A 72,089-nucleotide genomic window follows, 5' to 3' on the forward strand; every position below is an offset into this window, starting at 1 on the left:
TTTTGAGGGAGGATTTTCCAAACATCTCGGAGAACTAAGCACAGATCTTCTGTGGATATAGACTTGCTCCAATCTTTCCGTCTCTTCATGTCATTCCAGACAGACTGGATGATGTTGAGATCAGGGCTCTGAGGGAACCATATTATCACTTCCATGACTCCTCCTCTAAAGGGTGGTCACGCCAAATATTGATTGTGTTTTAGATTTCTCTTTTATTTATTCACTTCATTTTGTAATTTGAGAAAATAACCTATTAAAATGCATATTTTTTAAATTAGAAAGGGAGTATTATTTGTGGCATACAGCAACTTATTAGACCATGTGTTCTGCTAAAAATTCAGAGAAAGGAATATACAAATAATTCCTCCTTGGTGGGAAAGAGCAACCTGCTCTAGCACCACCTTTGAAAAATAGCCTAGTGGCATAATCTGAGAAAAAAGTCAAGCCAAAATCACTCTTCCAAAGGAAGAGAGGTCCATATGTAGACAGATGTTTTGTGGCTATTGCCTCTCATCAGTGCAAAGCAGAGTACTGACTGGCCTGGTGAGAGGTCTTAGGCATGGCTCAGAAGGGGTTGTATTATGTAGATGTTGAGAGACTACGTACAGAGACCATGCAGATGCATGCCCTGCTAAGTATTATTTCCTAGTTTTTAAAGCATTCTTACATGTTTTCCACACTTGCCTAAATCTTTTCACATTACTGTATGTATATGACCAGCGCCGCACCTCCCATGAGTCGACCTGAAGCGACCGCTTTAGGCGGCGCTATGCCAGGGCCTCGGGAGGGCGGCATTTTTGCTTACCTAAGCCGGTCCAGGACAAGCTGTCCTGGACTGGCTTAGCGTCACCGTGTCTGCAGCCCGACACGGGAAGCGAGCGGTGTATTGGGGCGGCCCTGCTGGACGCAGCGCTGCTCCAGCGGCCGCCCCTCACACTCAGGCAGAGAGCAGGTCCTCTCCCTGCCTGTTCTCTGCCTGCGAACGCCGTTCGCTCCGCTCAGCCACGCCCCCTTTCTGCTCAACCCGCCCCTTCCACTCAGCCCCGTCCCTTTCTTGCGACGCCACTTCAGGTGGCAGAAAGCCCAGGTTCACCCCTGTATATGACTGATGGATGGTATTCCTCAGCCTCAATTTATTTTGTTTCATTGAATAGCTGTGATGGACACCATCCATTGGTTAAGTATCACCCATGTAAAAAATAAATTCATTAAGCATTTAAGCTATTTTTAATAGATGCCACAAGATTGTATTGAACTGGTATAATGGCAAACCAGAATCAAGGTTATAGCTCAAGGGAGCGGGCTGAACTTGTATACTGGTATATAAACTGGTATATAAACCAGAATCAAGGCTATAGCTCAGGGGAGCTGGTTGAATATATGCCCGAGATGCCATAAATGCACCACTAGGCCCCTCTGACTTGGCTAGAATATTACTATACATGGCTAGGGCAGTGGATTGACTGTCAGAGGTAAAAGAAAGCCTTGGTATGACTCTACCTCAATGGCATGTGACTATATGAGACTATAACGTGCATTAATCTGGCTAGTATAATCTAGTAGTCTGGGATAGAGGTGAAGCAGCTTTCATAATACAGCACAGAAGTAACACATTATAACACATAAACATAAATCATATGTAATATACAAAGTATTTGACAATGTTTTTCATGTAGCACATACAATAGCAATACTACAATACATTCTCTTGTCTTATATGTAAGATTTACGACATTGGATATTGTAGCATGACATGCACTGAAATTATAAGATGATCTTATATAAAGTATATAAAATATACAAATGATAAATATTGAGTTTCTTAAACTGTTCCTGATGTGCCACATGAGTCCAAGGTCACAAGAGAGGTCAAACTGGCAGTGTCCATGAATGCCCCTGGCAAATTGGGTTTCCCACAGAAACATGGTGTCAGGGCTTTTGTTTCAGGATAGACTGATGTGTGATAACCGTGGCATGGTTTGTAGATATCTTGTACTGTTCTTGTCCTGAGCCTTGCGGAGGGGAAGGTAAAGGTGTTTCAGGAGTAGCTAGAAAAGAAGAGTAAAGAAAAATTTTAATATGATTATAAGAAAAATATAAAGCATTGCTGGATATAAGATCCATGTTCTTGTACTCAAGTATCACAAGTACTGACAATTATCCTTATTAATTCCTTAATGACCAAATCATTTGTTGTGTTTTCCATCACTGCAAGCCATAAGTGTTTTATTTTTTCATGAGTGTAACTCAGGGGCAGTGGTGTAACTAGGAATGGTGAGGCCCTGTGGCAAACTTTTGACATGGCCCCCCCGACTGACACCGACGCCAAAGACCTTGTCCAACCGACCCCCCACACACACACACACATTCTTGCGTGCTCTATTATGCCCCATAGTGGCCTCTGCACACAGTATTATCCCCCATAGTGGCCCCTGCACACAGTATTATCCCCCATAGTGGCCCCTGCACACAGTATTATCCCCCATAGTGGCCCCTGTACACAGTATTATCCCCAGTGTGCCCCCTGCACACAGTATTATCCCCCATAGTGGCCCCTGCACATAGTATTATTCCCCATAGTTGCCCTTACACACAGTTTTATGCCCCATAATGAACACCCATGAACAATTATTATACTCGGAGACAGAGGGGAGATACAAACATAAAAACACTGTCACTTACCTATCCCCAGCTCCGCTTCAGTCCTTGGTGGTGTTGGCCATCTTCAATGACGTCAGGACGTCACATGTCCTGGTCAAGTGACGTCAGGGACATCACACAACTAAGCCTGATGCCTGTATGGAGCGCGGAGAGGTAAGTAACTGTGTTTTTTATGTTCCCTTACCTCTCCTGGGCCTCCAGTCATTATACTCTGAAAAGACCCCTGAGTATAATAATAGTGTTTGTGGGGCCTGTGGCATCACTTACCAATCCTGGCCCCTGCCAGGATCGGTAAGCAACTCCAGCCGTTATCGGCCTATTAAGAAAAAAAAAAAAAAACAGCGGTAGAGGCTGTCGCCAGGCCTCTAATGTCTCGGGCCCTGTGGAAGCTGTTACCTCTGCTACCCCAGTAGTTATGCCACTGCTCAGGGGTCAGAAACCTTCGGCTCTCCAGCTGCTGTGAAACTACAACTCCCTACCTGCTACATTCACTTCTATGGGAGTTCCAAGAACAACAGAGCAGGTATAGCTGTATAAGGACGTGTTTTTGCTGGACACATGGTAGTGTTTAATGGCACTATTTTGGTGTAGATATATCTCATTGATTAACTTCTATGAACTCTTTCTGGGAGGGAAAAGAAAATAAACAGAAATTCTACCGTTGTTTTTTTACACTAGAAATTTTGCACCATTTGCCATTTAGCTTAAAGAATCTGATATATTTATTTTATTGAGTCTTATACAATTACGGTACATTGACGCCAACTGACTATTTGATCGCTTTTAGAGATGAGCAAACAGTGAAATATTTGATATTCGTTTCAAATAGCCACTCAATAATTCGAACGAATATCGAACCCCATTATAGTTTATGGGGAAAAAACGTTCATTTCAGGGGAAACCACTATTCGACTATTCGACTTAGGAGGGTCACCAAGTCCACTATGACACCTCAGCAAATAATGACAACACCTTTGAAATGCAACTGGGACAGTAGGGGAAGCATGTCTGAGCGTATCTAACAAGCCCAAATCACAGTTTTGCCCCACTATTACAGCCTAACAACTACACATTTTCCATTCTCAAAAAACCTCTATGAAAGTGGGAAAATACCTGGAAAACTTCTTTCCTCCCCAATTGTATGGACAGAAACCCACATTTTACACTAAAGAAACATTAACAAGCACCCCTTTAAATCACATTGCCCATCACAAACACAGATGGAATAGGCAATGGGAAATCCAACAGCCCCCACCCCTAACTGTCAGTGTGTGTGTGTGTGTGTGTGTGTGTGTGTGTGTGTGTGTGTGTGTGTGTGTGTGTGTGTGTGTGTGTGTGTCTGTGTGTGTCTGTGTGTGTGAGATGTGGTATGACCTTCAAAAATTCACTTTTCTGGCCCTTAACATGAGCCCTTCCGAATTAAGTTAGAGTCTCTTAAGCTGAGCTACCAACAGAGATTGAGGCCCTTGAGGTGACTTCAGCCTTTTACCAGCAGAGTTTTAGGCCCTTTAAGTTAGTTCAGCCTTGCACCAGCAGAGATTTATTTTTTGGCCCTTGGGGTGAGTAGAGCCTTGCACCAGCAGTGTTTTATTTTTTGGCCCTTGGAGTGAGTAGAGCCTTGCACCAGCAGTGTTTTACTTTTTGGCCCTTGGGGTGAGTAGAGCCTTGCACCAGCAGAATGGTAGGCCCTTATGGTGAATTGAACCTTGTAGCAGCAGAGTGTTAGGCCCTTTGGGTGACCCCTAAAACATTGAATTGCAGGCCCTTGTGGGGGAGCCCTAAAACATGGAATTGTAGGCCCTTGTGGGGGAGCCCTAAAACATTGAATTGCAGGCCCTTGGGGGAGCCCTAAAAAATTGTATTGCAGGCCCTAGAGGGGAAGCCCTAAAAAATTAATGAGGTAACCTCAGTGAGATTTTTTAAGTGTTACATTAGGGTGAAGGGGCTGGGGTTGGAGGAGGAGGATGAGTGAAGTGTGTGCTGGTAGCCCCTCTCCAGTACCTGGACTGTGGACTGGATACCCAGCTGGATATCCATGTCCACGTCCTCACCCACATCCCCTGCTGCATGATTGGCAGGTTCACTGTATGTGTACAGTGTTCCTGCAGTGTAGCTCTGAAAAGAGCTGTTTTATAAGAATTTTTTCCTGCTTAGACAACGCTAAAATCAGTATATCGCCCTGAGACCAAGCTCTCCCTATCTCTCCAAAACTAAAAGGAGACGAAGATGGCCGACACTATTCTTATGAATCCAAGGTCACCTGATTTCGGCAGCCAGTGGCTTTTTCCAATTTTTTTTCAATGCCTACGTAGTCGTTGTTCCTGTCCCACTTCCCCTGCACAGTTATTGGTGCAAAAAAAGTGCCAGGGAAAGTGGGAGGGGATACAAATTTTTACTGCGTTTACCGCGTGGTACCTCGATCAGCCTGATATTCAATTGAATACCAATTCAATCGAACGCCGTTCGCTTATCTCTAATCGCTTTTAATAATGTTTTTTCAGTGGCCGACTGACAAAAAACATTTTTTTAGATTTTTTCCCAGGTCATTGTAGATGCAGCAGTTCTTATTTATAAAATATTTTGGATAGGTGATCAATATTTTTCAATTTGTTTTTGTTTTTTTAAAATATTTTTTTACACTATTTTTTAGCCCCAATAGGAGATTTGCACTGGCAACTTTTTTATTGCTTACATGATACATTATTTAGTTCAATGTATTATGATATATATGCTATACTGTTTTATGCTATATGGATATACTGAAAGCAGAACTGGAGGTCTTGAATTAGTCCCTCAGCTGCCATGTAAATGTTTCAGAACCTTACAATCATGTTCACTTGGACGCCATTGCCAAATGAACCATTGAATCTGAAACCATGTAAATGCTGTGGTGACTATTGGCTGAAGCATCTAAAGGGATAAACATCTAACTTCAGTGTTTTTTTTTATTAAAGGTCAGGTTAGGTGCAGATGCCTGAGTGTGAGCACAAAGTAGGGTACCTGCTAAAAACAGCGCAGGAGACCACGGTTTATTCCAATGCAAGTAACACAGAAAGTCTATTGCATTGCAACAAGACCCACAAGTGACTGTAGAAAGCACATTATTACTAATGGGTTAGCAGAGTTGGGTAGTTTTGTCAATCTCAGACTAAGACCGTATGCAGATGACTGTGGCCGAGATCGTGTTTTTCCTGGATAGCACACGGACCCATTATTTTCTATGGGTCTGTACACATGATCATGAATTACACGGTCACATGTCTGACAGTCTGGGCCGCAAAATATAGAACAGGTCCTATTTTACGGCCCTGCTTCACGGCCCTGCTTCAGTGGCTCCTATTCATTTAATGAGAGAGGCCGAGGAAGCATGGGTAGCATACAGGTGACATCTGCAAGTTCCCCCTTGCGCAGCCCATTCCTTTAATTCACACCAGGCTGGAAGCACATGGTCGTCTGCGACTGGCCTAACTCATCGCAGGTTGTCTTTCTGTTGAGATGTCCCCTCTTTGTGGGAATCCATCAGTAAGTGTTTAATCCCCTGCAATGCCACCACAAAATTTTTAGAAATGTATGATGAATATTGCAGAATAGTAGGCGTATGGATGTCATTTTCCAGCCTTACATTACGATGTTACATGGCGCCTATTAAAATCAATAATTTTGCTTTTTCATTGTTATATTCTTATAATTCCCCCTTTATCACAGTACTTACCAATCTGTTCTGTGTGTAGGGATGCAGACATGGAACTGACAAGCAAGGTCTGTCCCCCTAAAGGGTCTTGAGCTATATGGGGATGTGTCAGATGATGCATGTGGTTAGACTCAGCTGAAGAACCTTTAATAAAACATAGAAGAAAAAAATTTAAGATATTACACGTTTCAACATCTTTTATATTTTTTCCATCAAATTTATGCCTTTATGGGGATATATTATTAATGACTTATTATTAGAGATGAGCGAACACTGTTCGGATCAGCTGTTCAGCTGTTCGGATCCGAACAGCACGCTCCCATAGAAATGAATGGAAGCACCTGGCACGCAGACTTTGCCGGCGGCCGGCCGCTTAACCCCCCGCGTGCCGGCTGCTTCCATTCATTTCTATGGGAGCATGCTGTGAGCGTGCTGTTTGGAACGGCTGTTCCGAACAGTATTCGCTCATCTCTACTTATTATCTCTGAGCCTCAAAATAACTCAGAGTCTGAATAATTCTGGTAATTCCAAAAGGTCTGAGGTAGTTTATTTCGCAACTTGAAACAATCTCACAAACCCCCCCACTGTATCCGTATAAATACAATGAATTTTAGGAAGACTTTCAAGTCTGGAAAGCTTCTGTTCATATTACAAGGTCCTGAAACTTGCCAGTGATCACAAAATCAGCTGATATTATTGGGATAGAACATTAAGGCACGTTGCAGAAACGCAGTTTTTTTTTTGCAGTTTTTTGAGCCAAAGCCAATGTCAAAGAACTCCCGATATATCTCCCATTCATTTTGTAGCCATTCCTTTCCCAGCACCCAGCAACTACTGCACCCAAAAACTCCAACCATTTTAATTTTTGAAATTTTCCAGTAGCTGCTGTATTTCCCCCCTAGGCTTATACTCGAGTTAATAAGTTTTCCCAGTTTTTTGTGGTAAAATTAGGGGCCTCGGCTTATATTCGGGACGGCTTATACGCGAGTATATACGGTAATAGAAAAAAAGGGGCAATGCAGAGGCTCAAATTTACTCTTGTGGTGTAAACGTGGCATAACTTTGCATCTGTAGTCCAAGGTGGTGCATCTTCGGTGCAAAGTTGCACATCTTTAGCACATATGATTTAGGCTACAATTTTTTCACTTGGTCAAGAAGTATTTGTAGATTCTTAGAAAAAGGGAAAGGGATTAAATATGCCATGATGCACCAAAATTGTGTCTCAAACTAAACCAATAAAAAGGTGGCGTAAACTTAAACTAGAGAGTAAAGATATTCATTATGTATCTATATTTTCAGACTGCCTGGAGAAATTTGCCTGTCTATCAGTAATATGGTCCAAGATGATAAACACAAAATGTTCCAGATATGTTCCAGTGTTTTCTCATATAGATATGTCAGAAGACCTGGCGGATACTTTTTTTTTTTTTAGAAAATTCTAAAGTTTATTCCTTTCATTAAGTATGAAAAAAATCAGGACTTTGGAAATCACCCAGCAGTTTGCTAGTTAAAATTTCTCTCAGAGGAATATTTTTTATTGTTAACCATTAGAGCAGCTGTAATTGTAAACTTAGATATGGCGGGTGAATTATTAACATGGTTAAGAACTGTCATAACAACACTATTCATCTATCAATAGATCCTCAATAATGTTCTCTTTAAAATCTACACATCAAATATATATTCTATCTCTGTATTCTGCACACTCTTATTGAACTTGTGATGTTAAGCATATTTAGGCTAAGGCCCCACAAGATGTCCCGCAGCAATAAAGCGCTGCAGGAAAAACAGCAGCGGCAATGCATCGCGGTTCTTCCCATAGCGCTTTAGACAGAAAGTTTGTGAAGTTTTCCTCCGCGGACTTTGTGTTACAATTAAACCTATGGGGAAACAATCGGCGTTTCCGTAGGTATAACTGACATGCTGCGAATTCCAAGACCACGCTGGTTTTGGAAATTGTGTCATGTGTGCAACGCGGTTTTTATCACAAAGTGGGCATAGGATTCATTAGAATCCAATGAACTTTGCCTTTACTGTAAAACGCTACAATTTTCCCGCAGTATTTTCACCAAAAAGTGGCGTTTCCGTCCTATGGGGCCCTGGCCTAAGATACATTGCGGCAGATTTAGCTAAATGCACCAGAATACAGCCTTCATTTCCAACAATGCTTCAATGCTGTGAAATGCCCTAGACTTAGTAAGAGGTTCCACCATCCACATTTCAAAAGATTCTGTGCACCAGAGTTGAAACTGATGTAAATTTCAAGTGGAACTTGTGACAGTTTTCTGGCACAGTTTAGGGTACATTCTCACTGCTCCTTGGGAGCTGTTGATGCTTTTTCAGTTTCAAAATCTAAAAATTCAAAAAATTCCTTTTTTCAGTGTTGTTTTATTTCCAGCTAGCTAAAAAAAAGAAGCTGCATTTCTTGATGCAGAAAAAAAAGCTCCAAATTCCATTTAATGGAACAAATTTCAATGGAATGCCTCAAAAAACACTTTAAAGAAAAACACCCAAAAATGCGCTGAAGTTGAAAAAAAAATTCTTGAAAAAAACGGAGTTGCTTTTTGCTCCTCAACAAAGAAGCAGAGTGAACCCACCGTTCACAAATCTGTTGGGACAAATTTTCCTCACCCCATCCCAGAAAAGGGTTACAAGAACCAGTGAAGATACTAAAAACCCTACAATATTCTAGTTACTTAAAGGGGTTCTCCCACACTAGACACTTAGAGTATGGCATATCTGCAGGATATGTTATAAGTGTGTAATTGGTGAGGGACCGAACTCCGGGAGATGCACCTATCTCCAGAAAAGGGTACCCTGAACATGGACTTGATTATCTGCACTATGATATATACAAAAAAGTCATTGACACACCCAAGATAATACTCTGTGCCCCAGTGTTAATAATGTGTTAAAGGCGTTTCCCATGAACTTAACATATTTAAATTTGTAGACAATTAAACGTTAAACTTTTTCAAATGTAAATAATTAATAATTTTGCAGAGTTTTATTGATTTTCTCTAAATATTTGTATGGTGAAAGTCTTCTGTTTAGATCCGTTGCCAGTGGATATGACCATGAAAGCAGGAACATTAAGTCTGGGACTTGTCAAAAAACAGCTGTAATTTCCTTATTGAGGGTAGGTTATCAAGTGAGGACACGCACATGTATGAGAAGATAATCTGTTCACAATAAGGAAATCATGGCTGGGTTTCTGACAAGTCTTAAACCAGGGGTGCCCAATACGTCGATCGCGATATACCGGTCGATCGCGAAGGACGTATGGGTCGATCCCGGGATGCAGCCAGCCCCGCCTGCCACTTGCAGGCCGGGCAGCAGCAGCTCTGGGGGATGACGCACTCCCCGCTCTTAGGGATGAAGGGAGTCAGGGTGCTGCTTGTTCACAGCGCAGGCTGAGAGTCATCTCCGGACACTGTCAGTGTCCAGAGATGATTCTCAGCCTGCGCTGTGAACAAGCAGACACCGGAGAGCTGTCTCCTGCTCTCACGCTCCTCCCCACCCACAGGCCCCGCCCCAGACCACCCACAAGAAGTGGATAGTAGATCTTATCCCTTGGTCAGTTTATAAAGTAGCTCACATGCTGAAAAAGTGTGAGCACACCTGTCTTAGACCATAGAAATGATATGGTCTCTACAAGCGCCACTAGCATAGAAACAGCCAAGAAATGTCACTAGATTGAGCAACAAAACCATAATTGTTAATAAAATTAGCAAAAATGATAAAAGAACTCACCTCCTAATAACATCTCCTGGAGAAGGTTGTCAATCTTAACCATCCCAAACAATTTGACAAACTGAATTTGTTCAATCATTTGCCAGGTTATGCTCTGAAGAGTAGGCAATAGTAACAGAAGTTCCCCAAATCGTCCTCTAGAATCATATTGTCTATCGTTAATATAGTCTTCTAGACTAATCTGTACTTGGAACCGCATATTTTTAATCTTCATTGGGTCACTGAGTCCTTTAGCATCTGTGAATCAGAAACACCAAGTGATGCTTTTAAAATTCAGTTTATTAAACATAAACTAAAATCCAACTTAATATCAGCCATATTGTATGATCGGCACTTGCCTATACATGTTACTGTTGACCAATTCCACCAATTTTGTCAAAATTGCCTGACAGTGTATGTGATTGGGGGTAGTGGGAAACAATGGGGCATTTATGAGACTGGGCATAGTCTAATGATCACTGGAGATAGATGAGCCACACGTATACACCTAAGAGGCACAGGTCTTTTAATAGTTGTGGTGCATTTTGGGAAAATTAAATCCACTCCATCTCGGAGCTGAAGTAGATGTAAATTTTATGGAGTACATACATTAGGTACGGTTGTTTACCTTAGTATCGACAGACACAGATGGAGAAGGCTCCGTCTGTGTCCGTTACTCTGCGACAGTTAATGTCCGTTGCTGTCATCTGTCATAGGATGGCAGCAACGGACATTAACAACTGTAGTGTGAACATAGCCTTAATAGTTTATTCTGGTTAACTAACAAAATTATGTGAATTAAGAAAAGTGTTCTAAAGGAAATCACTATCTCCTCTGATAATACTTTGCCTTTAAAACAGCATCAATACTTCTAGGTAATTTTCACATAGCTTTTTGAAGAAACTAGAGGGAATTTGTTCCGAACATTTTGAAATAATCAGGGCTCGGTGGGGGCCATATCATCACTTCCAGGACTCCATCTATAGGCCTGTCACACCAAATATTGACAGGATTTTAACAGGATCATAGTGTTAGGATTGTGCAGCAGGTGCGGCCATGATATGAGCGTCGCTGCCTGTTCCTCTGCACAGTCCAGCGTTGCAAGAGTTAACCTGCCTTGCAACAGCCGGGCATGGTCGACTGTTTGACCGACATTGGTGTCGACCAATGGACGCTCGGGCGTCGGCAGCTGTGCTATTTGCTTGTGACCACCCCTTGCATATTTAAGGGGGCTTTTCTGGACACCTGGTGCTCTAAGATCAAACCTGAATTGATGTGCGTTTGTGCGTGCTGTGGTTCCAGCCTGAATGAATTATTAGTTGGCCCAGCTAGCAATATCCCTCTGAGATAGCAATGCCACTGTTAGCTAGGCAGCATGCTGCCTTGTGTGTTGTGTGGTGAAGATCTCAGTAGGCCTTAGCTAGTTTTACTTCTCATTCAGGGTTTACTGAAAGTGGGTTTGGCAGTAAGCTGCCTTGGTGCTTGGGTGGAACTGAAGCACACTGGGTTTAGTCGGTCTCTGTCTAGACCAGGAGTTCTGGCTAGACCGTTTTGTTAATTGTACCGGCTGCTCTGAAGCTGCACACGTCTCTGTGATCCTAACAGCACACCTGGTTGGTTTTGTTTAGCTGGCAGTGATACTAACTAGAGATGAGCGAACACTAAAATGTTCGAGGTTCGAAATTCGATTCGAACAGCCGCTCAATGTTCGTGTGTTCGAACGGGTTTCGAACCCCATTATAGTCTATGGGGAACAGATACTCGTTAAGGGGGAAACCCAAATCCGTGTCTGGAGGGTCACCAAGTCCACTATGACACCCCAGGAAATGATGCCAACACCTCTGGAATGACACTGGGACAGCAGGGGAAGCATGCCTGGGGGCATCTAACACACCAAAGACCCTCTATTACCCCAACATCACTGCCTAACAACTACACACTTTCCACATTCAAAAAAACCTCTATCAAAGTGGGAAAATACCTGGAAACCTTCTTTACTCCCCAAATGGATGGACACAAACCCCAATTTAAGCTCAACAAACAGTAACAACCACCCCTTTAAATCACGTTCCCCATGACAACCACAAATGGAATAGGCAATGGGAATTCCAAAAGCCCTCACCCTTAACTGTCATTTTGAGTGTGTGTGTGTGTGTGTGTGTGTGTGTGTGTGTGATGTGGTAAGACCTTCCAAAATTCACTTTTCTAGCCCTTAACATGAGCCCTTCCAAACAAAGTTACATGACCTTAAGCTGAGCTACCAGCAGAGATTGAGGCCCTTGGCATGAGTAGAGCCTTGCACCAGCAGTGTTTTTGGCACTTAGGGTGAGTTGAGCCTTGTACCAGCGTGTGTCCCTTAACATCAGGCGGGCCCTAAGTTCTGCGCTTTGCACAAAAGTTCCACATTAACTAGGCTGAATGGTACAAAGATTAGTAGGCCCGAGAACCAGGAACAGGTCTTGCAATGGCTGTCGGATAACGCTTAAAGCACATTGTCCACCAGCCAGTCAGCCTCTACCTCCTCTTACCCAACAGTCTTGTCCTCCTTCCACCCAAAATTCCCAATCTTCTCAGAACAATAACCCCAACTGTCCCTGCTCCCCAGAGCTGTTCTCCCTTCCTTTGACTGTACCGCAACCTGCCCCTCCATTTCGCGATTCCACGGACCTAACAGACGAGTATCTGTGTCCAGATGCTCAAACACTAGAGTCTCCTCCATTCCATCTCCGGTCGATTTGGTGGCGGATGACCAGCAACCCACCCTCATCGACGACGATGAGACGCAGTTGCTGTCAGGGCAGCCAGTTGACATGCGCATTGTGCAGGAGGAGGAGGCGAGACAGGAGTTGGAAGAGGAGGTGGTGGACGACGAGGACACCGACCCCACCTGGACAAGGCAGATGTCAAGCTGGGAAAGTAGTGTGGATGTTGAGGCAGGTGCAGCACCAAAAAGGGTAGCTAGAGGCAGAGACATGTCCAGAGGCAGAGGTCAGCTGCTTTGCCGAAGCCAGGCCAGACCCGGAATGTCCGAAGATGTTCCCTTTTGTACCCAGCCCAGAAAAACTCCCCCATCGAGGGCACGTTTCTTGAAGGTGTAGAGTTTTTTCAAGGAATGCGCCGAGGACAGATATAGTGTCGTCTACACAATTTGCCTCTCGAAATCGAGTAGGGGCCCTGAGAAGAGCAACCTGTCCACCACTTCAATGCACCGTCATTTGGAATCCAAGCAATGGAATCAGTGGCAGGCAGCAACGGCAGGACAAACGTCGCCCGCCGTTCATGCCACTGCCTCTGCTCACAGTGCTGGCGATGCACTCCAGAGGACGAGCCAGGACATCACTTCATCTGCCTCCGCCACTTTGTTGACTTCTCCCTCATCCTCCCCTGTTTCTGTCTTATCTCCTTCTCCTGCACCATCAAAGGCACCATCAGGCGCTTCTTTACAACAACCCACCATCTCTCAGACATTGGAGCGCCGGCAGAAATACACCGCTAACCACCCACCCACGCAAGCCTAGAACGCCAACATCGCTAAACTGCTGGCCCAGGAGAGGTTGGCGTTCCGGCTTGTTGAAACTCCCGCCTTCCCGGACCTGATGGCAACTGTGGCACCTCACTATGCCGTCCCTAGCCGTCTCAACTTCTCCCGGTGTGGCGTCCCCGCCTTGCACCAGCACGTGTCACTCAACATCAGGTGGGCCCTTAGTTCCGCGCTTTGCTGCAAGGTCCACTTGACCACCGACACTTGGACAAGCGCCTGTGGTCAGGGATGCTGCAGTGCTTATCTTTAATGACAGGCAGGGTGAATGTGGTGGAGTCTGTTCCCCGGGTGCAAACTGGGGTGGCCTATCTCCTCTCCCAGGCCAAAATTCATGGCAGGAGTAGACTGAAACCCTACGACGCTGCAACCTCCACCACAGCTACTAGCGGCAAACGCTAAAACACTGGTGTGGGGAGACGTCAGCAGGCGGTGCTGAAGCTCATCAGCTTGGGGGACAGACAGCACAGTGCCTCCGAGGTCAGGGATGCCATCCTGGCTGAGATGGCATTTTTTTTTCCCTGCTACACCTGGGGCCTGGCATTTTTACGCCTGTGATAATGGCTGGAACCTGGTAGCGGCTCTGGAGCTTGCCAGCCTCCAACACGTTCCATGTTTGGCCCACGTCTAACCTAGTGGTGCAAAGTTTTTTAAAAACATACCCAAATGTACCGAAGCTACTGTTGAAAATGCGGCGCTTGTGCGCCCACTTTTGCAAGTGCACAGGAGTCGCTGCTAGCCTAAAAACACTCTAGCAAGGCCTACATCTGTCCAAACACAGGCTGTTGTCCGTCATTCACACACGCTGAAACCCTACAATACCATATCTTGAGCAGGGTGTGTGAGCTGCACAGACCTTTGATGGAGTTCCATCTACAAAACCCAAGGGTTCCTCAAAGTCAGCAACCAAAGTTTCTGCACCATGAGTTTCCAGGGGTGGCAGAGTTATGGCTAGGGGAAGAGGCATGGATAGGGATGATGTCTAGGGGCAAAAGCAGTGTGGATGTGGAGGCAAGCTAAGCAGGAAAAACTGGGGGTACAAGCTAAGGCATGGACTGGGGTGATGTCTAGGGGCAAAAGCAGTGTGGATGTGGAGGCAAGCTAAGCAGGAAAAACTGGGGATACAAGCTAAGGCATGGACTGGGGTGATGTCTAGGGGCAAAAGCAGTGTGGATGTGGAGGCAAGCTAAGCAGGAAAAACTGGGGGTACAAGCTAAGGCATGGACTGGGGTGATGTCTAGGGGCAAAAGCAGTGTGGATGTGGAGGCAAGCTAAGCAGGAAAAACTGGGGGTACAAGCTAAGGCATGGACTGGGGTGATGTCTAGGGGCAAAAGCAGTGTGGATGTGGAGGCAAGCTAAGCAGGAAAAACTGGGGGTACAAGCTAAGGCATGGACTGGGGTGATGTCTAGGGGCAAAAGCAGTGTGGATGTGGAGGCAAGCAAAGCAGGGAAAATGGTGGCTAGAGGCAAAGGGATGTCCATAGGCAGCAAGGGCAAAGATGCAAAACTCTCCCGTTTCAAGAATTTTCCTGACTTGTTTCCCCACAAAACATTCCTGGGAGGAGGGCTGAAACACCACCCTCCTCCTCCTCCGCTGTTAGATTTACCCCAGCTACGAGCTGAAAACGCTGCAACACTGGTGTGGGGAGACGTCAGCAGGCTGGGCTGAAGCTCATCAGCTTGGGAGACGGACAGCACACTGCCTCTGAGGTCAGGGATGCCATCCTGGATGAGATGGCAATTTGTTTATCCCCGCTGCCCCTGGGGCCAGGTTTTTTAGCTTGTTGGAGGGCTCTGGAGCTTGCCAGCCTCCAACACGTTCCATGCCTGGCCCACATGTTCAATGTAGTGGTGCAATGATTTTTAAAAACATACCCCAAATTAGCTGAGCTAAGGGTGAAAGTGCGGCACTTGGACACCCACTTTCCCAAGTCTACAGTACCTGGAGCTAGCCGCAATACACTCCAGCAAGGCCTACATCTGCCTGAAGCACCTACTGTTGTGCGAGGTCACCACACGCTCTAACCCTAGATACCGTATGTTCAGCAGGGTGTGTGAGCAGCAGAGACCTTTGATGGAGTACCAGCTACAAAACCCAAGGGTTCCTCAGAGTCAGCTCCCTCACTTTCTGCACCATGAGTTTCCATGGGTGGCAGACTTATGGCTAGAGGCACAGGCATGGATAGGGGTGATGTGTAGGGGCAAAAGCAGTGTGGATGTGGAGGCAAGCTAAGCAGCAAAAACTGGGGGTACAAGCAGCCGGTGACATCATCACTGACAAGCACAGCTGTCTGTCAGCTGACAGGCTGACTTTCACCAAAATGAACAGACAATGGATAGACTCATCATATACATGTCAGTTACATGACAAATTTAGTGCAATTTGCAAGTCCAAGATGGTTTGGAGATCTGCGGAGAGGAATCTCACCACCTCTTGCGGGTGCCATCATTTGGAAGGCAAGCCCTGGGCTCAGTGGGTGAGAGCAAGCGCAGGATAATCGTCGTTTGGCCTGGCGGCCACTGCCTCTTCCACTGTTGACAGGGCTGGCGCTGCAGTCCAGACCAGGAGCCAGGACACCTCCACATCTGCCTCTGACACTTTGGGGAGTTCACCCTTATCCTCACCTTTTCCTGCCATTTCTCCTTTTGCCCGCGCCATCATGCGCCTCTTCCCAGCAACTCCCCATCTCCCAAGCCTTTCATTTCATGCTAAAGTACAGCGCAACCCACCCACATGCCCAAGGCTTCAACGGCCTCATCTCAAGAAATCTGGCCCAGGAGATGTTGGAATCCCGGCTGGGGGACACTCTGCCCTTTTTGGGCAGAGTGTCTACTGCGCCACCGCACTGTGCCGTCCACACCAGCACTTTCCCCCAAACATGAGGCGGTCCCTAAATTCAGCGCTTAGCCCTAAAGTTCCATGTGACCAGTTACGAATGGACAAGTGCATGCGGACAGGGACGCTACCTTTCAATTTGGGCACAGTGGTTGAATGTAGTTGAGGCGTGGACCGGGTCGCAAAATGTGGTGGCCTGACTTGTCTCCCCACACAACATTCCTGGGAGGAGGGCTGAAACACCACCCTCCTCCGCTGTTAAATTGACCCCATGTGTGATAATGGCCGTAACCTGGGATTGGCTCTGTAGCTTGGCAGCCTGCAACATATTCCATGCCTGGGCCACGTTTTTAACTCATTGCTGCTAATCTTTTGAAAAAGGTACCCCAATGTTCCTGAGCTACTGGTGAAAGTGTGGCGCTTGTGCGGATAGTTTTTAAAGTGTATAGTTGCCGCTGCTAGCCTCTATGCACTCCTACAACGCCTGTACCTGCTGGAACAACGGCTGTTGTGCGACGTCTCCACACTGCTGGCACTAAACATATCATGTGTTGAGCAGAGTGTGTGAGCAGCACAGACCTTTGATGTAGTTCCAACTCCAAAACCCTCGGGTTCGTCAAAGTCAACTCCCTCAGTTGCTCAACCATGAGTGGCCATGGGTGGCAGACTTATGTGAAATCCCATCCCATCCATTGCACTGGACACGAAACATTAGCATGCGCTCAGCACAACTTCGGATATGGCAGATGCGTTAAGCAGGGTGCAGGGTACAACACAGACCAGGCCCGAGCACCAGGAACAGGTGTTAGAAATACTGCAGCATCTGCCATTTCCTTCCAATTTTGGGGTTTTGGACCCGCCACCGACTTGTCTGGACCTAAGTGGGGATCATGAGACACAGTTGCCATCAAGGCAAGCTGTGGTCATGTGCGGTTTGCAGTAAGGGGGCAGTGCGCAATTGGAAGAGGAGTTGGTGGATGACGAGGCCACCGACCCCACATGGACAGGGGTGATGTCTAGGGGCTAAAGCAGTGTAGATGTAGAGGGAAGCTAAATCAACAAAAAACCTGGGTAGAAGCAAAGGCATAAACTGGGGTGATGTTTAGGGGTGAAAGCAGAGTAGATGTGGAGGGAAGCTAAGCAGCAAAAACAGTGGGTAGAAGCAAAAGCATGCAAAACTCTACCCTGTTGGAAGACTTATTCCTAGGTCTGGAACACGTTAATGGCCCCCCTGGACAAATTACTGCCACTCAGGGGCCTAGTGTCACCAGGAGGGACAAGTATAGGCGCATGTTGTGGGAATACCTGGCCGACACCAGCTCTGTCCTCTCCGATCCCTCTGTGCTCTACAGCCTAAACTTATTTTCTCATCTTTTTTTCTGAACTGCACATCTCTTGCCTGCTTCCTTTGGGATCTTAGAAATGGTGGTCCACTTCCACAGATGGTAACTTCAATAGACAGTGTAACGGGAGTAGCTGAGGGATCGCTGTCTTAACCACTTTTTGGCACAAAATTAACTTCCAAAGCCAAATATGGTGCAAGTATATGATGCAAGGACACCTACACACCTATCTCTGACACATTGGGGAGTTCACCCTCATGCGCCCTTTTGGCCTGCACCATCATGCGCCTCTTCCCAGCCACTCCACATTTCCCAAGCTTTTCATTGCAGGCAGAAGTACAATACAACCCACCCCCATGCCCAAGCCTGTAACAGCCTCATCGATAAACTGCTGGCCCTGGAGATGTTGGTGTTTGTTTATGCTTCTGGAGACCCAGGCCTTCCGTCAGCAGATGGCAGCTGGGGCACCTCCCTATGCTGGGCCTAGCCGTTACTACTTCTCTTGGTGTGCTGTCTCTGCCTTGCGCCTGCATGTGTCCCATAACATCAGTCGGGCCCAGAGCTCTGCGCTTTGCTGCAAGGTCCACTTGACCACCGACACATGGACAAGCGCCTGTGATCAGGGATGCTGCAGTGCTTATCTTTAATGACAGGCAGGGTGAATGTGGTGGAGTCTGTTCCCCGGGTGCAAACTGGGGTGGCCTATCTCCTCTCCCAGGCCAAAATTCATGGCAGGAGTAGACTGAAACCCTACGAAGCTGCAACCTCCACCCCAGCTACTAGCGGAAAACACTGTAACACTGGCATGGGGAGATGTCAGTAGGCCGTGCTGAAACTGATCAGCTTGGGGGACAGACAGCACAGTGCCTCCGAGGTCAGGGATGCCATCCTGGCTGAGATGGCATTTTTTTTTCCCTGCTACACCTGGGGCCTGGCATTTTTGCGCCTGTGATAATGGCTGGAACCTGGTAGCAGATCTGGAGCTTGCCAGACTCAAACACGGTCCACGCATGGCCCACGTTTTCCAACTTGTTGGTGCCATGTTTCTTTGAAACCTACACCATTGTGCCTGATATACAGGTCAAAGTGGGGCCATTTTCGTAAGTGAGAACTAGCCTCTGCTAGGCAGAAAACATTCAGAGCACACTCCTCTCATCTTCGCACCGTTGGCTGGCGGAGGAAGACGAGGGGGTTGGAGTGGCATCTGATGTCCCTATCCCACACGAGGCTAGAGGGTGCACTTCAGTGCATCCCATTGCTTCACCACAAATGGTGTGAAGGGGAGTGGAAAATGGAGGAAATGGAGAGTGACCCTTACAGTTGGGGCCAGCAAAGGCATGCCAAGTAACACACTGGCACACATGGCTGACTTCATCTTGGGTTGCTTTTCAACACATATTTCACATCATGAAGAACAAATAATACTGGATTTTTTCAAGCCTCGAACCCCGGTCTAGGTCTAATGTCTGTTCCTTTCTTATATTAGGGGAGAGGGAAAAAAAATTACTTCAGTGATACGTTTAGCGTACATAGACTGACTATTAATGTGTATCCCACTTAGTGTTGTTAGGGTTACACACCGTCACAACCTGGCTAAAGCTTCTATAGCTGTTAATAAAGTCAACATAACTTTACGGTATCCAAAAAGACAGCTGGTACCGACAGAGAGCAAGACAAATGTCACCCAAAGCTGTGAGCTCTGAACACCCACAGTGACTTTGGCGTCATCATCATTATAAGGGAGCGGGTGGTAATAAATAACTTGGCAGTGCCTAAAACCCAAAAAGCTTATACAACTATATTTACATTAAGATACACAAATGAAACTTTTCAGTAGCATGTCATGAGACAAGCTGATAAGCTCTTCCTTTGTGCAGTGCTATTTGAAAGTTAAACGCTGCCTTTATTTTAATTCTGGAGAAGGTGCAGACATTAGATTTAGAACATGTTGTCTTCATTGTCCAAATCCTCTATATAGGTAACGTGTTTTTCGGGCCGAGCTGTCTGGGAACGAGCTGGTGCAGCACTGACAACCTGGGTGAATATGGCAAGAGCCTGAGATGTAGGGTGAATGAATCCCCAAATTATTTGTGGAATTCCCAGTGAGACAATGGCACTGTATACCAGTATTAAAAATTGTGGGTGCACATAACCCCCATATATTCTTTGAATTCCCAGTCAGACAATGGCACTGTATACCAGTATTAAAAATTGTGGGTGCACATAACCCCCATATATTCTTTGAATTCCCAGTGAGACAAAGGAACTGTATAGCAGTATTAAAAATTGTGGGTGCACATAACCCCAATATATTCTTTGAATTCCCAGTCAGACAATGGCACTGTATACCAGTATTAAAAATTGTGGGTGCACATAACCCCCATATATTCTTTGAATTCCCAGTGAGACAAAGGAACTGTATAGCAGTATTAAAAATTGTGGGTGCACGTAACCCCCATATATTCTTTGAATTCCCAGTCAGACAATGGCACTGTATACCAGTAGTAAAAATTGTGGGTGCACATAACCCCAATATATTCTTTGAATTCCCAGTCAGACAATGGCACTGTATACCAGTAGTAAAAATTGTGGGTGCACATAACCCCCATATATTCTTTGAATTCCCAGTGAGACAAAGGAACTGTATAGCAGTATTAAAAATTGTGGGTGCACGTAACCCCCATATATTCTTTGAATTCCCAGTCAGACAATGGCACTGTATACCAGTAGTAAAAATTGTGGGTGCACATAACCCCAATATATTCTTTGAATTCCCAGTCAGACAATGGCACTGTATACCAGTAGTAAAAATTGTGGGTGCACATAACCCCCATATATTCTTTGAATTCCCAGTGAGACAAAGGAACTGTATAGCAGTATTAAAAATTGTGGGTGCACGTAACCCCCATATATTCTTTGAATTCCCAGTCAGACAATGGCACTGTATAAAAGTAGTAAAAATTGTGGGTGCACATAACCCCAATATATTCTTTGAATTCCCAGTCAGACAATGGCACTGTATACCAGTATTAAAAATTGTGGGTGCACATAACCCCCATATATTCTTTGAATTCCCAGTCAGACAATGGCACTATATACCAGTAGTAAAAATTGTGGGTGCACATAACCCCAATATATTCTTTGAATTCCCAGTCAGACAATGGCACTGTATACCAGTATTAAAAATTGTGGGTGCACATAACCCCCATATATTCTTTGAATTCCCAGTCAGACAATGGCACTATATACCAGTAGTAAAAATTGTGGGTGCACATAACCCCCATATATTCTTTGAATTCCCAGTCAGACAATGGCACTGTATACCAGTATTAAAAATTGTGGGTGCACATAACCCCCATATATTCTTTGAATTCCCAGTGAGACAAAGGAACTGTATAGCAGTATTAAAAATTGTGGGTGCACGTAACCCCCATATATTCTTTGAATTCCCAGTCAGACAATGGCACTGTATACCAGTATTAAAAATTGTGGGTGCACATAACCCCCATATATTCTTTGAATTCCCAGTCAGACAATGGCACTGTATACCAGTATTAAAAATTGTGGGTGCACATAACCCCCATATATTCTTTGAATTCCCAGTGAGACAAAGGAACTGTATAGCAGTATTAAAAATTGTGGGTGCACGTAACCCCCATATATTCTTTGAATTCCCAGTCAGACAATGGCACTGTATACCAGTATTAAAAATTGTGGGTGCACATAACCCCCATATATTCTTTGAATTCCCAGTGAGACAAAGGAACTGTATAGCAGTATTAAAAATTGTGGGTGCACGTAACCCCCATATATTCTTTGAATTCCCAGTCAGACAATGGCACTGTATACCAGTATTAAAAATTGTGGGTGCACATAACCCCCATATATTCTTTGAATTCCCAGTCAGACAATGGAACTGTATAGCAGTATTAAAAATTGTGGGTGCACGTAACCCCCATATATTCTTTGAATTCCCAGTCAGACAATGGCACTGTATACCAGTATTAAAAATTGTGGGTGCACATAACCCCCATATATTCTTTGAATTCCCAGTGAGACAAAGGAACTGTATAGCAGTATTAAAAATTGTGGGTGCACGTAACCCCCATATATTCTTTGAATTCCCAGTCAGACAATGGCACTGTATACCAGTATTAAAAATTGTGGGTGCACATAACCCCCATATATTCTTTGAATTCCCAGTCAGACAATGGCACTGTATACCAGTATTAAAAATTGTGGGTGCACATAACCCCCATATATTCTTTGAATTCCCAGTGAGACAAAGGAACTGTATAGCAGTATTAAAAATTGTGGGTGCACGTAACCCCCATATATTCTTTGAATTCCCAGTCAGACAATGGCACTGTATACCAGTATTAAAAATTGTGGGTGCACATAACCCCCATATATTCTTTGAATTCCCAGTGAGACAAAGGAACTGTATAGCAGTATTAAAAATTGTGGGTGCACGTAACCCCCATATATTCTTTGAATTCCCAGTCAGACAATGGCACTGTATACCAGTATTAAAAATTGTGGGTGCACATAACCCCCATATATTCTTTGAATTCCCAGTCAGACAATGGCACTGTATACCAGTATTAAAAATTGTGGGTGCACATAACCCCCATATATTCTTTGAATTCCCAGTGAGACAAAGGAACTGTATAGCAGTATTAAAAATTGTGGGTGCACGTAACCCCCATATATTCTTTGAATTCCCAGTCAGACAATGGCACTGTATACCAGTATTAAAAATTGTGGGTGCACATAACCCCCATATATTCTTTGAATTCCCAGTGAGACAAAGGAACTGTATAGCAGTATTAAAAATTGTGGGTGCACGTAACCCCCATATATTCTTTGAATTCCCAGTCAGACAATGGCACTGTATACCAGTATTAAAAATTGTGGGTGCACGTAACCCCCATATATTCTTTGAATTCCCAGTCAGACAATGGCACTGTATACCAGTATTAAAAATTGTGGGTGCACATAACCCCCATATATTCTTTGAATTCCCAGTGAGACAAAGGAACTGTATAGCAGTATTAAAAATTGTGGGTGCACGTAACCCCCATATATTCTTTGAATTCCCAGTCAGACAATGGCACTGTATACCAGTATTAAAAATTGTGGGTGCACATAACCCCCATATATTCTTTGAATTCCCAGTGAGACAAAGGAACTGTATAGCAGTATTAAAAATTGTGGGTGCACGTAACCCCCATATATTCTTTGAATTCCCAGTCAGACAATGGCACTGTATACCAGTATTAAAAATTGTGGGTGCACGTCACCCCAATATATTCTTTGAATTCCCAGTCAGACAATGGCACTGTATACCAGTAGTAAAAATTGTGGGTGCACATAACCCCCATATATTCTTTGAATTCCCAGTCAGACAATGGCACTGTATACCAGTATTAAAAATTGTGGGTGCACATAACCCCCATATATTCTTTGAATTCCCAGTGAGACAAAGGAACTGTATAGCAGTATTAAAAATTGTGGGTGCACGTAACCCCCATATATTCTTTGAATTCCCAGTCAGACAATGGCACTGTATACCAGTATTAAAAATTGTGGGTGCACATAACCCCCATATATTCTTTGAATTCCCAGTGAGACAATGGAACTGTATAGCAGTATTAAAAATTGTGGGTGCACGTAACCCCCATATATTCTTTGAATTCCCAGTCAGACAATGGCACTGTATACCAGTAGTAAAAATTGTGGGTGCACGTAACCCCCATATATTCTTTGAATTCCCAGTCAGACAATGGCACTATATACCAGTATTAAAAATTGTGGGTGCACATAACCCCCATATATTCTTTGAATTCCCAGTCAGACAATGGCACTGTATACCAGTATTAAAAATTGTGGGTGCACATAACCCCCATATATTCTTTGAATTCCCAGTCAGACAATGGCACTGTATACCAGTAGTAAAAATTGTGGGTGCACGTAACCCCCATATATTCTTTGAATTCCCAGTCAGACAATGGCACTATATACCAGTATTAAAAATTGTGGGTGCACATAACCCCCATATATTCTTTGAATTCCCAGTCAGACAATGGCACTGTATACCAGTAGTAAAAATTGTGGGTGCACATAACCCCCATATATTCTTTGAATTCCCAGTCAGACAATGGCACTGTATACCAGTATTAAAAATTGTGGGTGCACATAACCCCCATATATTCTTTGAATTCCCAGTGAGACAAAGGAACTGTATAGCAGTATTAAAAATTGTGGGTGCACGTAACCCCCATATATTCTTTGAATTCCCAGTCAGACAATGGCACTGTATACCAGTATTAAAAATTGTGGGTGCACGTAACCCCCATATATTCTTTGAATTCCCAGTCAGACAATGGCACTGTATACCAGTATTAAAAATTGTGGGTGCACATAACCCCCATATATTCTTTGAATTCCCAGTGAGACAATGGCACTGTATAGCAGTAGCAAAAATTGTGGGTGCACGTCACCCCAATATATTCTTTGAATTCCCAGTCAGACAATGGCACTATATACCAGTAGCAAAAATTGTGGGTGTATATAGCCCCAATTCTATTGCTAGGGGACTTGCAGGGTATTTCTGAGGTGAAGGTGGGGGGGCACACCGTTGGAACGGGGATTTGGGGTGTATATATGGGGTATACGGGAATACACTGTCAGTGTGTTCCATTCAGGATCCTGGGAAAGCTGGGTTGCGGCGATTGAGCCCGTCAGTGCCACGTTACACTGACAAGCTTCTCCCTGGAATTGAAGTTATATGTAAGCCCAATATATTCTTTGAATTCCCAGTCAGACAATGGCACTATATGGCAGTAGCAAAAATAGTGGGTGTATATAGCCCCAATCCTATTGCTAGGGGACTTGCAGGGTATTTCTGGGGTGAAGGTGGGGGGGCACACCGTTGGAACGGGTATCGGGGGTATATATCGGGTATACGGGAATACACTGACAGTGTATTCCATTCAGGATCCTGGGAAAGCTGGGTTGCGGCGATTGAGCCCGTCAGTGCCACGTTACACTGACAAGCTTCTCCCTGGAATTTAGCTCTTATAAGAGCTGTTGGTTGTCTTCTCCTTCCTATCCTAGCCTGTCCCTGCCTACCCAGAATCTAACCCCTAGCTAACTGGACGGAAACCTCCGTCCTCGGTGAATTGCAAGCTCAGAATGACGCGAAGCTGGGCGGCGCTGTTCTTTTAAATTAGAGGTCACATGTTTTCGGCAGCCAATGGGTTTTGCCTACTTTTTTCAACGTCACCGGTGTCGTAGTTCCTGTCCCACCTACCCTGTGCTGTTATTGGAGCAAAAAAGGCGCCAGGGAAGGTGGGAGGGGAATCGAGTAATGGCGCACTTTACCACGCGGTGTTCGATTCGATTCGAACATGCCGAACAGCCTAATATCCGATCGAACATGAGTTCGATAGAACACTGTTCGCTCATCTCTAATACTAACTGCCAGACTGTGTTCACACCAGAGTGTTATAGTGTTACGGTTTTGTACATATATATATAATTATTTGACAGAACCTCTTGACTGCGGTAGTGGCTGCAGTCGAGGTCCACAAGCCCCAGAGGGGCAGCCGTCTGCCTGAGCGCAGCAGCAGTATGTTTTGTGCGGTTTCAAGTGTGAACGGGGGCCAATGCACGTTCACCAGTTAATTTCACTGAGTGAAGGCGTTTGTGCAGCTCTACTGTGAACCGGCAGCAAAGGAGGATTACACCAGTTGACCTCACTGGGTAATAGTGTTTATGCAGCTTCAATTTGAACTGGCTGCATCCAAGACTGCCAGGGGTTAAGTGTCACCCCTGGTCAGAAATACAAAGGGCTCCACAACAGCTTTGGAGCTACAACAGTACTAGACAGAAGCAACAGGCTCTACAGTTCCCTACCGGCTGTACCCAGGAATCCTACCCTAGAATACCTGCACTGGCAACCTGGAATTGACAGGAACCTATCCCTGAATCTTTCTGTCTAAACATAATAGTCAAAGTGTGAGCACCTGGCGGGCGTTGGCTCACACCATATAGAGGCAAGTCCCCGCCCACAGGGCAGTGGCCATAACCTCACTGGGCATGCCCAGTTTGGTTGGAATGGGACTTAGCCTCAGAACGTCTCCAAAAAGTCTGAGCATGCTCAGTAGGGTGAAAATGAGACTTAGCCTCAGAATGTCTCCAAAAGGTCTGAGCATGCTCAGTAGGGTGAGAATGAGACTTAGCCTCAGAGCGACTCCAAAAAGTCTGAGCATGCTCAGTAGGCCAAATGCTGAACTTAGGCTCCACAAACCTCACTGTCCGACGCCGAGAACGAGAACTGGATTGACCCGCAGGTGGCGCTGTGCGCCGGAAGGAAAACCTGCGGGACCCCATCCTAACATATAGCAGCTCAAAAGTCCAGTAGGGCTCCGTAGGGTTTTTTGTTTGTTTAGTTTTTTTTCATAAACCCTGCTGACCGTAACACATAGCTATCGGGTTTGCAGTGGTAGTAGTTGCTATCAGGCCCTGGACTCTGTGTGGTTCCAAAGGTCCCCCTGCCATGTAAGATATACCACTATTCTGAGTGCCATGATGTAGATGGGGGCCCTATTACATTTTTTGCATTGGGGTCCAATAGCTTCAAGTTACGCCCCTAGATTTAGTTCTCTCTTTTGTTCATTAGCTTCATTTTGTGAATTGACAATAATAAACTTTGCATAGAACTGTTGATTTCAATAAGCCCTACATATAACTAGAGATACAGTAGGAAGTAGCATCAGACTGGGCTCATCATTTACATCTATAGCTCATGCCTTGTTCTTTTAATTAGACCCATAAGGACATATCTTCCTTAAGGCCTAATGGGGTATTTGGAATAAACCCATAAGACATATATAGCCTAGTGGAAAGTCATAGGCTCCATATACAGGACCAAATGAGGTTGCTGACTGATTTTGGGGGCCCATTTTCATGATGGAACTTTGGACCCATGGGAGGATCCTTTGGTACTCTGGTGATTCAGTCCATTCCTGGTAGGTAGAGATCGATAAGACTGGTAAAATGCTGAATGTTCCAATATGTGTATGTCTTATGTCATGATGGCGTCTCCTCCCTTTCCATCTGTTAGCTCTCCCTGGCAATCTACTGTATAACTATGAGACAACACTCTGATTGATCTCAGTGAACAGTGACATGGCTGGTTGCCTAAATTCCTGGACAATGCATTGTTCAAAGTATACTTGTATTCTCTATGTTCACAGACATTTTCTGAAGGTTTTCTGACATAGACATTCTAATCATATTTCCAAAAATGTTACCTGGATCAAAAAATACAATTGCTTTTAAGCAGGCGTATTCATTATCATCTATCTGGATATCCTGGAATGGCTGAATGAGTTCATCCAAAATTCTGTTGGCCACTCGGCTTATCTCTATCTCACTGCAGTTTCGATGGATCACATAGTTGTTTCCTTAAATAAAATGTTGAAATTCTTTAAAATTATAAATAGAACAAAAAACAAACACAAAAATAAACAATATTAGCTATATTTACCTAAAAGTAAGATATCTTTGAAAACCATCGACCGTTTCGTTATGCCAAGTAAAAGATGTTCTCCGGCATGTGCCCTCAATAAAGCCACCTTTAAAAAAGTGCATATATTTACAATGTAAGTATACAGTCTGTAAGTTCACATTTGCGTATATAGATACAATTTTTCAGTTTTCCTAAACAATCATTTAATGAAACTGACCATAATAAATATGATGAATGACTATGACTAGCTTTCCAATACAACTGTATCTATCTTGTCAACTCTCTGGTTAAGTATGTTTGAGTGAACATGTGTGTTACCCATTAAAAATAATAAATCTGGACCTTTGCTTCTTATAACTGCATTGTCATTCCTTTGTTATTATCCCTGTAACTTTATCATACCCCTTGTCAATAGAGATTTACTAACCATGATGCACCTAGAAAGTAGCCAAAAATGACTCAGATGAGCACAGTTCTGGCACACCATGGTGTATCTCAGCTCTTGTACCCTGCTTGTACCCTGTACTCTGCTTGTTCCCTGTACCCTGCTTGTACCCTGCTTGTTCCCTGTACCCTGCTTGTTCCCTGTACCCTGCTTGTACCCTGCTTGTTCCCTGTACTCTGCTTGTTCCCTGTACCCTGCTTGTTCCCTGTACCCTGCTTGTACCCTGCTTGTTCCCTGTACTCTGCTTGTTCTCTGTACCCTGCTTGTACCCTGCTTGTTCCCTGTACCCTGCTTGTTCCCTGTACCCTGTTCCCTGTGCATTGGGTCATTCCTTTATTACCCCTGTAACTGCTTTATCATGTTTCTGGTCAATAGAGATTTACTAACCATGCTGTGCCTAGAAAGTAGCCAAAAATGACTCAGATTAGCACAGTTCTGGCACACTATGGTGCATCTCAGCTACTATACTCTGCTTGTACCCTGCTTGCAATGAGTCATTCCTTTAATACCCCTGTAACTGCTTTATCATACTCCTTGTCAATAGAGATTTACTAACCATGATGTACCCAGAAAGTAGCCAAAAATTACTCTCAGATGAGCACAGTTTTGGCACACCATGTTGTATGTCAGCTCTTGTACCCTGCTTTCACCCTGTACCTTGCTTGCATTGTGTCATTCCTTTGTTATTATCACTGTAACTGCTTTATCATACTCCTTGTCAATAGAGATTTACTAACCATGCTGCACCTAGAAAGTAGCCAAAAATGACTCTCAGATTAGCCAAGTTCTGGCGCACTATGGTGTATCTCAGCTCTTGCACCCTGCTTGTACCCTGTACCCTGCTTGTTCCCTGTACCCTGCTTGCATTGGGTCATTCCTTTATTACTCCTGTAACTGCTTTATGATAGTTCTGGTCAATAGAGATTTACTAACCATGCTGTGCCTAGAAAGTAGCCAACAATGACTCTCAGATTAGCACAGTTCTGGTGCACTATGGTGCATCTCAGCTACAATACTCTGCTTGTACCCTGTACCCTGCACCCTGCTTGCAATGGGTCATTCCTTTAATACCTTGTCAATATAGATTTGCTAACCATGATGCACTCAGAAAGTAGCCAAAAATGACTCTCAGATGAGCACACCATGGTTTATCTCAGCTTGTACCCTGCTTGCCCATTTTTTTATCCTGTGAGCAGAGCCTGGTGAGAATCTAGGTGGTCTAGGGTGGGGATGTCTCAATCTGAGTAATATACCACAAATCTATACCACTTCCTGAACCAAAAAAACTGAGAAAAATGTACTAAAAACACATACAAAACGCTGTAGATAATGAGGAAGGTGATTTTGCAACATTTTTAGCTGTGATTCAGCACATGGGACCTTAGCCTTAAGTTGGAGTCATAGGCAGGAACATATACATGTATGGGACGTTATCCAAAAATACACTCGGCGGCACTATTTTAAACAACTTCTGTGAATGTGATCCAAACTTGGTTGTTGGCTCTACATTATAGATCTATCCCATTCATAGCAATAATATACAGTACATCACTTGATGTAAATAGGGTAGAAAACATAATACTGTCCAAGACCCAAATAAAATAAATAAAACCGAGCACGTCCATAGCGCTCATAAAGGAAATGCTAGAAAAAATAGGTACATTTTGTGAAGAAATCCGAAAACCTTTGTGTCAATAGATCTGGTTCTTCCTTCATTTTTTAAAGAAAACTGTTAAAATGGAACATTTTAAATATGACGCTTTTTTATTGAAATTATATTTCCAATGTTACGTCTTGTTGATTCACTGCGCTAGCGAAATATAATCTAGATTTTTTGTTTTGTACCTGATCGTCCAGGGGAAGCTCACAGAAGGCCGGGATATATTTTGCCCACTCCACCAAGACTAGCAGTTGCTGCTTCATAGATTCACAAATATCACTAATACTAGCAATTTTCTTTGTATTTATGTCAGGACTTGTACCAGAACTTGAGGTAGTGATCTAAACCATGTCGAAAAGAGAAAGAAAATGAATAGACTATATTAAAATACAATTCACATAAAAAATTACCTTTGGCCAACACTGTTTTTAAACAAAAACCACAGAAGCAATCATCCAAATAATTGAAAAACTCTGTCGCCATTATAGATTTCAATTCAACATGCATGCAAATGGTCAAATCCTGCTCCTTTATGTAGTCGGCTAAGCATACAAAATATAGCTGCGATGTTTACTGCTTCTGCACATTTTAAGATGTTAGTAATAATGCGATATGTATAGGTAACACTGTATAAGCATTGCAAAAAATATAATTATTATTACTAATAATAATAATAAAAATAATAACAATCAGCAATTGCCTGAAATAAGTGAGCAAACATATATTTTAGTTCTATATATTACTTACAATTATTATTATTATTATTATTATTATTATTATTATTATTATTATTATTATTATTATTATCATCATTATTTATGTATAGGTAACATAATACAAGTTTTACAGAAAATAATAATAATCATCATCAATTGCCTGAAATAAATGAGCAAAAATATTTTATTTTTATTTGGGACTTACAATAAGTTATTATTATTACTATTATTATTAATAATAAACAGCAATTGCCTGAAATAAATGAGCGAAATATTGTATAGTATTACTTGCAAAGATTATTATTATTATTATTATTATTATTATTATTATTATTATTATTTATGGATAGGTAACACAATACAAGTTTTACAGAAAATAATAATAATAATAATAATAATAATAATAATAATACTAATAATCAATTGCCTGAAATAAATGAGCAAACATATATTTTATTTCTATTTAGGACTTACAATAAGTTATTATTATTATTATTATTATTATTATTAGAATAATAATAAACAGAAATTGCCTGAAATAAATGAGTGAAATATAGTATAGTATTACTTGCAAAGTTAATTATTATTATTATTAGAGATGAGCGAACAGTGTTCTATCGAACTCATGTTCGATCGGATATTAGGCTGTTCGGCATGTTCGAATCGAATCGAACACCGCGTGGTAAAGTGCGCCATTACTCGATTCCCCTCCCACCTTCCCTGGCGCCTTTTTTGCTCCAATAACAGCGCTGGGTAGGTGGGACAGGAACTACGACACCGGTGACGTTGAAAAAAGTAGGCAAAACCCATTGGCTGCCGAAAACATGTGACCTCTAATTTAAAAGAACAGCGCCGCCCAGGTTCGCGTCATTCTGAGCTTGCAATTCACCGAGGACGGAGGTTTCCGTCCAGCTAGCTAGGGCTTAGATTCTGGGTAGGCAGGGACAGGCTAGGATAGGAAGGAGAAGACAACCAACAGCTCTTGTAAGAGCTAAATTCCAGGGAGAAGCTTGTCAGTGTAACGTGGCACTGACGGGCTCAATCGCCGCAACCCAGCTTTCCCAGGATCCTGAATGGAATACACTGTCAGTGTATTCCCGTATACCCGATATATACCCCGATACCCGTTCCAACGGTGTGCCCCCCCACCTTCACCCCAGAAATACCCTGCAAGTCCCCTAGCAATAGAATTGGGGCTATATACACCCACAATTTTTACTACTGGTATACAGTGCCATTGTCTGACTGGGAATTCAAAGAATATATTGGGAATACAAATACCCTCATTTCTTGCTACTGCCATATAGTGCCAGTTTCTGACTGGTAATTCAAAGAATATATTGGGGTTACGTGCACCCACAATTTTTACTACTGGTATACAGTGCCATTGTCTGACTGGGAATTCAAAGAATATATTGGGAATACAAATACCCTCATTTCTTGCTACTGCCATATAGTGCCAGTGTCTGACTGGGAATTCAAAGAATATATTGGGGTTACGTGCACCCACAATTTTTACTACTGGTATACAGTGCCATTGTCTGACTGGGAATTCAAAGAGTATATTGGGAATACAAATACCCTCATTTCTTGCTACTGCCATATAGTGCCAGTTTCTGACTGGGAATTCAAAGAATATATTGGGGTTACGTGCACCCACAATTTTTACTACTGGTATACAGTGCCATTGTCTGACTGGGAATTCAAAGAATATATTGGGGTTATAAATACCCTCATTTCTTGCTACTGCCATATAGTGCCAGTTTCTGACTGGTAATTCAAAGAATATATTGGGGTTACGTGCACCCACAATTTTTACTACTGGTATACAGTGCCATTGTCTGACTGGGAATTCAAAGAGTATATTGGGAATACAAATACCCTCATTTCTTGCTACTGCCATATAGTGCCAGTGTCTGACTGGGAATTCAAAGAATATATTGGGGTTACGTGCACCCACAATTTTTACTACTGGTATACAGTGCCATTGTCTGACTGGGAATTCAAAGAGTATATTGGGAATACAAATACCCTCATTTCTTGCTACTGCCATATAGTGCCAGTTTCTGACTGGGAATTCAAAGAATATATTGGGGTTACGTGCACCCACAATTTTTACTACTGGTATACAGTGCCATTGTCTGACTGGGAATTCAAAGAATATATTGGGGTTATAAATACCCTCATTTCTTGCTACTGCCATATAGTGCCAGTTTCTGACTGGTAATTCAAAGAATATATTGGGGTTACGTGCACCCACAATTTTTACTACTGGTATACAGTGCCATTGTCTGACTGGGAATTCAAAGAGTATATTGGGAATACAAATACCCTCATTTCTTGCTACTGCCATATAGTGCCAGTGTCTGACTGGGAATTCAAAGAATATATTGGGGTTACGTGCACCCACAATTTTTACTACTGGTATACAGTGCCATTGTCTGACTGGGAATTCAAAGAGTATATTGGGAATACAAATACCCTCATTTCTTGCTACTGCCATATAGTGCCAGTTTCTGACTGGGAATTCAAAGAATATATTGGGGTTACGTGCACCCACAATTTTTACTACTGGTATACAGTGCCATTGTCTGACTGGGAATTCAAAGAGTATATTGGGAATACAAATACCCTCATTTCTTGCTACTGCCATATAGTGCCAGTTTCTGACTGGGAATTCAAAGAATATATTGGGGTTACGTGCACCCACAATTTTTACTACTGGTATACAGTGCCATTGTCTGACTGGGAATTCAAAGAATATATTGGGGTTATAAATACCCTCATTTCTTGCTACTGCCATATAGTGCCAGTTTCTGACTGGTAATTCAAAGAATATATTGGGGTTACGTGCACCCACAATTTTTACTACTGGTATACAGTGCCATTGTCTGACTGGGAATTCAAAGAGTATATTGGGAATACAAATACCCTCATTTCTTGCTACTGCCATATAGTGCCAGTGTCTGACTGGGAATTCAAAGAATATATTGGGGTTACGTGCACCCACAATTTTTACTACTGGTATACAGTGCCATTGTCTGACTGGGAATTCAAAGAGTATATTGGGAATACAAATACCCTCATTTCTTGCTACTGCCATATAGTGCCAGTGTCTGACTGGGAATTCAAAGAATATATTGGGGTTACGTGCACCCACAATTTTTACTATTGGTATACAGTGCCATTGTCTGACTGGGAATTCAAAGAGTATATTGGGAATACAAATACCCTCATTTCTTGCTACTGCCATATAGTGCCAGTTTCTGACTGGGAATTCAAAGAATATATTGGGGTTACGTGCACCCACAATTTTTACTACTGGTATACAGTGCCATTGTCTGACTGGGAATTCAAAGAGTATATTGGGAATACAAATACCCTCATTTCTTGCTACTGCCATATAGTGCCAGTGTCTGACTGGGAATTCAAAGAATATATTGGGGTTACGTGCACCCACAATTTTTACTACTGGTATACAGTGCCATTGTCTGACTGGGAATTCAAAGAGTATATTGGGAATACAAATACCCTCATTTCTTGCTACTGCCATATAGTGCCAGTTTCTGACTGGGAATTCAAAGAATATATTGGGGTTACGTGCACCCACAATTTTTACTACTGGTATACAGTGCCATTGTCTGACTGGGAATTCAAAGAATATATTGGGGTTATAAATACCCTCATTTCTTGCTACTGCCATATAGTGCCAGTTTCTGACTGGGAATTCAAAGAATATATTGGGGTTACGTGCACCCACAATTTTTACTACTGGTATACAGTGCCATTGTCTGACTGGGAATTCAAAGAATATATTGGGGTTATAAATACCCTCATTTCTTGCTACTGCCATATAGTGCCAGTTTCTGACTGGTAATTCAAAGAATATATTGGGGTTACGTGCACCCACAATTTTTACTACTGGTATACAGTGCCATTGTCTGACTGGGAATTCAAAGAATATATTGGGAATACAAATACCCTCATTTCTTGCTACTGCCATATAGTGCCAGTGTCTGACTGGGAATTCAAAGAATATATTGGGGTTACGTGCACCCACAATTTTTACTACTGGTATACAGTGCCATTGTCTGACTGGGAATTCAAAGAGTATATTGGGAATACAAATACCCTCATTTCTTGCTACTGCCATATAGTGCCAGTTTCTGACTGGGAATTCAAAGAATATATTGGGGTTACGTGCACCCACAATTTTTACTACTGGTATACAGTGCCAATTTCTAACTAGGAATTCAAAATGCGCAAGGCTCCCGGAAAGGGACGTGGACGAGGCCGTGGGCGAGGTCGGGGGAATGGTTCTGGGGAGCAAGGTAGCAGTGAAGCCACAGGGCGTCCCGTGCCTACTCCTGTGGGGCAGCAAGCATTGCGCCACTCCACAGTGCCAGGGTTGCTTGCCACATTAACTAAACTGCAGGGTACAAACCTTAGTAGGCCCGAGAACCAGGAACAGGTCTTGCAATGGCTGTCAGAGAACGCTTACAGCACATTGTCCAGCAGCCAGTCAGACTCTGCCTCCTCTCCTCCTATTACCCAACAGTCTTGTCTTCCTTCCTCCCAAAATTCCGAAGCTTTACAGAACAATAACCCAAACTGTCCCTGCTCCCCAGAGCTGTTCTCCGCTCCTTTCATTGTCCCTCAACCTGCCTCTCCACGTCACGATTCCACGAACCTAACAGAGGAGCATCTGTATCCAGATGCTCAAACACTAGAGTCTCCTCCATCTCCGTTCGATTTGGTGGTGGATGACCAGCAACCCACCCTCATCGACGATGATGTGACGCAGTTGCCGTCAGGGCATCCAGTTGACCGGCGCATTGTGCGGGAGGAGGAGATGAGACAGGAGTTGGAAGAGGAAGTGGTGGATGATGAGGACACTGACCCGACCTGGACAGGGGGGATGTCAAGCGGGGAAAGTAGTGTGGATGTTGAGGCAGGTGCAGCACCAAAAAGGGTAGCTAGAGGCAGAGGCAGAGGTCAGCAGCTTAGGCGAAGCCAGGCCACACCCGGAATCTCCCAAGATGTTCCAGTTCGTACCCAGCCCCGAAAAACTCCCACCTCGAGGGCACGTTTCTCGAAGGTGTGGAGTTTTTTCAAGGAATGCGCCGAGGACAGATATAGTGTTGTCTGCACAATTTGCCTCTCGAAATTGATTAGGGGCTCTGAGAAGAGCAACCTGTCCACCACTTCAATGCGCCGTCATTTGGAATCCAAGCACTGGAATCAGTGGCAGGCAGCAACGGCAGGACAAAGGCCGACTGCCGTTCACGCCACTGCCACTGCCTCTGCCTCTGCCTCTGCCACTGCCACTGCTGACTGTGCTGGCGATGCACTCCAGAGGACGAGCCAGGACACCACTTCATCTGCCTCCGCCACTTTGTTGACTTCTACCTCATCCTCCCCTGGTCCTGTCTTATCTCCTTCTCCTGCACCATCAAAGGCACCATCAGGCGTTTCTTTACAACAACCCACCATCTCTCAGACATTGGAGCGGCGGCAGAAATACACTGCTAACCACCCACACGCGCAAGCCTTGAACGCCAACATCGCTAAACTGCTGGCCCAGGAGATGTTGGCGTTCCGGCTTGTTGAAACTCCCGCCTTCCTGGACCTGATGGCAACTGCGGCACCTCGCTATGCCGTCCCTAGCCGTCACTACTTCTCCCGGTGTGCCGTCCCCGCCTTGCACCAGCACGTGTCACTCAACATCAGGCGGGCCCTTAGTTCCGCGCTTTGCACAAAGGTCCACTTGACCACCGACGCGTGGACAAGTGCATGCGGACAGGGACGCTACATTTCACTGACGGCACACTGGGTGAATGTAGTTGAGGCTGGGACTGCTTCCCAAACTGGCCCGGTGTACCTCGTCTCCCCGCCTAACATTCCTGGCAGGGACACGAGAAGAACACCCCCCTCCTCCTCCTCCTCCTCTACCGCCTCCTCCTCCGCCACCGCCTCCTCCTCCGCCACCGCCTCCTCCTCCGCTGTTAGATTGACCCCAGCTACGAGTTGGAAACGTTGCAGCACTGGCGTTGGTAGACGTCAGCAGGCTGTGCTGAAGCTGATCAGCTTGGGGGACAGACAGCACACTGCCTCCGAGGTGAGGGATGCCCTCCTCGATGAGACGGCAATATGGTTTGAGCCGCTGCACCTGGGCCCAGGCATGGTCGTTTGTGATAACGGCCGGAACCTGGTAGCAGCTCTGGAGCTTGCCGGACTCCAACATGTTCCATGCCTGGCCCACGTCTTCAACCTAGTGGTGCAACGTTTCCTAAAGAGCTACCCCAATGTTCCAGAGCTACTGGTGAAAGTGCGGCGCATGTGCGCCCACTTTCGCAAGTCGACAGTAGCCGCTGCTAGCTTAAAATCTCTCCAGCAACGCCTGCATGTGCCACAACACCGGCTTTTGTGCGACGTCCCCACACGCTGGAACTCAACGTTTCAGATGTTGAATAGAGTGGTTGAGCAGCAGAGACCTTTGATGGAATACCAGCTACAAAACCCTAGGGTGCCACAAAGTCAGCTGCCTCAGTTTCACATCCATGAGTGGCCATGGATGAGAGACCTTTGTGACATCCTACGGGTCTTTGAGGAGTCCACAAGGAGGGTGAGCTCTGAGGATGCGATGGTGAGCCTTACAATCCCGCTCTTGTGTGTTCTGAGAGAATCCCTGATTGACATCAGGGATAACTCAGATCACACAGAGGAGTTAGGGATAGCATCCGATCCGTCACAGCTGGAGAGTAGGTCCACACATCTGTCCGCTTCACTGCGTTTAATGGAGGAGGAGGAGGAGGAGGAGGAGGAAGAAGAGTTGTCCGATGATGTGATGGTGATACAGGAGGCTTCCGGGCAACTTCGAATCGTCCCATTGTTGCAGCGCGGATGGGTAGACATGGAGGATGAGGAGGAAATGGAGATTGAACTTTCCGGTGGGGCCAGAGGAGTCATGCCAACTAACACTGTGGCAGACATGGCTGAGTTCATGTTGGGGTGCTTTACAACCGACAAGCGTATTGTCAAAATCATGGAGGACAACCAGTACTGGATCTTTGCTATCCTTGACCCCCGGTATAAAAACAACATCTCGTCTTTTATTCCGGTAGAGGGGAGGGCCAATCGCATCAATGCTTGCCACAGGCAATTGGTGCAGAATATGATGGAGATGTTTCCAGCATGTGACGTTGGCGGCAGGGAGGGCAGTTCCTCCAGTAGGCAACCAAGTTCTCACCGGTCCACACAAACGAGGGGCACACTGTCTAAGGTCTGGGACACCTTGATGGCACCCCCTCGCCAAAGTGCCGCCACGGAGGGTCCTAGTGTCACCAGGCGTGAGAAGTATAGGCGCATGTTGCGGGAATACCTTTCCGACCACAGCCCTGTCCTCTCCGACCCCTCTGCGCCCTACACGTATTGGGTGTCGAAGTTGGACCTGTGGCTTGAACTTGCCCTATATGCCTTGGAGGTGCTGTCCTGTCCTGCCGCCAGCGTCCTATCTGAGAGGGTGTTCAGTGCAGCCGGTGGCATCATCACTGACAAGCGCACCCGTCTGTCAGCTGAGAGTGCCGACCGGCTCACTTTGATAAAAATGAACCACCACTGGGTAGAGCCGTCATTTTTGTGCCCACCTGTGTAAAGCACCCCAACATGAAACTCCATGTCTGTACTCAACCTCTCCAATTCCTCCGCATCCTCATACTCATCCATCATAAGCGTTGCACAATTCTGCTAATACTAGGCTCCCTCCACCCTGATTTCCCCCAACTCTGCTGGTTAGAGGCTCCCTCCACCATGAATTTGCCCAAACTGGGCTGTTTAGAGGCTCCCTCCACCATGAATTGGTCCAAACTGGGGTGGTTAGAGGCTCCCTCCACCATGAATTGGTCCAAACTGGGGTGGTTAGAGGCTCCCTCCACCATTAATTGGTCCAAACTGGGCTGGTTAGAGGCTCCCTCCACAATTAATTGGTCCAAACTGGGCTAATTAGAGGCTCCCTCCACCATGAATTGGTCCAAACTGGGTTTTTTAGAGGCTCCCTCCACCATTAATTGGTCCAAACTGGGCTGGTTAGAGGCTCCCTCCACAATTAATTGGTCCAAACTGGGCTAATTAGAGGCTCCCTCCACCATGAATTGGTCCAAACTGGGCTGGTTAGAGGCTCCCTCCACAATTAATTGGTCCAAACTGGGCTAATTAGAGGCTCCCTCCACCATTAATTGGTCCAAACTGGGCTGGTTAGAGGCTCCCTCCACCATTAATTGGTCCAAACTGGGCTGGTTAGAGGCTCCCTCCACCATGAATTTGCCCAAACTGGGGTGGTTAGAGGCTCCCTCCACCATTAATTGGTCCAAACTGGGCTGGTTAGAGGCTCCCTCCACAATTAATTGGTCCAAACTGGGCTAATTAGAGGCTCCCTCCACCATGAATTGGTCCAAACTGGGTTTTTTAGAGGCTCCCTCCACCATGAATTTGCCCAAACTGGGCTGTTTAGAGGCTCCCTCCACCATTAATTGGTCCAAACTGGGCTGGTTAGAGGCTCCCTCCACCATTAATTGGTCCAAACTGGGCTGTTTAGAGGCTCCCTCCACCATTAATTGGTCCAAACTGGGCTGGTTAGAGGCTCCCTCCACCATGAATTTGCCCAAACTGGGCTGTTTAGAGGCTCCCTCCACCATGAATTGGTCCAAACTGGGCTGGTTAGAGGCTCCCTCCACCATGAATTTCCCAAAACTTGGCTGTTTAGAGGCTCCCTCCACCATTAATTGGTCCAAACTGGGCTGGTTAGAGGCTCCCTCCACCATGAATTGGTCCAAACTGGGGTTTTTAGAGGCTCCCTCCACCATGAATTGGTCCAAACTGGGGTTTTTAGAGTCTCCCTCCACCATGAATTGGTCCAAACTGGGGTTTTTAGAGTCTCCCTCCACCATGAATTGGTCCAAACTGGGGTTTTTAGAGGCTCCCTCCACCATGAATTTGCCCAAACTCTGCTGGTTAGAGGCTCAATCCACCCTGATTTTCAAAACAAATGTTGGTGCCAACCTCAACTTACTACAAGGGCCAAATTCACTGCTGGTGACAAGCTCTCCTCACTGCAAGTGCCAAATACACATGTTTCAAGGTGTTTTCCTACTGTCAGAGAGGTGGTATTGAGTGTGTAAAGTGTGTAGTTGTTAGGCTGTGATGTTGGGGTAATAGAGGGTCTTTGGTGTGTTAGATGCCCCCAGACATGCTTCCCCTGCTGTCCCAGTGTCATTCCAGAGGTGTTGGCATCATTTCCTGGGGTGTCATAGTGGACTTGGTGACCCTCCAGACACGGATTTGGGTTTCCCCCTTAACGAGTATCTGTTCCCCATAGACTATAATGGGGTTCGAAACCCGTTCGAACACACGAACATTGAGCGGCTGTTCGAATCGAATTTCGAACCTCGAACATTTTAGTGTTCGCTCATCTCTAATTATTATTATTATTAAACACAATGCAAGTTTTACAGAAAATAATAATAATAATAATAATAATAATAATAATAACAACACGCTTATTATATGGTGTCCCTGCGAGCTGCTGAGATGCTGGAACAATCACGGGTACAGCTCAAGGAACGAGTTTAGCAGCAGGCCAGCTTGACAGGTACCGAAATGCTGGAGCAGGCGGATTATCATCGCCAACAACACACTCATGATATGGCTTCCCAGCGAACTACTGAGATGCTGGAACAATCACAGGCATGGTGTGAGGAACAAGTTCAGCAGCAGGACAGCTTAAGAGCAGGCGAACCATCGACGGCAGCAATTTGCTGAATATAGGCGGATCATCGACATCAACAACACGCAGACAAAGTGGCGGGAAGAGGCTAGTGTATTATATATATTTTCATTCACTAATTCATTAAAGATTTTAAAATAAAGACATGATAGAAAGATTTATATTTTTTCAAGGCAAAAAATGAGATGCAGTTAATAGGACAATTCTCTTTACTTTATACAGTAGTCACTCTTTAAATACCTTTATATATTGTATACTACAGCACATTGTGATACTTTACTGGTCAATTATGAAGATTAGTGAAGACTGGAGTATTTCACATCAACAAGCGGGGTGGGTTACAATAAGTATGTTGGGCTGAGGTGACCCCCTGCGGCCCGCCTTCCACCCTGCTCTATGCACATGTACAGAACAGGGAACATGGCACATCTTTGGTTGCACATTATCAAACAGAAAACTGGCATTACATGCTTTGATAAATTCCCCACTTTCCCTTGGATTTCCTTTGATTTAGCATATTCTCCTGCTTTCGTATGTCCGTACTGTCCATGCAGGCAGTCAGACAAGCTGTAGGGATCTGCCATCAGTGGTAACTAGAAAGACTGTGAACTCTAAACATATGAAATAACTGTATATAATGTACACCTTGGAAGACAATACTGGACAGACAGTGAATACACAATAAGATGTGACTGCATTTAAATTGATGTTTTTCTTACCTGGCGAGACAGCGCCTCAGCCTGTGACAATGTGTTAATGGAGGGGATGTTGCTTCCATCAAACACATTTTTTCTTGTACTTATTCGGTCTCGTTCATTTTGAACAGCTATGGAAAAAATAAAATAAAGAAGACATGTCTGCCTATTAACAAATATACAGTATGTACCTAATAGACTTATAAAAAATTACATTATTTCACAATACTAATAGGCTAAATTGTACCCATTAACAAAAAAAATGACAAGTTGGGTTTATGGTTTTTCATCAGTGTTAGTATAAGAAAAAAGATCATGTAATTTTTAGATTATAGAGGACTTCCGCCGACTCCAGCTCTTTGCATATTTCATATTCTATTTCATTCCTGCTGTTCCTAAGCAATCATTTCCATTTCTGCATCAAGTATGCTAATCTATAGACAAGTGGGTGGTCCTTGGCTGCCTGTTCCAGCCAAGGACCACCCACCTGACAGTGGAGGAACTAATTAGCATACCGGGTGCAGAAATTGTCAACAAAGATTGCATAGGTAGGGTAGGGTGAATGGTAGGGGCTAGAGAAAAAAATTCCAATAACAGTGGGGCAGCGTCTATTGAAGGATACAAAAAGTTACATCGTGGCGTTTTACAGTGAAGGCAAAGTGGAAGGAATTCTAGTGAATCCCATCCCTACTTTGCGATAAAAACGGATACGCTGCAATTTCCAAAACCAGTATAGTTTGGGAAATTGCAGCATGTCATTTACACCTACAGAAACGCCGGTGGTTTCCCTATAGGTATAATTGTAACAGAAAGTCCACAGAGGAAAACTATGGAAACTTTCTGTCTAAAATACTGCGGGAAGAACCGTTGCCGCCGCAGTTTTTCCCGAAGCAATTTTTGCTGCGGGACTTCCCGTGGGGCCTTAGCCTTAAACTGGTTTCATGGAGTCCTTATCAAAGTTACAGCACAGATAAGGGTGAACACACCTATAAGTAATTCCCTTTTATGGATAGTAGGTACATGCAATATGGTGTATCAAATGTGTAAAGTGAGGGGGAATCTTTTGCAGTTTTACATTAGCTGAGTCATACAGAAGTCACCTCTATGTATGCTTAGTAAATATAACTTGTAATGTGGGATTGTAAGTGAGGAGCACTCTATGGCAGCTTTACATTATGTGAGTAATCCTCAAGGCACTTCCATGTTTGTAGAATCAATATCTGCTTTAGTGCCAAATGTATGACTATGTGTTAGGAGGACTTAATGTCAAATTTGTGCAGTGCAGTGTCCATGAATGGAGGTGTCTCTTCCAAGTGGATATGAGAAGTTATTTCGAGGGGGGTTCTTCTTGCCAACATTCTGAATTCTTTTCAGCATCCCAGTATCTTGTACGAGTTATTAAGTACAGGAAATACAAGTTGTCCCACAAAAAACAAACCCTCATACAACTATGAGAACTGAAATCTGAAGACTTCTGATGTTTTAAAGGCATGGAAAAAAATGCAAAAGATGATAATGGCCACGGCTTGAAGGGGTTAAACATATGCCACATTTTGTTATTCATAGCGTCCATGATAACATGACTGTGACCTAAAGAATGGTGAAGATGTGGTCTGTACTTGTAGGACTTACAAATGTGTTGTAAATACAGGTCAGGCTTAACATGTCTGCTTTTGTCTCGGCTTAGAATGGGCAATAACATATGTGCCTTTGAACGAGAAGATGGAATTTTATTTATTTTATTGGAATCTCAGGGGCCTTGGATATTTTATACTAGGATGTAAAAGAATTCTCATAAAATACCTTCTTTTTTCATTCCAGCTCTAAAACATTTTTTCAGGCGACAATATCTGCACTGGTTTCTTTTATCCTTATCAACAACGCATTGTCTGCTAAACCTAGAAGAGAATTGAAAGATTAAAAGATGATTAAAAGATAATTAATAACTGTTGCGGTTTTGGAAATCGCAGCATGTCGATTATATCTACGGAAAAGCCGGCGGCTTTCCCGTTGATATAATGGTAAGAATGGAAAACTCCATGAACTTTCTCTTCAAAGCGCTGTGAAAAGAACCGCAATGTGTTCACGCTGCGGTTCTTCCCGCAGTGCTTTAGCACTGCGTTTACGGCCCGTGGGACCTTAGCCTTATACAGGAAATTTATGCCAGTTCCTATATGGTACAGATCTCCATTCTGGTGCAGGGCTTGCACTTGGACAAATCATTCTTGTCTTGCACCAGTCTTAATAAATCTGCCCCAATATTTTTAAAGCCTGACATCCATTGCCTAGATCCTTGGACTAACCTGCTCTCTATTTTCACAAACATCTCAGCAAAGGTTGAAATGATCTGAAAACGTGAATCAATTCCTGCAGGTAGATTATGACAAAAAAAAACATCTGATTTAGGCTGAGACCACATGTTGAGAACCCCAGCTAAAAAGGATGTTAAAATTAACTCAGTGGAAATGTAGTTGATAGAGATGAGCGAACAGTAAAATGTCCGAGGTTCGATATTCATTTCGAGTAGCTCCTCAATATTCGACTACTCGAATCAAATATCAAACCCTATTATAGTCTATGGGGGGGAAATGCTCGTTTCAGGGGTAGGCAACGTTCGATCAAATTATACTTACCAAGTCCAAGAGTGAGGGTCGGGCTGGATCCTCCGAGAAGTCTTCTCCGTGCAGCGTCCCCGCGGCGTCTTCCGGCTCTTCATTCACTCTGCCAGGCATCGGGCCTGGGCAGAGCCGACTGCGCATGCACTACAAGCGGACATGCGCAGTCGGCTCTGCCCAGGCCTGATACCTGGCAGAGTGAATGAAGAGCCGGAAGACGCCGTGGGGAAGCTGCACGGAGAAGACTTCTAAAGGTAGGAGAAGAACCAGCGTTGATTGGCCGACTGTATAGCATTCGGCCAATCAATGCTGGTTCTGCATCGAACTTTTCCATTCGAACAACGAGTGGTAATCAATCGAGTACGAGTATTTCGAATACCGTAGTATTCGATCGAATACCTACTCGATCGAGTACTACTCACTCATCTCTAGTAGTTGATAAAAATGCAACAACAATCTAGCTTTTTTATTGCTTTTCCATTGTGTTTTTCATTTTGCCTCCCCCATATAAAACTATGAGTAAAACATAACATTTCCACAGGTAAAACTAACATGGTGCATTCTCAAAAATGCATGTGCTTTTGGGTCCATATACCTGTGTTGATGCCGTATTATCAGGGCTGTATAATGCAAAGATGAGCTGCAATACTGCTGTGTGTATGAGTCCTAATGGTTTCTTAATGCACGCAGCAATTTCAGGGTTGGTACATCTGGATTCTCACAGTGATTTTTTCATGTTGTGGTATGGTTTTAATGCATTATTTCGATAAATGTTTTTGTATTCCAGGTGTAAGTTACCTGCAAGAGTAAACATGGCTTTTCCTGATGCTGCGCCTGAAGAATCCTTTGCAACCATCACAGCTGGATGCACCATAATGTTTCCCTGTAGCTCTGTCTCCACATATTGCGCACAGGCTGTTGAGCCCATTGTCGATTCCGTTCATGATGACTGATTCTCCAGGAGAACTATCTGAATCATGGGGATAATACAGAGGACATAATGAATGCAATGTGATGGAAACAATAATACAGAATGGCAAAGCAATACAGAACCAGCACTCCAGCTGAAAGCTGCACAGTGGGAAGGAACAGGTGCAAGAGTTTGAACATGATGTATAGCAATGTAAATACAGCCCATAAGGCAAAAATAAAACATATAATATGAGAAAAAGAGATCTTACCACTATAGGGAATTGATATGAAACCACACAATGCACATTATGCACAATGTAGTGGTTCCCAAATTTTCTGATGGCAGGATCCACTTTTGGACGAGATTTTTGCATGGGACCTCTCTCTACCATACTTATTCACAGGATAATACTCCACAGTGGCCCCCTCACAATACAATGCTACCCAGTGGCCCCACAGAGTATATTGCTCCATAGTGGCCCCACACAGTATAATATTTCACACAGGTTAATATGATCCACAGTGGCCTCACACGGTATAATTCTGCACAATGGTCCCGACAGTATAATGCTCCACAGCGACCCACACAGTATAATGCTCCACAGTAGCACCACACAGTATAATATTTCACAGTGGTCCCACACAGGTTAATATGATCCACAGTGGCCTCACACAGTAGAATTTTCCACAATGGCCCCGACAGTATAATGCTCCACAGGGACCCACACAGTATAATACTCAACAGTGGCCCATGCAGTATAATGATCTACAGTGGCTGCACACAGTACTACGTTCAACAGTAGATCCACACAGTATAATGCTCCACAGTGGCCCAATACAGTATAATGCCTGGGCCACTTCATTAGTAACGATAGTCCAGTGGATTTGTAGAGATGGAGCAGTGAGAGATTTAACAGTAATCTTTGTTTGTTCTTTTATTTTATAATATTTCAGCTACTTTCATTTCTTAAAGTGGTTTCTGGGATCAGAATTCTGATGGTGCCTGATTTGATGAGATTGGTGGAGGTCTGACTTATGCCTTCTTTTTTACTTATCATATGCAGTACAAAGGAATTGTAAATCTATCCCATTAATGTTGACCAGATAAAGCTGCAATACCAAGCAAGCTACCCTTCCTTCATGTAGGCAAACAGACCAATATAAGCAATAAAATGTTCATAGGGCTCAGTCCAAAACTGGGACTTCTTCAAACAGCTAATTGGTGGGAGTGCCATGAGTCTGACCCCTACCAGTCTTGAAGGCCTATCCTGTGTCAGGGGCTTAATTTTCTTAGGAAACCAAATCAACACAAAATTGTGACATGCTAGTAAAACCTTTGACAGGGTGCAATTTAAATTAAAACCTCTTTCTTTGTGGCCACACATAGGATCAAAATCTTGTATCAGAAAATCATGGGCTTCTTAAGATGGTTATCTAACACCATACATCTTTAGCTATATTGATTCAAGAGGAAAGATAATGATGAACTTCTGATAAATTACACATCTGTAATCTAAAAAATGTTTTAATGTGAAACATTTTATAAATGAATAGTACAGGTGAATATAAGAAACTTTGTAATATATCTTATTTAAGAAATCTGTTTTCTTCTCCATGTATCAAGCCGATTAATTTTTAACATTTTAGTCTACAGAGAGGGGAGGGGAGTAAGAGATTGCAGGAACAGGCCAATAGCTTCAGCTGTTATATTCTGCTATTCTGTGAGTCTAGTAGCTCTTTTAACATGTCTATATTTCAGCCTACAAGTGCACAGATTGAGGCAAGAAATTAACACCCTCCTCCTCCTCCCTCCCCTCTCTATAGAGTTCTGTGTGTAAAGTGAATACAGAGATGGAGTCTTATGTAATTACACAGGCTTAGAGGTTGGTGGTCTAATAAGTAGAGAACATGATATATTTTCTTAATAAGATATATTACAAAGTTTCATATATTCACCTGTACTATTCGTTTATGAAAAGATATTTTATAATTGGAGATACACTTTAAGGCTCCGTATACCATATACCCTATATGATAAAGAACAGCTCTGACTCTGTAGAGCCCAATACTACCCTGTTTTGTATGGTTGGCTATAATAAATGATGTCTAGTTCTTCATTTGCCTGCATTATCACAATTTTAGCTGCAAGTAGTCACCATTGGAATCAATGAATGGTAAATATTACAGTTCACTATCACTCTATCACTTCTTTTCTACCACAACATATCACACTGTTGCACAAGTAGTTTCAATGTTAGATAATATGTTATTCCTCACCTCTGGATTTATTTCTATTGACTTAAAGTACTATCCAGAAGAAAGAGTGTAACATCTAGGATGTAAAACAATTACACCTGAGATACCGTATTGTATGTCCATTGAGTAATCGGACTACTAAAGATGAACAAGGTGTAATGGAAGGGAAGTATACGATCCTTTGAAGGGCTTTAAGCTTTAATACTTGTAGATTACCTGGAGCCATTAAATATATTCAGCTCATTGAATTTCCTTAATGTAACAATGACCATTCTAAGGAACAGGTTTATAAGTAATGTGCGCTTAACTAAAATATCGTAGAGCAGAGGAAAACCACTAAAATGCACTTATTAATGTAAAAACTATGATTAATTTCCATCAGTAAAATCCAGGAAAAAGTCATAAAACTCCATGCTCTATATAGGCAATATGTTCGCATTCTGTAGTCCAAGTCTGCTATTGAAATAAATGGAGCAGGGCACCTCTGTATCCACGACAGTAAAACACCCTTATTCTCAGGATTAGTTGGGGTTTTAGTGGTTTCCACCAATCAGTAATTTATCACGTATCTTATGGATAAAGGATAACTCCTTTAAGGATTCCTGTTTCCCATGAAACCAAATCAATATATTCCAACAAATGAAGAAAACTTTTGAAAGGCTGCAGTTCACAACTTAACCACCAGGTGGCAACACAAACACATAAATCATATCACTATGTGATGCAATATCAAAGAATAATAAGAAATCTGGTGACACAATTACATCTGGACGTAACAGAAAAAAAAAAAACAAGAGAGGAGCCCTCTGTACCATATAGACAGGGTATAGCACTGCTATGGGGTCCTATTCAGACACTTATAATGTTTCTCTGTAGCTTCCAGCAATTAAGGAAAGGGGTTTTTAGTCACGCTGTGTTTACAGAGTAAGTGCCAAAAAAAGTACCAGGTGCGTTCCTTAAACAGGCCCTTAAGCCGCCATTATATTGATGGAAACAGGAGTCCGGTTTACGTTTTTGGTTTTTTTTTTATACATGGATCCCTATTGGCAGAGAATTGTGGTTCTATCATAGGAATCCTCTTAACTTGTGTCTTAGGAGATTTCCTAGTATACACAATACGCGTACACTGCAGATGTAGTGTGAAAAGAGCCTTATACAAGACCACAACAAGACTTCCAGAATAGGAGATATACTGTATAATCTACAGTATACAGTGTTGGCCAAAAGTATTGGCACCCCTGCAATTCTGTCAGATAAAACTAATTTCATTTTCTTCCAGAAAATGATTGCAATCACAAATTCTTTGGTATTATTATCTTCATTTAATTTGTCTTCAAAACCACAACAAGAATTGTCAAAAAGCCAAATTGGATATAATTCCACAGCAAACATAAAAAAGGGGGTGGACAAAAGTATTGCCACTGTTTGAAAAATCATGTGATTCTTCTCTAATTTGTGTAATTAACAGCACCTGTTACTTACCTGAGGCACCTAACAGGTAGTGGCAATAACTAAATCACACTTGCAGCCAGTTGAAATGGATTAAAGTTGACTCAACCTCTGTCCTGTGTCCTTGTGTGCACCACATTGAGCATGGCGAAAAGAAAGAAGACCAAAGAACTGTCTGAGGACTTGAGAAGCAAAATTGTGAGGAAGCATGAGCAATCTCAAGGCTACAAGTCCATCTCCAAAGACCTGAATGTTCCTGTGTCTACCGTGCGCAGTGTTATCAAGAAGTTTAAAGCCCATGGCACTGTGGCCAACCTTCCTAGATGTGGACGGAAAAGAAAAATTGACGAGAGATTTCAACGCAAGATTGTGTGGATGGTGGATAAAGAACCTTGACTAACATCCAAACAAGTTCAAGCTGCCCTGCAGTCCGAGGGTACAACAGTGTCAACATGTACTATCCGTCGGCGTCTGAATGACAAAGGACTGTATGATAGGATACCCAGGAAGACCCCACTTCTTACCCAGAGACATAAAAAAGCCAGGCTGGAGTTTGTCAAAACTTACCTGAGAAAGCCAAAAACACTTTGGAGGAATGTTCTCTGGTCAGATGAGACAAAAATAGGAAAAGGCATAAACATAGAGTTTACAGGGAAAAAAAAAGAGGCCTTCAAAGAAAAGAACACGGTCCCTACAGTCAAACATGGCAGAGGTTCCCTGATGTTTTGGGGTTGCTTTGCTGCCTCTGGCACTGGACTGCTTGACCGTGCGCATGGCATTATGAAGTCTGAAGACACCCAACACATTGTGCAGCATAATGTAGGGCCCAGTGTGAGAAAGCTGGGTCTCCCTCAGAGGTCATGGGTCTTCCAGCAGGACAATGACCCAAAACACACTTCAAAAAGCACTAGAAAATGGTGGTGAGAGAAAGCACTGGAGACTTGTAAAGTGGCAGCAATGAGTCCAGACCTGAATCCCATAGAACACCTGTGGGGGAGAGATCTCTTGATGGCAGTTTGGAGAAGGCCCCCTTCACATCTCAGGGACCTGGAGCAGTTTGCCAAAGATGAATGGTCTAAAATTCCAGCAGAGCCTTGTAAGAAACTCATTGATGGTTACCGGAAGCCGTTGTGCGCAGTTATTTTGTCTAAAGGTTGTGCTACCAAGTATTAGGCTGAGGGTGCCAATACTTTTGTCCGGCCCATTTTTGGAGTTTTGTGTAAAATAATCAATGATTTGACTTTTTTTTCATTCTCTTTTGTGTTTTTTCATTGCAAGCAAAATAAATGAAGATATTAATCCCAAAGAGTTTGTGCTTGCAATCATTTTCTGGAAGAACAAGAGTATTATCTGACTGAATTGCAGGGGTGCAAATACTTTTGGCCAACACTGTATATATAAAACTCAAAATCTGTAGTAGTCTGCTCTATACAAATCCACAGTTCTCGCCTGATTTGGGTGAAATTTGGCATGCCCCCTCTCCACCCACAGGAGCAGAATACTGTGCATGTTACATCTCGCTAGCATCCCCCCTTCATGAGATTAGGGCCCCTAAAGTTAGGCCCTATGCTTATAATGGGGAAATGTGAAAGTGCTGAGGGGAAAACAACAGTTATGAATGACAGGGACGGATTATAGCGACGGCGCCAAAGAGTTGCTGCTAAAGGGGCCGCACCACCACCCACAACACACAAACACCATGTAAACAGCACATATACACCAACCCACAAGCACAACACCACACAAACACCAGAGCACTCTAGACACACACAACACAAACACCACCCGACAAATACCACATGCACACCACACACAAACACCATTTAAACAACACACAGACAGCACACATACACCAACCCACAAGCACAACACCACATAAGGCTAAGGGCTAGTTCACACGGGGACATGGACGCTGATTTTGACAGCAGATTTTGCGGCCAAATCAGCGTCCATACAATGTCCACACTATGTGAACTGCTCCCGCCGCGACCATCGCGGTCGCGGCGTTCACTTCCGCTGTCGGCTCAAATGAATGAGCCGACATGGAGGGCGCTGCGGCTGGGCGGAAGCCGCGGCTCATCGCGAGCGGCTTCCGCCCGAAAGATAGGTCATGTCGCTTCTTTTTCTGCTAGCTCGCTAGCAGAAAAAAAAAGCGAGCAGTTCACATAGGGATACATTGTATGGACGCTGATTTGGCCGCGAAATCCGCTGTCAAAATCAGCGTCCATGTCCCCGTGTGAACTAGCCCTTAAGGCCCCATGGGCCGTAATTGCAGCGCTAAAGCGCTGCAGGAAGAACCGCTGTGTGAACACATTTGTATTGCCAGTATGTAGAACTGAAGCATTTGCCACAGCTGAGGATCTCAGAACCATTTTCTAAGTTGTATAAAACTGGAAATACATTCCTACTTTGGTAACTGCTTCAGCTCTACATACTGTATTGAGTATAGGTGGACAGGATAAACTATCCCTGGCAATGCTTACATTGTTGTCAGCAATAACTTTCCAGCCTGGTTTCTATCAAAAGGAAGTTAGATAGGTTAATTAAGTATAATACAAAAATGTTCACCAAACACCCCCCATACAATAGTAAAAAAAAATGGGATTACACTTTAAGGCGTCTTGTACATTCTTAAGGCCTCATGCAAACAACTATTTTTGGATCCATAAAAGGATTCTGAATATGATGAAAATATTTCAATGAATTCATATGGCCATATAATTTTTTTTGCACACACAGTTGGCATATAAATTGCATTAAATACTCCATAATATATGTTACATATTACAATATATTCTTTCATAGAATCAGTCTTTTCTTTTCTTTTCTTTTCTTTTCAAAGATTGACCCGAGACAAAGCACTCAATATAAGACAATATGGTCTGTCAATATGGTATGCAGCATTGTTCCAGATGGAAATACATAAGGCCATGTGCAAATAGCCCTTAAACATAAAAAGATATGTCTATATTCAATTGATGTCCAATTTGATGAAGAACTCCATTTTATCTTGAAACAAATTCAATACAACACACTAACAAAAGCCTTGAAAGGCTACAATTCACACCAGTCCACTGGATGGTCACACATAAAGAAGGATAAGATAGTTATCACAGAAGTTTGTGATCGCTTGCCATGAAACCATGTTGTATTACTTGACTACTTGACTTGTAATACATGTGTAAGGGAATTGCAATAGGAGCATTTCCCCAGTAGCTGCTGGCGAACCCTGGGGGAGGTTACAATAGACAGTGAGCCCAAAGCTGAATTTGCCCCTCTGTCCCTTCCTGCTTAATGGTCTTATCCTAATTAATAGGTGGAAACTAGTCGATTGGTCCTTCCTATATAAGTGACAACACAGAACGAAGACAAGTCAACAACAAATGGAAGTCAGCTAGCCAAGGGTCCAGTAACAGTCGAGCAACGCAGTACATAATCAAAATCCAAGAGATTAGTCAAAGGGTAAGCCAGAGGTCAGCAATACAATAGTAGCAGACAGAGGAACTAGCAGGAACGAAATCACAATGGCCAGTGAGCCAGTGAAGGCCGACCTCATGTATATAGAAAGCCCAAGATCCGCCCTAGGCTTGATTGAAAGACAGGCTGTCAGTCACACAGGCAAGACTGAAATTAACCATTTGATGATCAGAGAGAAACAAGGTGCAGGAGATGGGTGTGGTGGAAATTCAGTTACAGATGAGAGGTAATAGAGCAGTGTTCACACAGTGCAATGAAAAACTCTAACCAAAGAATCAAAATGAGCCTGCCTCCTGCGCCGCAGCCTGCGTGCAGAGGGTGGCACAGAGACCCAAATAGGCAGAGACGTTACAACATGTATCTGGACATGTCCAGCCAAGAGAGCTGTTACAGGAGGACATACAATAGTTATACTGTGAATGCAGGCTGTTCATATAAAAGGTGCTAACCTGCTCAATTGTCATACTTATCTATTATCCTCTTATCCATGGATGGTCTCCAAAATTTATGGGACCAAACTGTACCACAAGGTGTCGTGTATAAAATAATTTAGCAATCATTTTGATCCTTGATGTGAAACTTTCCAGTACTTGGTGATTTTTCACAACATTAAGCAAATGTAAGTTGCAAATAATGATAGTGAATGCGGTTCTGAAAATAATGTCATTAGGAATCTCAATAGGAAATAAATTTTATATAAATATATATATATATATATATATATATATATATATATATATATATATATATACAGTCCTATGAAAAAGTTTGGGCACCCCTATTAATCTTAATCATTTTTTGTTCTAAATATTTTGGTGTTTGCAACAGCCATTTCAGTTTGATATATCTAATAACTGATGGACACAGTAATATTTCAGGATTGAAATGAGGTTTATTGTACTAACAGAAAATGTGCAATATGCATTAAACCAAAATTTGACCGGTGCAAAAGTATGGGCACCCTTATCATTTTATTGATTTGAATTCCCCTAACTACTTTTTACTGACTTACTGAAGCACAAAATTGGTTTTGTAACCTCAGTGAGCTTTGAACTTCATAGCCAGATGTATCCAATCATAAGAAAAGGTATTTAAGGTGGCCAATTGCAAGTTGATCTCCTATTTGAATCTCCTCTGAAGAGTGGCATCATGGGCTACTCAAAACAACTCTCAAATGATCTGAAAACAAAGATTGTTCAACATAGTTGTTCAGGGGAAGGATACAAAAAGTTGTCTCAGAGATTTAACCTGTCAGTTTCCACTGTGAGGAACATAGTAAGGAAATGGAAGACCACAGGGACAGTTCTTGTTAAGCCCAGAAGTGGCAGGCCAAGAAAAATATCAGAAAGGCAGAGAAGAAGAATGGTGAGAACAGTCAAGGACAATCCACAGACCACCTCCAAAGAGCTGCAGCATCATCTTGCTGCAGATGGTGTCACTGTGCATCGGTCAACTATACAGCGCACTTTGCACAAATAGAAGCTGTATGGGAGAGTGATGAGAAAGAAGCCGTTTCTGCACGTACGCCACAAATAGAGTTGCCTGAGGTATGAAAAAGCACATTTGGACAAGGCAGCTTCATTTTGGAAACAAAAATTGAGTTGTTTGGTTATAAAAAAAGGCGTTATGCATGGCGTCCAAAAAGAAACAGCATTCCAAGAAAAACACATGCTACCCACTGTAAAATTTGGTGGAGGTTCCATCATGCTTTGGGGCTGTGTGGCCAATGCCGGCATCGGGAATCTTGTTAAAGTTGAGGGTCGCATGGATTCCACTCAGTATCAGCAGATTCTTGAGAATAATGTTCAAGAATCAGTGACGAAGTTGAAGTTACGCCGGGGATGGATATTTCAGCAAGACAATGATCCAAAACACCGCTCCAAATCCTCAGGCATTCATGCAGAGGAACAATTACAATGTTCTGGAATGGCCATCCCAGTCCCCAGACCTGAATATCATTGAACATCTGTGGGATGATTTGAAGCGGGCTGTCCATGCTCGGCGACCATCTAACTTAACTGAACTTGAATTGTTTGTCCAAAATACCTTTATCCAGGATCCAGGAACTGATTAAAAGCTACAGGAAGCGACTAGAGGCTGTTATCTTTGCAAAAGGAGGATGTACTAAATATTAATGTCACTTTTCTGTTGAGGTGCCCATACTTTTGCACCGGTAAAATTTTGGTTTAATGCATATTGCACATTTTCTGTTAGTACAATAAACCTCATTTCAATCCTGAAATATTACTGTGTCCATCAGTTATTAGATATATCAAACTGAAATGGCTGTTGCAAATACCAAAATATTTAGAACTAAAAATGATTAAGATTAATAGGGGTGCCCAAACTTTTTCATAGGACTGTATATATATATATATTACAAATAAATAATAATTAAATAATAATCAATAAAATTATTTGATCTAAAAATAGAAATAACTACTAAGCATACCTATAAAATGTTATCAAATAAATACAGAGCTGTCATAAAATGATGCAAGTTAATGATTTATTTTGGCTCTGGTCCAGAAGAGCTCTAACAAGGTTTCTTTATGTCAAATTTTTTTAACTTATCACCAATAAAACCTGCAGGATAATTCTCATATAAAATAATAAATCCCGGTTAACAATTATATTTCACTTTGTACCTCAGCCATATTTTAGAAATGACTATTTGTTTGACATTCTGTTGAGACTACTGGCGTTGTAGAGGACAGTAATGATCTGCCCATTTCCTTACAATATCTTTACAAGAGTTTATAATAACCTAGCACCATGGAGAAGAAGCTGTTTAAGGCTGAAGCCCCACGTTGCAGAAACACAGCTTTTTTTTTGTTGCAGATTTTGTTGCGTTTTCTGAGCCAAAGCCAGGAGTGGATTGAGCAGAAGGACGAAGTATAAGAACTTCCTATATATTCCCCATTCCTTTTGTAGGCATTCTTGACTTTGGCTCAAAAAAACGCAACAAAATCTGCAACAAATAGCTGCGTTTCCGCGACATGGGACCTTAGCCTAAGTATTTCCCTGTGGTCAATACATAATATATAGTACCAATGTGTCAGGTGGGAGTGTCCTCGACTCACCTGTGGGTCCACATACCATGCATACAGAATATCCCTATGGTGGGACTATTAGGGGACCTGCACACGGAGTTACGCTCCGCTCATTCTGAACGTAAAACTCATTCAGAATGGGCGTGTAAAAACCAGATACGCACGTATCACATTGAAAGCAATAGGGAAAAAAGCCTCCCATTGATTTCAATGGGTAGCGCACGTTTGCCGGCACCCATAGAAATCAAAGGGATCTGGTTTTTACGCACTCATTCTGAACGAGTTTTACGTTCAGAATAAGCGGAGCATAACTCCGTATGCAGGCTCTCTTAAAGGATTATTTTATCTTACCTTACATACATATTCAGAAAAAAACAGATCAAACTCCTTCAAACTTAAACACTCAGGTTAGTTTGTTTGTTAATGTTAGGAGAACCTCGGCCGGCCGGACCCAAAAGGGAACTGTAGCCGGCCGCCAGCAGGAGCGCTGAGGGGAATACCCGGCAGAAGCGCTTCTGCCGGCGGCCGGCCGCAGTTCCCCTTCAGGTTCGGCGGCCGAGGTTCTCCTTCAGGTCTGCCCCTTAGTGATCCTGCCTGCGGCAGGGGATCTCCCTCAGCGCAGCCAAGTCTATCTTCAGGATCGTCCTTGAGAGAGCAGTCGCGCCAGCTCCCTCCTCCCTCCAGTGGCATGGCGGCGCCTGACGTTTCCCCTCGGACCAGGACATCATCAGAGAGCATCTCTGCTGTTACAGTGGAGTTGTCGGTTGGTATGGCGACCTCTATGGAGCAGAGCGGCGCCATTATAGTTACAGACCCAGCATCCGGACCCAGCATACAGACACCGGGGCGGGTGCCGGGGCCCACAGCATCGCCACACTCCTGGCAGGAGCATGGCGATGCTGTTCATTTCAAAGGGTACTTCTGCTAGCAGGCCTGGAACACAGATACACACTGGTTGCGGGCCTGAAATTACGTGACCACATCACCCGGCGTGTGATGGAGTGGGGGGGGTGGGGTCTGCGTTCCGGGCCTGCTAGCAGAAGAACCGTAAGTACTTCTGCAGTTTGAAATGAAAATCATCGCTCATACTCCTGCTATGAGTGTGGCGATGCAGTGGCCTGGCACTCGCCCCGGTGTCTGTATGCTGGGTCTGTAACTATAAATACTGCTGAATTACCGTATTGACTTGAGTATAAACTGAAAAACTGTGCTGAAAAACTCAGCTTATACTCAAGTGTATACGGTATGTGTGTTTTTTGGTTGTTTTTTTTACGTCCCACAAGGGGACTTGAAACTGGGATCTCAGATCCCCAGTGCAATGTCCTGCAATACATAGTATTGCAGAACATTACACTATAGGTCCTTTGGGAACTGTGAATAGGTAGTTAGAGTGCGGGTTCCAATAGATGACAGGATAAAGGGGGGCCATCTTGTCCCCGAGGGTGCGGAGAACTCTATTGATCATGGCATCCAAGGCGTTGACACAGTTGGAAGTAATGCTGCAGGCACAGCTCCTGTGTCCACGGCATTACAGTGCCATACTATCATGGCTCTGAGAGTTATCTATACGCTTCGTGCAACGTAATAGTATGTTGTAGAGCGTGAAGAGTTTGAATGTTGATGTTATCTTCTGCTGGACCTTATGGGCCCATAACTATGTACAGCTCAGTATTTAGTATTTTCATGTGCCAGTATGAACCTTAAGTTATATTCACATCTTATTTTCCTTCAATAAGAGTTAGACATTGGAAGGACTTTTGGCATACCCATACCTCCGATGGAAGCCCATGACCTATTTCATTCTATAGTCACTTCCGCCCATTAAGCCCCTCCCTCATTGTTTCCTCCTCTCGGCGCCCCCTACTGCCCCAAGTACAGTGGCCAGATTAGCATGACCTACAAAATATTTTAGTTATATGACTCTTCCCTCTAGATCTGTCTTCCCCAAGATGTCATCGCATCATGGTGTACTGTCATCAGGTTCTTCCTGGGCACTTTTACTGTCTGTGTGAAGCCCCATGGGTGACAAATACAGTGGAATCTGGCACCCAAATGAACTCACTGTAAAAAAGGATGTAGTTAATAAACAGTGAAACCTCTCCAAAAGACCATTGTTTTAAATCTTTTGACCCGGACCAGATTTCATATATTATACATGTCGGCCATATTTCTGGATGGAAGACCACTTTTATGGAAATTTGGGTGGTATATCAATTTATTATATTTTTTTTTGACCGCAAGGACACGCTTTTGGTTTCCGACAATGAACATATTTAACTTGTACTTTTTTGGATTTTTCCAATCATACAAGTTAAATGGAAACCAAAAAGAAGTCTATGTATTATGGATGCTGCATGTTTCAAAAATATTTATTCCTATAACTAATGGTGTCGCTAGATGACCATTGCCAAATGAAGGATTGCAGCAAAAGCGTTCAGCTAAGTGGTAATGAATGAACAAGATGGAAGGGAAACAAGAACAAAAGCCAGAGACTAGCTACTGTCCAAGAAGTAGAAGAAGACTGCTCCAAAGAGTCCATCAATTCTCATTTTTAAGGTGCTTATTTGGGCATTTTGGGGCATGAATGTTTTTTATTGCTTATTTTTAATGATTGTAATTGTAAGGTTTATTTTTATACTTTTGTGTGCCTATATAAACAGTTTACCAGGATTCTAAGTTAGAGCTGCATTTACATAATGAAATTATCTATTATCGTTGGTATCTGCTTCAGATACAACAAAGATTAAAGCATACTGGGACCTGGACAGTGTTAGGCGACTGCTTAGTATTTTGGAATAAGTCATATTCTGAATTGTATTATTTTATTTCATTCTACAGTGGTTCAGTGGTGGTTAGCCATCTTGCCAGCAGAAATGCTGTTCTGGGATGGGATTAAAACAATGGCAAAATCTCAATAGTCTGAATTTTCTCAACATGGATACCTGAGTATGTTTCCACCGATATTCCAAAAACATACTGACGCTCGGTTCAAATCTGCACTTGCCATTTTATACGGGGAGAGAAAAATATTGCAAGCAGCGCTTTTCTCTCCCCATTTTTGAACCTTTTCGAGTGAAAACTGAACGGAAACCACGCAGACCCCGTTATAGTCTATGGGGTCCATGTGTTTCCTAAGGTAACCGCATTTTTATGCAGATTAGGTTTCCATTTGGGGGTCCACAAGCGCCCCCTCCCGAACGGAAACACATACACAGATGGGAACCAAGCCTGATAGGTACTTCCTTTAAAACTGACCATAATAAGGTCTCAGTGGTGACATGTCTGATATCACTGGTGACAATCTCCATATAAAACTACAGAATATTTTAACACTATAAAACACTATTTTAACACTATAAATAATGATGGAGTCTGCCATTCCATGGCTATTGCCAAAAACCTTGACAGAAACCTAAAAGACTCCATTATAAGTCAGCGGTATCCATCAGCATTCATAAGATCTGAAAACAGATCCTGGATGTTAGTGTAAATGCAACCTACAGTATATATTATTATACAATACTATATAAATACAATAGATACACAACATAGAATATTCATTTTCATTATGTATTTTGCCATCATTTCATGTTACATATACACACGTATAAAATATTCAAATAAAACCCATCAATAGACCAATAAAAACACTATAAAACCTCATAAATCAGTAAATATTTAACACATCTAAAGTACATCATATGAGCAAAGTCATCTTACCACCTCCGCTGTAAAGTAGTTGCATATTCTCAAACTCCAGAGACGTATATGTTGGGTCTAATACATCACTATAGTTGGCCATTTCCATGTCCATGACTGAATTGGTCATCTTCATTGTGGCTTAGGCACTAGAAGACTGGAGGACTTCAAGTAATAAGATCTATTCCTTATTCCTCATGAGCGGTGAAGACAAATCTTTGAAACTAAATCTGTGTAGAAGGAGGAGCCGTAGAAATCCTTCTGCGTGCTACTTCTACCTTTACCTCCTTTTTTTATGGTGGCTCCAGGTAATACTTGTGATAGTCTTGGAATGCTCAGTGGAATATTCTTATCAGAAATGTTTGTCATGTTTTTCTCTCTTTTCTTCAATGTAGGCAAACTTAAAGGATACCTTGCAAGTGACATATCTGCATTGTGACTAATAAACTTGCCTAAGCTTATCTTGAACTTATACTTTACATCGTAAAGAGCAACCTATGTACACAAAAGCTGGAGGATCATTTATCTCACCCATCGTGTCAATTACAATTGTAAAAAAATGTCATATAAACTTTCCGAATGGATTATTGAAATAATAAATCACTGTATAACATGAATATCAAGAATCATTGATAGCAGTGGTCCCCTCCAGTGGAACAGTGGTGGCTTTTGGATTGACCCCAATTCCTCCATTGTGACTTTTATATAATATAAAATATGCATCAGTTGAATTACTTGTATTTTTTTTGTATTAGCCATTCTTTTAACAGTCACACTGTCTTGTTGTAATACAATAGAAAATTTCAGATTTACGTAGCAAAGTCACACCCAATATATTCATATATAGTATAATAAGAGTGCAGTTATTATACTTTAATTTATTTATTTTTTTATATGGTTTTTTTTTTTATTCCACAAAACACTTGTACATGACATACGTCACTTGTACATGTCGTATTAAAGAACTCATTCAATATAGTACGTAATAGGATGTCACTGCTGCAAAAAGCCAATTCGTGAAATTTCTTCCCTACTATGAATTCTACCAACAAATGTGTTAAAAAGTGGAAGTGCTCAGGAACCACAGAACACCAGCCACAAAGTGGCAGTCTAGATTGGCAAGTTCTGAGGCATATAGTACATAAAAGTTGCCAGCACTTTGCATATGCATCGTGACACAGGCCCGGGTCATGTGACGTCCCATCATTGAAGATGGGCAACATCAGCGGGGAGTGCAGCAGAGCTGGGGATAGGTAAGTAAGGGCGGGTTCACACCTGCGACTGGTCTCTGCTTTGTCGGTTTCCATCTTCTGTCCAAGAAACCCTGACAGGAGACGGAAACCCGGCAGTCAGTGTCTGCCCGTGAGCGTCTTCTGGTCTCCGTGGCAAAACTGTTTTTTTTTTTAACCAGACACAAAGTCCCACATGTCCGACTTTGTGTCCGGTTGAAAAAAAAACGGAGACCAGAAGACGCTCACGGCAGACACTTTGAAAACCCATTCAAATGAATGGGTTTAAAAAGTGACTGCCGGTTTCCATCTCCTGTCTAGTTTCTCAGGCAGAAGAAGGAAACCTGCAAGGCGGAGATTGGGCGCAGGTATGAACCCGCCCTAACAGAGGTTTTATTTCATATACCCCCCCCCCCCCCCGGTTTCCAATTTTTATACTTTGGGGTCTCAAAAGAATTTTAGACTAAAATATATGGCATAGACAGCTAAGTGAACACTGCCATCATCATGTACTATAAACAGAACACATGGTAAGTTATAATATCATTGTATTTAGGACCTAACAGTAATATAACATGCCTTACATTGACAATGGTTCTGGTTGTATGATAAATACACTAACTTTATTTTTAAGCTGTGGGAAAGGTAGCGTAAATGACTTGACTTTGTAGTATTACACATAGTTTATATCATAAAGATAGTTCCTTGTTCAAACATGCCTACTTATACTTAATAAAGTGAACACCCTTATCAGTCTTTACAGATAACAGGTTGGGTTTGTCTATCTTATCTGTAGGACTATTACATTTGTACTATTCTTTATTAGATCTAATCATGTCCAGAAATCAAGCAGAATACAAGCCAATGCCATACCAATAAAATCAAGGTTATTGCTACAAAACACTTTTCACAGAATTCAAACTTTTTTTTTTTTTTTTTTTTAATTCAAGCAGTTTATGCAGAGTCTATCGGAGATTCCAGGGAAAACTTTTGTAAATATTTCCCATTGTGAATATTTCTAAGGCAGGCAAAAGTAAATTTACCTAAAACAGAGCCCTCCGACTCATGACTTTCCAGCTGTTGGCAACCTATCACTCCCATGGTGCCCTGTCAAGATATATTAGTTGTACAGATGTGTCCACCTGTACTTTAGCTTGAATTTCGTCAAGGACTCAAATTTCTCATTAAAACACATTAAATACAGTATTACAAATAGGCACAGACTAGTCAAGAGGTGAGCGAGTGAATCCACCAGTGGGCTCCTGAGCCAGGTGAGCCCCGAGCGCCCCCTGGCATGCATAGTACACTCATTGTACTTCATAGAGATACTCATACGTATCTCATACTAGGTTATGCGATGGTATAATATACTAGGTAGAGCATCTTGCTGCCTGAGGCCTGTTGTTGTTTGGGCATATACCCTGGCTCACTAATAGCGCCCAAGTTCAGAGCAAGAGCCAAACAGCAAGTTACCAACAGGTCCCAGAGACAGAAACAATATTTGCACATAGCTTCATAGTGAGCCCCTAGAATGAATTTTAGAGGTGGCCCCTAGTCACCCTTGTCCAATAGCATGCCAGAAAACCTTTGACAGTCTGAAATTAACAACACAGCTAGTGAATGCCCATAGGTAGAGACATATAGGATAGACATCTTGTGACAAAGTATCACAAAATCATGTTTTTTTATTTTGTTGTTTTTTATGAAAGCTAGTCATCTCATGACATCGATCTTGAGATATGCTAAGAAGAAAGGAAAAGAAAGACAAATCTATATGCCATGAAGAATTTAAGTTGGAAGGGAAATCTGTTGGGACATGTATTTTTAGGATGTAATACTGTAGGATGTGTGTAACTGTATAGCCCTGGGCTGTTGAAATCAAACCACTGGATTTTGTATATGGCACTATGCTGGTGAGTATTAATTTAGGGACATTATTAGTTGTGGCCACACACCAATGAACTATTAGGTTTACTCTTTTGTATCACTGAAGTATTTGTTAATATATATGAGGTACTATGGACCCATCTTTGGTATCTGAGACTTCTTAGATTTTTATTTTGCATATTATTTTTGCAGAGCCCTCATATAGGGCTCACAATATACATTTTCCCCTATCAATATGTATTTGGAGTATGGCAGGAAGTCCAAACAAGCACAGGGCGAACATAGAAACTCCTTGCAGATGTTGTCTTTGTCAGGATTCGAACCCAAGACTCTAGCACTGCAAGGCTACAGTGCTAACCACTGAGCCACCATGCTGCCTCCTTAGCTTTTTATTTACCTCTTAGGACTTTCATAAGGAAGGATGGCGGATGGTCAGAACATAAGCCTCAGAACAATCTATACAAACCAAATAAAATCTATTGAACTTTGCCGACTCTACTGTACAGTTTTGCGTTCCTTCAGACAATTCTTTTTGTTTCCTACAGATGATAACTGCTACCTTTTTCTGCTTACAACCCACAACAGCTGTAATTTGTAGAGAAATCCATAATGGGGTATTTAATTTTTTTTTAACCAGTCATCCCCATTACAAATAATAAAATACCTATTTTTTCTAGTTTATTTTTACACTGATTGTTTCATTAGATTTTTTCTTATACATCCATTTTATCAGATATTTTTCTTCTTGTCCCAATACTGTACAGCTAAAAAAAAAAAATGAAGCAAACACAAAGCGCCAATTTATTAGGACTTGCTCTTTATGTTTTCCGGTTTTAATCCATGTGTGCGATTGCGTCAAATGCCCCAGAATTATTAAGAAGCTCTGACTACTAGTGCATGTCAGGAGCTACTGTGTGCCAAAAGTCTTTAGGTAAAGGTAGATTAACACTAACATTGGAAGTCCATAATGATAGGGTCCGTTACAAAAAAAAAAAAACTAAAAAAAACCAAATGAATGCCCATCATAATGAATGGTAAACGGAGACTATACTGATATCAGATCAGTTAGTGTCCGTTATTATACTGTTCCGTTTTTTATGCGGGGGTGGTTGTTCTGCTTTATGAGCATGTTCAGAAAAAAGAACAGACAGAAATAATAGACAGTATAATGGACAACTGTCTGTTATCGTCTGTCATGCGTCCGGTAGCCATAGACAGCATTGTTAAAAAAATAATAGACACTTGACATCCGTCATCGTCAAAAGTCTGCTATCTTGAATGGAGTGAAAAGTCCTGCACCCTGTGTGATCACCTCCACCAATATAATGGACCTGTGGTAGATTTGATGATAATGGACACTAAAGGACAACAGAATTAATCCCATTGAAATTAAAGAAAATTTTTGGCTAATCTGTTGGTGTCCATTGTTAACATTTTCTAACGGATGCTAACGGACACTAACAATGTCAAAGTATGAACGTCCCTTACAAATATCTTGGCCTACTGTTTTAGCCTACTATGATCCCTGCCTGGCCTGCACACTTTTTATAAAAGTAGGGCATTTGGCCACAAAGGGCAAAAAGTCACAAATTTTGTGCAAAACCCCTGTCCTGCAATAAAAAGTAACCTGACATACAAGGCATTATAAATCAACCTTCTAATCTGTACAGGAGCTGAAGAAAACAGTATCTATCTATCTATCTATCTATCTATCTATCTATCTATCTATCTATCTATCTATCTATCTATCTATCTATCCATCATCTGTTTATCTCTATCTATCTATCTATCTATCTATCTATCTATCTATCTATCTATCTATCTATCTATCCATCCATCCCTCCATCATCTGTTTATCTCTATCTATTATCTATCTATCTACCTATCTATATACACATATGCACACACTATGTTTTTTCTTATAAGTTTTTGTACTGTTTGCAGTTTTGTTCTGTCCTCACTGCAGTTCAAGTCCTCAAGTTCTGGCCTTCTTGAGCTTCCGTCATCAGATATCTCTTACTTATTTGCTGACATTTGGACATTATACAGCTTTTTCAGCTAATTACAAAGTGCTATAAAATCTGGATTAAATCAGCCAAATACCCGGCACAGCTTCCATGTGACACTTATCACACAGATGAGTTGGCGAGCCTGGTATTCCTTCTGTAACCAGATATGTATTGATTATTTAATCAGTAGTACTACATTAACAATGTGATGTTAAACTATAACCAGCCAACAAAGTATTGCTGGATACCAAGTATTCAATGCCAGCATTACTGGTTACTGGAAATGGACAGATGTGATAGACAGGCTAGAATGGGAATGTGTTATGGATGTTGGAAACTGGGCTTCATACAAGCCATTTTTGCAGTTATAGTTTTTGTAGTGATTTTTTTTTTTAGATTTATCAGCTACAGCAGCAAATCAAAAAAACGATGATGTGTACTAGATAAAGCAGCACATTGTTATTTGTGGTACTTCTACATTTATTCCTATGGCAATGTGTGACCACTGCTTAATAATCTACCATATTATTCTAGGTACATATTAGTGTTGTAATCTCTGTCATTTGGCTCTGACTGGCCGAATGACAGAGAGCTGGACTGCTAAAACAGAGGTAGCACATAGACACCATAGACCCATTGACTATTAGTTAGTAGGGTGTCCGCCATTTTCAAATTGAAAATGTTGTAGTACAAAGTCTTCTGTGTAGGTCTTCTCTTTCCACCCACTGACTTTGAACCTTTTACCTTCAACCTTATACAATCATATGTGGTCCTACCACTGGCTTGGTCCAGTAATCCGTCAATCAGTATCAGTATAAGCAAAGCTATAAGACTGCTACTTACTTAGCAAAGTAGTGTAACCTGTATTCTCCCATGTTTGTGTGGGTTTCCTCTTGGCACGCTGGTTATCTCTCACATGCCAAAAATATACTGATGGGTAAACTGGTTTCTTGTGTTGGGGATGAGCACCTATATAGCATTCGCTATACCCCTACTACATGACAATCCCTACACTTTCAGTTCCTTGGTGAGAAAATCAGACTACAAATATTTTAGTTGGCTTACTTTGAGCCACAATAATTCTACACTATTTTGACACATTTTGGCTCACTGCGGCACATCTAAGCCTCACCCCCCCTTTCTGAGAATCCATAGCCATATGTCTAGCATAGTGAAAAATTGTAGCCCAAACTAGATGCACCAATCTGTGCCAAAGATGTGCGGCTTTGTCCCATAGATGTGCCATGTTTATGCCAGTGTCCAGTCATAACCACAATAGTAAATCTGCGCCAGAATAAGAGAAAACCAATATGGATGAATATGAAAGTATCGAATATAATTAGACAAAAACATAGGACATTTAAAACATTAAAGGCCAAAGATTTGGAAAAAGTGTCAGTCTTTGCTGATGATTAGAGATGAGCGAACACTAAAATGTTCGAGGTTCGAAATTCGATTCGAACAGCCGCTCAATGTTCGTGTGTTCGAACGGGTTTCGAACCCCATTATAGTCTATGGGGAACAGATACTCGTTAAGGGGGAAACCCAAATCCGTGTCTGGAGGGTCACCAAGTCCACTATGACACCCCAGGAAATGATGCCAACACCTCTGGAATGACACTGGGACAGCAGGGGAAGCATGTCTGGGGGCATCTAACACACCAAAGACCCTCTATTACCCCAACATCACAGCCTAACAACTACACACTTTACACACTCAATACCACCTCTCTGACAGTAGGAAAACACCTTGAAACATGTGTATTTGGCACTTGCAGTGAGGAGAGCTTGTCACCAGCAGTGAATTTGGCCCTTGTAGTAAGTTGAGGTTGGCACCAACATTTGTTTTGAAAATCAGGGTGGATTGAGCCTCTAACCAGCAGAGTTTGGGCAAATTCATGGTGGAGGGAGCCTCTAAAAACCCCAGTTTGGACCAATTCATGGTGGAGGGAGCCTCTAACCAGCCCAGTTTGGGCAAATTCATGGTGGAGGGAGCCTCTAAAAAACCCAGTTTGGACCAATTCATGGTGGAGGGAGCCTCTAACCAGCCCAGTTTGGGCAAATTCATGGTGGAGGGAGCCTCTAACCAGCCCAGTTTGGACCAATTAATGGTGGAGGGAGCCTCTAACCAGCCCAGTTTGGACCAATTAATGGTGGAGGGAGCCTCTAACCACCCCAGTTTGGACCAATTCATGGTGGAGGGAGCCTCTAACCAGCCCAGTTTGGGCAAATTCATGGTGGAGGGAGCCTCTAACCAGCCCAGTTTGGACCAATTAATGGTGGAGGGAGCCTCTAACCACCCCAGTTTGGACCAATTCATGGTGGAGGGAGCCTCTAAACAGCCAAGTTTGGACCAATTCATGGTGAAGGGAGCCTCTAAAAACCCGTTTGGACCAATTCATGGTGGAGGGAGCCTCTAACCAGCCCAGTTTGGGCAAATTCATGGTGGAGGGAGCCTCTAAACAGCCCAGTTTGGGCAAATTCATGGTGGAGGGAGCCTCTAACCAGCCCAGTTTGGACCAATTAATGGTGGAGGGAGCCTCTAACCACCCCAGTTTGGACCAATTCATGGTGGAGGGAGCCTCTAAACAGCCAAGTTTGGACCAATTCATGGTGAAGGGAGCCTCTAAAAACCCGTTTGGACCAATTCATGGTGGAGGGAGCCTCTAACCAGCCCAGTTTGGGCAAATTCATGGTGGAGGGAGCCTCTAAACAGCCCAGTTTGGGCAAATTCATGGTGGAGGGAGCCTCTAACCAGCCCAGTTTGGACCAATTAATGGTGGAGGGAGCCTCTAACCAGCCCAGTTTGGACCAATTCATGGTGGAGGGAGCCTCTAAACAGCCAAGTTTTGGGAAATTCATGGTGGAGGGAGCCTCTAACCAGCCCAGTTTGGACCAATTCATGGTGGAGGGAGCCTCTAAAAAACCCAGTTTGGACCAATTCATGGTGGAGGGAGCCTCTAAACAGCCCAGTTTGGGCAAATTCATGGTGGAGGGAGCCTCTAACCAGCCCAGTTTGGACCAATTAATGGTGGAGGGAGCCTCTAAACAGCCCAGTTTGGGCAAATTCATGGTGGAGGGAGCCTCTAAACAGCCCAGTTTGGGCAAATTCATGGTGGAGGGAGCCTCTAACCAGCCCAGTTTGGACCAATTAATGGTGGAGGGAGCCTCTAAACAGCCCAGTTTGGGCAAATTCATGGTGGAGGGAGCCTCTAACCAGCCCAGTTTGGGCAAATTCATGGTGGAGGGAGCCTCTAACCAGCCCAGTTTGGACCAATTAATGGTGGAGGGAGCCTCTAACCAGCCCAGTTTGGACCAATTCATGGTGGAGGGAGCCTCTAAACAGCCAAGTTTTGGGAAATTCATGGTGGAGGGAGCCTCTAACCAGCCCAGTTTGGACCAATTCATGGTGGAGGGAGCCTCTAAAAAACCCAGTTTGGACCAATTCATGGTGGAGGGAGCCTCTAAACAGCCCAGTTTGGGCAAATTCATGGTGGAGGGAGCCTCTAAACAGCCCAGTTTGGGCAAATTCATGGTGGAGGGAGCCTCTAACCAGCCCAGTTTGGACCAATTAATGGTGGAGGGAGCCTCTAACCAGCCCAGTTTGGACCAATTCATGGTGGAGGGAGCCTCTAAACAGCCAAGTTTTGGGAAATTCATGGTGGAGGGAGCCTCTAACCAGCCCAGTTTGGACCAATTCATGGTGGAGGGAGCCTCTAAAAAACCCAGTTTGGACCAATTCATGGTGGAGGGAGCCTCTAAACAGCCCAGTTTGGGCAAATTCATGGTGGAGGGAGCCTCTAACCAGCCCAGTTTGGACCAATTAATGGTGGAGGGAGCCTCTAAACAGCCCAGTTTGGGCAAATTCATGGTGGAGGGAGCCTCTAAACAGCCCAGTTTGGGCAAATTCATGGTGGAGGGAGCCTCTAACCAGCCCAGTTTGGACCAATTAATGGTGGAGGGAGCCTCTAAACAGCCCAGTTTGGGCAAATTCATGGTGGAGGGAGCCTCTAACCAGCCCAGTTTGGGCAAATTCATGGTGGAGGGAGCCTCTAACCAGCCCAGTTTGGACCAATTAATGGTGGAGGGAGCCTCTAACCAGCCCAGTTTGGACCAATTCATGGTGGAGGGAGCCTCTAAACAGCCAAGTTTTGGGAAATTCATGGTGGAGGGAGCCTCTAACCAGCCCAGTTTGGACCAATTCATGGTGGAGGGAGCCTCTAAAAAACCCAGTTTGGACCAATTCATGGTGGAGGGAGCCTCTAAACAGCCCAGTTTGGGCAAATTCATGGTGGAGGGAGCCTCTAACCAGCCCAGTTTGGACCAATTAATGGTGGAGGGAGCCTCTAAACAGCCCAGTTTGGGCAAATTCATGGTGGAGGGAGCCTCTAACCAGCCCAGTTTGGACCAATTCATGGTGGAGGGAGCCTCTAACCAGCCCAGTTTGGGCAAATTCATGGTGGAGGGAGCCTCTAACCAGCCCAGTTTGGACCAATTAATGGTGGAGGGAGCCTCTAACCAGCCCAGTTTGGACCAATTCATGGTGGAGGGAGCCTCTAACCAGCCCAGTTTGGACCAATTAATGGTGGAGGGAGCCTCTAAACAGCCAAGTTTTGGGAAATTCATGGTGGAGGGAGCCTCTAACCAGCCCAGTTTGGACCAATTCATGGTGGAGGGAGCCTCTAAACAGCCCAGTTTGGGCAAATTCATGGTGGAGGGAGCCTCTAACCAGCCCAGTTTGGACCAATTAATGGTGGAGGGAGCCTCTAACCAGCCCAGTTTGGACCAATTAATGGTGGAGGGAGCCTCTAAACAGCCAAGTTTTGGGAAATTCATGGTGGAGGGAGCCTCTAACCAGCCCAGTTTGGACCAATTCATGGTGGAGGGAGCCTCTAAACAGCCCAGTTTGGGCAAATTCATGGTGGAGGGAGCCTCTAAAAAACCCAGTTTGGACCAATTCATGGTGGAGGGAGCCTCTAATTAGCCCAGTTTGGACCAATTAATTGTGGAGGGAGCCTCTAACCAGCCCAGTTTGGACCAATTAATGGTGGAGGGAGCCTCTAAAAAACCCAGTTTGGACCAATTCATGGTGGAGGGAGCCTCTAATTAGCCCAGTTTGGACCAATTAATTGTGGAGGGAGCCTCTAACCAGCCCAGTTTGGACCAATTAATGGTGGAGGGAGCCTCTAACCAGCCCAGTTTGGACCAATTCATGGTGGAGGGAGCCTCTAAACAGCCCAGTTTGGGCAAATTCATGGTGGAAGGAGCCTCTAACCAGCAGAGTTGTGGGAAAGCAGGGTGGAGGGAGCCTCTAACCAGCAGAGTTGGTGGAAATCAGGGTGGAGGGAGCCTCTAACCAGCAGAGTTGGGGGAAATCATGTTGGAGGGAGCCTAGTATTAGCAGAATTGTGCAACGCTTATGGTGGATGAGTATGAGGATGCGGAGGAATTGGAGAGGTTGAGTACAGACATGGAGTTTCATGTTGGGGTGCTTTACACAGGTGGGCACAAAAATGACGGCTCTACCCAGTGGTGGTTCATTTTTATCAAAGTGAGCCGGTCGGCACTCTCAGCTGACAGACGGGTGCGCTTGTCAGTGATGATGCCACCGGCTGCACTGAACATCCTCTCAGATAGGACGCTGGCGGCAGGACAGGACAGCACCTCCAAGGCATATAGGGCAAGTTCAAGCCACAGGTCCAACTTCGACACCCAATACGTGTAGGGCGCAGAGGGGTCGGAGAGGACAGGGCTGTGGTCGGAAAGGTATTCCCGCAACATGCGCCTATACTTCTCACGCCTGGTGACACTAGGACCCTCCGTGGCGGCACTTTGGCGAGGGGGTGCCATCAAGGTGTCCCAGACCTTAGACAGTGTGCCCCTCGTTTGTGTGGACCGGTGAGAACTTGGTTGCCTACTGGAGGAACTGCCCTCCCTGCCGCCACTGTCACATGCTGGAAACATCTCCATCATATTCTGCACCAATTGCCTGTGGCAAGCATTGATGCGATTGGCCCTCCCCTCTACCGGAATAAAAGACGAGATGTTGTTTTTATACCGGGGGTCAAGGATAGCAAAGATCCAGTACTGGTTGTCCTCCATGATTTTGACAATACGCTTGTCGGTTGTAAAGCACCCCAACATGAACTCAGCCATGTCTGCCACAGTGTTAGTTGGCATGACTCCTCTGGCCCCACCGGAAAGTTCAATCTCCATTTCCTCCTCATCCTCCATGTCTACCCATCCGCGCTGCAACAATGGGACGATTCGAAGTTGCCCGGAAGCCTCCTGTATCACCATCACATCATCGGACAACTCTTCTTCCTCCTCCTCCTCCTCCTCCTCCTCCTCCATTAAACGCAGTGAAGCGGACAGATGTGTGGACCTACTCTCCAGCTGTGACGGATCGGATGCTATCCCTAACTCCTCTGTGTGATCTGAGTTATCCCTGATGTCAATCAGGGATTCTCTCAGAACACACAAGAGCGGGATTGTAAGGCTCACCATCGCATCCTCAGAGCTCACCCTCCTTGTGGACTCCTCAAAGACCCGTAGGATGTCACAAAGGTCTCTCATCCATGGCCACTCATGGATGTGAAACTGAGGCAGCTGACTTTGTGGCACCCTAGGGTTTTGTAGCTGGTATTCCATCAAAGGTCTCTGCTGCTCAACCACTCTATTCAACATCTGAAACGTTGAGTTCCAGCGTGTGGGGACGTCGCACAAAAGCCGGTGTTGTGGCACATGCAGGCGTTGCTGGAGAGATTTTAAGCTAGCAGCGGCTACTGTCGACTTGCGAAAGTGGGCGCACATGCGCCGCACTTTCACCAGTAGCTCTGGAACATTGGGGTAGCTCTTTAGGAAACGTTGCACCACTAGGTTGAAGACGTGGGCCAGGCATGGAACATGTTGGAGTCCGGCAAGCTCCAGAGCTGCTACCAGGTTCCGGCCGTTATCACAAACGACCATGCCTGGGCCCAGGTGCAGCGGCTCAAACCATATTGCCGTCTCATCGAGGAGGGCATCCCTCACCTCGGAGGCAGTGTGCTGTCTGTCCCCCAAGCTGATCAGCTTCAGCACAGCCTGCTGACGTCTACCAACGCCAGTGCTGCAACGTTTCCAACTCGTAGCTGGGGTCAATCTAACAGCGGAGGAGGAGGCGGTGGCGGAGGAGGAGGCGGTGGCGGAGGAGGAGGCGGTAGAGGAGGAGGAGGAGGGGGGTGTTCTTCTCGTGTCCCTGCCAGGAATGTTAGGCGGGGAGACGAGGTACACCGGGCCAGTTTGGGAAGCAGTCCCAGCCTCAACTACATTCACCCAGTGTGCCTTCAGTGAAATGTAGCGTCCCTGTCCGCATGCACTTGTCCACGCGTCGGTGGTCAAGTGGACCTTTGTGCAAAGCGCGGAACTAAGGGCCCGCCTGATGTTGAGTGACACGTGCTGGTGCAAGGCGGGGACGGCACACCGGGAGAAGTAGTGACGGCTAGGGACGGCATAGCGAGGTGCCGCAGTTGCCATCAGGTCCAGGAAGGCGGGAGTTTCAACAAGCCGGAACGCCAACATCTCCTGGGCCAGCAGTTTAGCGATGTTGGCGTTCAAGGCTTGCGCGTGTGGGTGGTTAGCAGTGTATTTCTGCCGCCGCTCCAATGTCTGAGAGATGGTGGGTTGTTGTAAAGAAACGCCTGATGGTGCCTTTGATGGTGCAGGAGAAGGAGATAAGACAGGACCAGGGGAGGATGAGGTAGAAGTCAACAAAGTGGCGGAGGCAGATGAAGTGGTGTCCTGGCTCGTCCTCTGGAGTGCATCGCCAGCACAGTCAGCAGTGGCAGTGGCAGAGGCAGAGGCAGAGGCAGTGGCAGTGGCGTGAACGGCAGGCGGCCTTTGTCCTGCCGTTGCTGCCTGCCACTGATTCCAGTGCTTGGATTCCAAATGACGGCGCATTGAAGTGGTGGACAGGTTGCTCTTCTCAGAGCCCCTAATCAATTTCGAGAGGCAAATTGTGCAGACAACACTATATCTGTCCTCGGCGCATTCCTTGAAAAAACTCCACACCTTCGAGAAACGTGCCCTCGAGGTGGGAGTTTTTCGGGGCTGGGTACGAACTGGAACATCTTGGGAGATTCCGGGTGTGGCCTGGCTTCGCCTAAGCTGCTGACCTCTGCCTCTGCCTCTAGCTACCCTTTTTGGTGCTGCACCTGCCTCAACATCCACACTACTTTCCCCGCTTGACATCCCCCCTGTCCAGGTCGGGTCAGTGTCCTCATCATCCACCACTTCCTCTTCCAACTCCTGTCTCATCTCCTCCTCCCGCACAATGCGCCAGTCAACTGGATGCCCTGACGGCAACTGCGTCACATCATCGTCGATGAGGGTGGGTTGCTGGTCATCCACCACCAAATCGAACGGAGATGGAGGAGACTCTAGTGTTTGAGCATCTGGACACAGATGCTCCTCTGTTAGGTTCGTGGAATCGTGACGTGGAGAGGCAGGTTGAGGGACAATGAAAGGAGCGGAGAACAGCTCTGGGGAGCAGGGACAGTTTGGGTTATTGTTCTGTAAAGCTTCGGAATTTTGGGAGGAAGGAAGACAAGACTGTTGGGTAATAGGAGGAGAGGAGGCAGAGTCTGACTGGCTGCTGGACAATGTGCTGTAAGCGTTCTCTGACAGCCATTGCAAGACCTGTTCCTGGTTCTCGGGCCTACTAAGGTTTGTACCCTGCAGTTTAGTTAATGTGGCAAGCAACCCTGGCACTGTGGAGTGGCGCAATGCTTGCTGCCCCACAGGAGTAGGCACGGGACGCCCTGTGGCTTCACTGCTACCTTGCTCCCCAGAACCATTCCCCCGACCTCGCCCACGGCCTCGTCCACGT

At 43.9% G+C, this 72,089-nt stretch overlaps 1 protein-coding gene across 2 annotated transcripts; it reads right to left on the reverse strand.

The window, feature by feature from the left end:
* Positions 1-1,058: 1,058 nt before the first annotated feature.
* HNF4G (hepatocyte nuclear factor 4 gamma) lies at positions 1,059-58,236 on the reverse strand. 2 transcript variants are annotated; one of them, XM_075272122.1, is made up of 10 exons: positions 58,120-58,236; positions 44,051-44,222; positions 42,441-42,535; positions 40,662-40,768; positions 29,631-29,786; positions 27,359-27,446; positions 27,123-27,275; positions 10,106-10,342; positions 6,374-6,496; positions 1,059-2,048 (listed from the first exon to the last, which is right to left on the reverse strand). In XM_075272122.1, exons 1-10 carry the CDS (start codon positions 58,232-58,234, stop codon positions 1,930-1,932), a joined length of 1,365 nt encoding a protein of 454 aa, XP_075128223.1. In that variant the 5' UTR covers positions 58,235-58,236; the 3' UTR covers positions 1,059-1,929. The 2 variants fall into 2 exon arrangements, with proteins under 2 accessions (XP_075128223.1, XP_075128225.1); XM_075272124.1 differs by lacking the exon at positions 10,106-10,342.
* Positions 58,237-72,089: the final 13,853 nt, after the last annotated feature.

The sequence above is a fragment of the Leptodactylus fuscus genome, chromosome 4 (assembly GCF_031893055.1).
Source record: "Leptodactylus fuscus isolate aLepFus1 chromosome 4, aLepFus1.hap2, whole genome shotgun sequence".
Taxonomy (NCBI): Eukaryota; Metazoa; Chordata; class Amphibia; order Anura; family Leptodactylidae; genus Leptodactylus; species Leptodactylus fuscus.

Excerpts from the sequence above, each read along its gene's own strand:
- HNF4G (XM_075272122.1), bottom strand. The coding sequence starts at position 58,234 with ATGAAGATGACCAATTCAGTCATGGACATGGAAATGGCCAACTATAGT. Across the intron at positions 42,536-44,050 it reads AGCCATGTTTACTCTTGCAG|GTTTAGCAGACAATGCGTTG; the intron begins GTAACTTACACC and ends ATTCTCTTCTAG. Across the intron at positions 6,497-10,105 it reads CCAGGAGATGTTATTAGGAG|GTTCTTCAGCTGAGTCTAAC; the intron begins GTGAGTTCTTTT and ends GTTTTATTAAAG.